This window comes from Odontesthes bonariensis, chromosome 14, assembly GCF_027942865.1.
Source record: "Odontesthes bonariensis isolate fOdoBon6 chromosome 14, fOdoBon6.hap1, whole genome shotgun sequence".
In the NCBI taxonomy this organism is placed as follows: Eukaryota; Metazoa; Chordata; class Actinopteri; order Atheriniformes; family Atherinopsidae; genus Odontesthes; species Odontesthes bonariensis.
The window spans coordinates 6,630,157-6,700,223 of NC_134519.1; the positions used below are offsets into that span (position 1 = coordinate 6,630,157).

Consider the following 70,067-nt stretch of genomic DNA (forward strand, 5'->3'; position numbering starts at 1 on the left):
CTTCAGCTGCTCCACTAAATCAGCTAACATGGTGTTTTTCTCCAGGACAGGCCTCGGTGTGAAAGTTTTCCTGCACTGAGGGCAGCTGTGGATTCCCTTTGGATCCTCTCCATCCCAGTGGACTTTAATACAGTTGATGCAGTAGCTGTGTCCACAGGGAATAGTCACCGGATCCTTCAGTACATCCAGACAGATCGAACAAGAGACGATATCTTGGTTCAGCTGATCCCCTGTCTGAGCCATTTCTCCTCTCAGCTACAGTGACTGAGTGAGTTTTAGTTCCTCAAAGCTGAAACTACTCTTAGCTCTGATCTACGAATCACGTGTTTTTACAGAGAATGTAGTCTGTCAGCCTTTACATAATGTTGGTTTAACCAATCATCAACCTGCAGATCAGAAGGGGAGGGAACAAGGAAAGGTGAGAACAGAGTGAAGTTATTTTTGAGAGCAAGGAAGAAGGAGTGTTACCAAGTTTTTCCACATTCCAAACTAACACGTAGCTCTGTGAATTAAAGTTTATTTCCTCTTCTTTTCATGAAGTGTAAGTAAAATCCTGTGCCTAATTTCTATCCAGGGTTTGGTGGTGTTGGGATATTTACATGTAATAGTTTTAAAACGGATGAGCAACAAAAGTGAACGAAAACTTTTCGGAAGAAATTTTGATGGGTGCCAATGGAGCTACTGCCTGCTGAGAGACAGAGGCTGTCATGTTATAGTCATATTGTATTAGGAGCAGACATGACACAGTGGCTGGCATAAACCTTTTATAACAGGTCAGCCATCTTGGCTGTGCCCTCAGAAGGAGAATCAGCTGTGTGACCTTGGTCTTAAATACTGATATGTGTGTCTCTGTTCGCAAACTATGAGTCATATTTAAAATTTTCTTGAACCATGAGCGCCAGAAGGGATGGCAGAAGCCACTGGTGTCATTTTTATGCTAATCCTATGTACGGTATTGTTTTTATTGCAGTTTTAAAAACAGCCTTCACATTGATTTGATAAGTGGATGAGGTGACCTGGCTATAATGGCCGTCAATGGCAGCCCGAATGGTCGCTCTCTCCGTTCAGAGGTCATTTCAGAAAAAAGTGTCAGGTCAAGTACAATGACGGTGACATTGGGTGAAAGAGGACAAAAATACCTACATTTTGAAGTATAATTTGTCTTGGTGCAGCGGACATTTTGGATGTGAGAGAAGTTTGTTTGAGTTATTTTTGTATTAATTTCGAGCTTGTCAAAATAGAGTGTGAGATCCCAGGACAGCTGAGTGAGAGGAGTCCTGATTTTTCCTAAAACTTAAACTGCCATTATGTCAAAGCTATAAAATATATCAACAAACCCTTTAGTTCGGTTAAAGCCAGACCTTTCCTGTCCTGTGTAAACTTTGAAAAATGTCTCTATGATGAAGTATGTCTGAGTCATGAGGCCTTCAAATAAGGCTATTTTTGTCCCATTAGATATGGATTTTAGTGCATATCCAAAAGGCCAAAATTCCCAGTTTTTCCTGATTTTCTGGGAATCTGTTTGAGTGATGACAGAGAAACGTCATAGCACACTATTCCCTATTGGTGGACACGTGGGGATATGCTTTTCATGCATTTAAGTTTTAAGAAAAAATTTGGACTTCTCTCACTCTGCTGTCCTGGGGTCTCAGACTCTATCTTGACAAGCTCAAAATTAATACCAAAATGACTCAAACAAACTTCTCTCACATCCAAAATGTCTGCTGCACCTAGACAAATTATATTTAAAAATATAGGTATTTTTGTCCTCTTTTACCCAATGTCACCGTTATTGTGCTTGGCCTCACGGTTTTCTCTCAAATGACCCCTCAGCGCAGAGAGCGACCACTCGGGATGTCATTCACTGCCATTATAGCCAGGTTGCCTCATCTCCTTATCAAATCAATGTGAAAGCTGGTTTTAAAACTAACATAAAAAATATACCGTACATATGAGCAGAATAAAACACCAGTGGCTTCTGCCTTCCCTTCTGGCACTCACGGTTCAAGAATACTTTGAATATGACTCATATTTTTCAAACGGCGACTGTTTGTTCGAGTTACACATATCAGTATTGAACCCCAAGGTCTCCCTGTCAGATGGAGCCATATTGTGTGCGCTCCTCTCCTCTTACCCACTCAGCTGTCTGCACAGCAACTGATCACACAGCTGATTATCCTTCTGAGGGCACAGCCAAGATGGCTGACCTGTCATAACAGGTTTATGCCAGCCACTGTGTCATGTCTGCTCCCAATACAGATCCTTTAAAAAAATTAGCATATTGTGATAAAGTTCATTATTTTCCATAATGTAATGATAAAAATTGAACTTTCATATATTTTAGATTCATTGCACACCAACTGAAATATTTCAGGTCTTTTATTGTTTTAATACCTATGATTTTGGCATACAGCTCATGAAAACTCAAAATTCCTATCTCAAAAAATTAGCATATTTCATCCGACCAATAAAAGAAAAGTGTTTTTAATACAAAAAAAGTCAACCTTCAAATAATTGTGTTCAGTTATGCACTCAATACTTGGTCGGGAATCCTTTTGCAGAAATGACTGCTTCAATGCGGCGTGGCATGGAGGCAATCAGCCTGTGGCACTGCTGAGGTGGTATGGAGGCCCAGGATGCTTCGATAGCGGCCTTAAGCTCATCCACAGTGTTGGGTCTGGTGTCTCTCAACTTCCTCTTCACAATATCCCACAGATTCTCTATGGGGTTCAGGTCAGGAGAGTTGGCAGGCCAATTGAGCACAGTAATACCATGGTCAGTAAACCCTTTACCAGTGGTTTTGGCACTGTGAGCAGGTGCCAGGTCGTGCTGAAAAATGAAATCTTCATCTCCATAAAGCTTTTCAGCAGATGGAAGCATGAAGTGCTCCAAAATCTCCTGATAGCTAGCTGCATTGACCCTGCCCTTGATAAAACACAGTGGACCAACACCAGCAGCTGACATGGCACCCCAGACCATCACTGACTGTGGGTACTTGACACTGGACTTCAGGCATTTTGGCATTTCCTTCTCCCCAGTCTTCCTCCAGACTCTGGCACCTTGATTTCCGAATGACATGCAAAATTTGCTTTCATCCGAAAAAAGTACTTTGGACCACTGAGCAACAGTCCAGTGCTGCTTCTCTGTAGCCGAGGTCAGGCGCTTCTGCCGCTGTTTCTGATTCAAAAGTGGCTTGACCTGGGGAATGCGGCACCTGTAGCCCATTTCCTGCACACGCCTGTGCACGGTGGCTCTGGGTGTTTCTACTCCAGACTCAGTCCACTGCTTCCGCAGGTCCCCCAAGGTCTGGAATCGGCCCTTCTCCACAATCCTCCTCAGGGTCCGGTCCCCTCTTCTGGTTGTGCAGCGTTTTCTGCCACACTTTTTCCTTCCCACAGACTTCCCACTGAGGTGCCTTGATACAGCACTCTGGGAACAGCCTATTCACTCAGAAATTTCTTTCTGTGTCTTACCCTCTTGCTTAAGGGTGTCAATGATGGCCTTCTGGACAGCAGTCAGGTCAACAGTCTTACCCATGATTGCGGTTTTGACTAATGAACCAGGCTGGGAGTTTTTAAAAGCCTCAAGAATCTTTTGCAGGTGTTTAGAGTTAATTCGTTGATTCAGATGATTCGGTTAATAGCTCGTTTAGAGTACCTTTTCATGATATGCTAATTTTTTGAGATATGAATTTTGAGTTTTCATGAGCTGTATGCCAAAATCATCAGTATTAACCCATTGACGCCGGATGTTGCGTAGCGCAACATTGCCCCTAACGCCGGTTGTTGCGTAGCGCAACATTGCCCCTAACGCCGGTTGTTGCGTAGCGCAACATTGCCCCTAACGCCGGTTGTTGCGTAGCGCAACATTCTCCCTAACGCCGGTTGTTGCGTAGCGCAACATTGTTCATTTATCATTATTTTCAAGACGCATGCAGCATGTAATACACAATAATTGGTTCAAATACACATGAGGTGGGTGTTTTCGATTAGCCTGTTCTGCAATTGTGCGTTTGTAGCTAATTTGACAGCTCGGCTACAATGGCTGCGGTTAACGAGACATACTGTGACAGCAATGGAAGTGATGTGGAGTTGGAAGGGAATGATCAACAGAATTTATTAGAGGAAGAGAGGCAGTCCGCTGGATTTCGCACCCGACGTCAACAAAAGTTTATTCGTACACCGGGGCTGAAGGTGCCAATATCTGAAGATGCAAGTCCTTTAGTGTTCTCGCATATTTTCACTGATGAAGTTTGGGATATGTTGGTGACACAGACAAACTTATATGCGGATCAGGAGCGCGGCCACACACCATCCAACTCGAAGTGGAGCCCCGTGTCAAAGCAGGAGATGAAATCTTTCATCGGTCTCTGCCTAACTTTTGGAATAATCAAACTACCAACTCGCCGGGATTACTGGAGGCAGAGCAAGTGGCTGTATCAGACAAATGTAGCCCGAGTGATGGCACAAGATCGTTTCGACATGATCTGGAGGTAATTATTTATTCTTGCGCTGCATTCTGACGACTTCTCATTCTTATTTGAGTGGCGTTGGCCTTATGTCAAAAAAAAGAGAGCCCGGTGCGAATTACTGCAGTATGACAACTATGATGTTTTAGAAGTCGTGTCACTGAAGTATACAGTATAACTGCACAATGCAAGATATATTGCAGGGTTTTTTAATCATTCATTATTATTGCTGATATTATGATCATGATTTAGTTATAGTATAGTAACAGTATAGTAATAGTAGTATAATAAATAGCAGCATTGGGTATTATCCTGAATCATAAAGCAAAACTACATGAACCAAATGTCCAACATTGATAATAAAAATAAAAAAAGTAATACAATCCAGCCAGCGAAAAAAAATTGAATTTTTCTTAGGTGTTTTCAATAAATTGTTTTTAGTTCAAAAAACCCTCAGGCATTGGGGACCTTTTCTAAAAACTGGCTTAGGCATTGAGCAGCCTTTTTTGCAGGTGCTTAAGGCGCCAATGGGTTAAAACAATAAAAGAACTGAAATATTTCAGTTGGTGTGCAATGAATCTGAAATATATGAAAGTTCAATTTTTATCATTACATTGTGGAAAATAATGAACTTTATCACAATATGCTAATTTTTTTAGAAGGACCTGTATAATATGACTAAAACATGACAGCCTCTGTCTCTCAGCGGGCAGTGGCTCCATTTCGCCCATCAAAATTTCTTCAGAAATTTTCTAGTTTACAATGTCCCTGCTGTTTTTTCTTATGAGTCATCTACAAATAATTTGTCACTTTTAAAGAATAAATGGCAGAACAATAAAGTCGTATTTCTTAAAAAAAACTTTAATTTGCTCTCACATTAAACATGATAATTGATCCTAGAAGTTAATTTCTGAACACCTCATAACAGACTTTCTCATTTCTTGGTTGATTTAGAAAACAGAAAAAACATTTGATCCCTGAAACAAATCAAAGTATCACTCCAGAATTATTTTCACATTTACAAAGTGATGAGATCTGAAAAGAATCTGTAATAAAGGAAGGTCTGCTGGTTTCTCTGTTCTGCTCCATGAAGTGGAAGAGAAACAACAACATACAGATACATCAACACAAGGATCCAACTGATATTTAGAGCTCAGAGAAGTTTAGATTTTCATGTGGAGAAATATTTCTGTGAATCAAACTCATCATTAGCAGTGATATCCTCCATGGCTGCACAGACACAGGAAACAGCAGCAAATAAACAGCAGAACAGCAGAGGCATCACAGCAACCAGCTGTCAGCAACAAGCTGACTAAACACATTTATTTCACTTTACACAACTCAGCTGTGGATCCATAATAATTTATCCAAACTCCAGCATAAAGCGGCTGAGTGAATGTGGTCTGGACTCTGTGGAGGAGAGTCATGGTTTCAGAGACGTTGTAGAAGGACAGAATACCTGCTCTGTGATCCAGGTACACTCCCACTCTGGAGGACCGAGGACCTGAGATGTAGGTTTCCATATCGTTGTACCAAAATGTATAACCGTTTTGGTAACATTTTAATGCCCAAGATTTGTCATTACGACCAAATCCACATTCATCCCCACTTCCTGCTCTGCTGGTGTTCTTGTATGCGACTGCTACAATAACTTTTCCTCTCCCTCTCATCTCCACCTCCCAGTAACAACGTCCAGTCAGACTCTCTCTGCTCAGGACCTGAGAATATTCAGTAAATCTGTCTGGATGACTAGAATAAGACTGAGGTTTTTTCATTAATGTCACTTTTCTGTTCCCCTCTGACAGTAACAGATATGTGTTTGCTGTGTTTGGATCCAGTGTGATTTCAGATGAATATTTCAAGAAGTCAGCTCTGCTCTTTGGTTCTGGTTCAGGTTCTGGTTCTGACAGTAAAACATCCACTTCAGCGACTCTCAGTGAGATGTTGGTCCATTCCTCTCTCAGGATGTCCTGTAGTTTATCTCTGAGCTCTGACACAGCTGCTGTCACATCCTCAAAGTGCCTCAGAGGACGGATCTTGATGCTGGGTGAGTGTGTAGCCCCCCTGAGTGCTGACACTGAGGGGTAGTTGAGCAGAAACTGGCTGTGATCCTCTGTGTGTGAGAGCTGCTTCAGCTCAGCATCTTTCCTCTTCAGCTCAGTGATCTCCTGCTCCAGCTTCTCCTGAAGCTCTTTGACTCGACTCCCTTCGGCTTCCTGCTGGGATCTGATCTGCTGCTTCACATCAGAGCTTCTTTTCTGGAGGAGACGGATCAGCTCAGTGAAGATCTTCTGGGTGTCCTCCACTGTTTCATCAGCAGACTGATCGATGGCCTCCACCTCCTGCTGAAGCAGCTTCACATCTTTCTCTGCGTCCTGGATTCTCTGCTGGATCTGCTGCCGACTCCCCTCCAGCTCTCTCTGCCTCTCAGTCCTTTCTGCTGCAGCTGACACTGTGTCGTGGCCTTTATGTTCATCCACAGAGCAGAGATAACAGATGGACTTCTGATCGGTACGGCAAAACATCTTCATCACCTCATCGTGAACAGAGCAGATGTTCTCCTGGAGGTTCTTGGAGGGCTCCACCAGCTTGTGTTTCCTTAATGGAGCCACATCATAATGAGGCTGAAGGTGTTTCTCACAGTAAGAGGCCAGACAGGATAAACAGGACTTGATGGCTTTCAGTTTTCTCCCAGAGCAGAAATCACAGGCCACATCTTCAGCTCCAGCATAGCAGTGATCAGCAGGAGCAGCTTGGAGTCCAGTCTTCTTCAGCTGCTCCACTAAATCAGCTAACATGGTGCTTTTTACCAGGACAGGCCTCGGTATGAAGGTTTCCCTGCACTGAGGGCAGCTGTGGGTTCCCTTCTGATCCTCTCCATCCCAGTGGGTTTTAATACAGTTGATGCAGTAGCTGTGTCCACAGGGAATAGTCACCGGCTCCTTCAGTACATCCAGACAGATCGAACAAGAAATTTTTTCCCGGTTCAGCTGAACTCCTTTCTGCGCCATTTCGCCTCTCAGCAACAATTATGAAAGTGAGTTTCACTTCCTCAAAGCTGAACCTCCTCTGAGCTCTGATCTACAAATCATGTGTCGGTGCAGAGGACGGAGCCTGTCAGTTCATCACATGTTGGTTACTTCCTTCATCAAACTGCAGATCTGAAGGGGAGGGAACAAGGAAATATGTGGGCAGAGTGGAGCTGCTGTGTTTGAGAGCAGGAAGTGTGTTGAACCTGTAGTGTCTGATACTTATCAGCTGTGCGAAGAGTTCAGGAAACAGTGTGTCTCAAGATAAGAGACACAGATAGTCAAACATAAAACATTTTGAGAAGAACACACTCTTCGGTTAATGCGTCCAAGGAAGGCTCACCAGTATACCTTATCTTATGGCGAGGTGCCCGTAGACGGGAACATGCAGCATCAACAGGGTTACCAAATATGGGACATTTTTTACCTTACTTAACTGGAGAAGCACCCACAGTGCGAGAGAGATTGCATTGGACTTTTGGGCTTTGAAGATCTCTCTAGATTTGATGCATCAACCTGTAATTCTGATACGGACCTGGTTGGCAATGAAAGGTTTCTGTTTTCGACCAAGTCTGCGTCAGCAAAGTTCTTCCTGTATCATCTACACATCGGCAGTTTGAAGGCGACCATCCCTCACACACCACAAACCTTTATTTACACCAGTATTAAAATAAAAAAAGAGGAGGAAATCAAAGGTAAAACTATAATATAATATAGTATATAATATTTAATATTTATAATAAAACGAGGACACAAAAGATACAATGTACGTATCTCCAGTTCATAGGAACATAAAATTCTCTCTAATTACTCAAACAGATTCATATATAATGGGACAAAAGTAGCCTTATTTGGAGGCCTCATAACTCAGGCATAGTTCATCATAGAGACATCATTCAAAATTTAAACAGGCCAGGAAAGACTCAACTTTAATTGAATTAAGTGGTTTGTTGATATATTTTATAGCTTTGACACAATAGCAGTTTAAGTTTTAAGAAAAATCAGGACTTCTCTCACTCTGCTGTCCTGGGGCTTCACACTCTATTTTGACAAGCTTGAAATTAATACCAAAATAACTCAAACAAACCTCTCTCACGTCCAACATGTCTGCTGCCCCTAGACAAATTATTCTTCAAAATGTAGGTATTTTTGTCCTCTTTCACCCAATGTCCCTGTCATTGTGCTTGGCCTCACGGTTTTCTCTCGAATGACCTCTGAGAGCAGAGTACGTGTATGACATGAAACATGAACTCTCGTACAGCTTTTGGACTTCAGAAGAGGTAAAAAACCTGCAGAGTTGAGCTGCCTGAAAACTGAAGCAGATCCCTAACCTGCAAACCTTCTGTCAAGAAGAGTCAAATATTAGCTCTTAACTCACATGTAGATATTACTGATTAAAGGTTGCATAAGACTGCATCAGACATGTTTGATCATAATCTATCCATCAAGATCTGTATAGTGACTGGCGTCTTCAGGTTGAGCCTGATAGAAACCCTCTTTGTCACTTTGTCACTGTGTATAAAAGAAGCTGCATCTTAAGATGGAGTTCCTGTGGTGTTTTGTCCACTCTTGTTCACATGGAAAATACAAACGAATTAAATTAGCAGAATGACTTCTATTCCAGCCTTTTTCAGTTGGCAGGAAACAACAAAAACCTTCACAGCGAACATCCGTTAAGAAGAGAGAAAACCCAGCTGAGCAGATCAGTGTGATCAGTGATTTCTGTGTTGCTCATATAACATTTCATGTTGGGCGGCAGTCTGAGGTGCTGATAAAGTCTTTATTTTAGGATCATGCTGATATGCAGCTCAGTCTATATACATCCTGGTTGGTTGGTGAGGGCATTCAAACGGAGGAGGCAGGATAAGATTTACCTCTGATGACTACCTCTGATGAGCTTAGTTATTAGGTGGAGAAAAGAATAATTTTTATCTGGACAGAGGGATGAATGTGAGTGAAAAAAGTGGCTTAAATATATTCACCTCTAATAATGGGACTTTACTCTGACAACATCACGGTCCATCTGATGCCAAAAAAAACCTGAACTCTAACCGACCGCAGGGATTTCAGTATATTTATAATAGAGGAGTGGGAGATCCTTTCAGAACTTCTATCTTTGATCAGTATCTGAAGCAGAAGATGTTTCACAGCTCAGATGGTTGAGGTTTGAAATGTAACCTGTGTGGGGACAGAAAAAGGTGTAGAAGACAAAAAGTGGAGGTTCCAGGTGGTGATAGAAGATAAACAGTTGTACTCTGAGAAACATCTCTGCTAACGACTGTTTCTTTCAACTGAGGCTTCAGACAGATTACAGACTGACCTAAAGACTCCTGCATGGTAATCACATCCATGCAGCCAAAGACCTGAATAAGTTGCACTGATTTGAAAGACAAAAGGACGGGAATGTTACCATCCATCCCCCATGTTTTCAGACATTAAGTCAAGCCCAAACTTGGACAAACTCCGTCACCACAGCAATGACTCTACATCCTCACGAGGAACATTCAAAACAACCATTTCTAACAATCTAACAATTTTTATCTAAACTATAAATAATTTAAGGGATTTTAATCTCATTCTCAACAGTGACAGTTAAAGAGTGTCATCAGATGAATGAGATCAGCTCAGTCATGAAAACACAGTTTAAACTATATACAGTCTGTGGTTTAAACAAGCCTCAGTGAAAATAAATACAATTATTATGGGTACCAATTCCAAAGATATCAAGGCACACATATTACTATTGGGCATACTTATTATTCTCCCGTTTCCGTCACGAATTTCGGCATGGAACTAGTCCCGCACGGTTGGTCCAACCGGGATAAAAAGCATATCCCCACGTGTCCACCGATAGGGACTAGTGTGCTATGACATTTCTCTCTCATTACTCAAACAGATTCTTGGAAAATTGGGAAATTATTTAATTTCCCTCTGGGATAAATAAAGTATTTTTGAATTGAATTGAATTGAAATGAATTTTGGCCCATTGGAAATGCATTAAAATTCATATGTAATGGGATAAAAGTAGCCTTATTTGGAGGCCTCATAACTCAGCCATAATTCATCATAGAGATATCATTCAAAGTTTAAACAGGCAAGGAAAGACTCAACTTTAATTGAATTAAGTGTTTTGTTGATATATTTTATAGCTTTGACATAATGGCAGTTTAAGTTTAGGAAAAATCAGGACTCCTCTCATTCTGCTGTCCTGGGGGCTCACACTCTATTTTGACAAGCTCGAAATTAATACAAAAATAACTCAAACAAACTTCTCCCACATCCAAAATGTCTGTTGCACCAAGAGAAATTATACTTCAAAATGTAGGCATTTCTGTCCTCTTTCACCCAATGTCACCGTCATTGTGCTTGGCCTCACAGTTTTCTCTCTAATGACCTCTGAGAGGAGAGAAAGACCACTCGGGCTGCAATTGACGACCATTACAGCCAGGTCACCTCATCTCCTTATCAAATCAATGTGAAGGCTGTTTTTAAAACTGGCAATAAAAAAATACCGTACATAGGAGCAGAATAAAACTTACACCAGTGGTTACTGCCGTCCCTTCTGGGCTCATAATTCAAGAACTTTTTTTAATATGACTCATAGTTTTCGAACAGCGACTGTTCATATCAGTATTGAACCCATGTCAGTTGGAGCCATATTGTGTGCGCTCCTCTCCTCTTACCCACTCAGCTGTCTGCACAGCAACTGATCACACAGCTGATACTCCTTCTGAGGGCACAGCCAAGATGGCTGACCTGTTATAACAGGTCTATGCCAGCCACTGTGTTAAGTCTGCTCCCAATATAATATGACTATAACATGACAGCCTCTGTCTCTCAGCGGGCAGTAGCTCCATTGGCACCCATCAAAATTTCTTCAGAAATGTTCTAGTTCTTTCTGTCACTACCCAGTTTGTGACCATCTGCAGGTATGTTTGTTTATGTTTATGTATTTGGCAGACACTTTTATCCAAAGCAACTTACAGGTAGGGTAAGGGGGTCTTTCCTAAGGACCCCAACTGGAGGTATTACCTTTCATGCAGGGGATTTGAGCCCAGGTCACCTACAATAAAGGTGGCAATCTTACCACTGCACAATCCAGTCCCTGTAGGTATACAAGTGGTTCTGGTTGGGGAGGGACTGAATGGCTCATAACATTGTGTGAGTTACACCATCTTCTTGAACTGTCTCCCACAGGACAACACTACATAATGACATGTTTTTTCCATGTCTGCTGATACTGTGTTCCTCTTGCACCCACAAGCTATCTTTAATGAGTTTGTTATCCTCTCTTTATATTGACTGATGCGTTTCAGCCAGAAGAGAAAATCAATACCTCGTTGATATTTCTATCAACACTGGGGAACCAGATTCTTTAGGAAGAGTCAAGCAAGTTATCATAGATCAAAGGAAATTAATCTAACAATGGTGGTAATCAAGGAGTCAGAAATTGGAAAAAAGCATCAAGTTGAAAATAAATTTGATGAACTATGATCTCCGGGATAAGTGAACTATAGCCCACTTGTCAACTAAAGCTTAATACTGCCAACCATCTTGGGACACCAGTCAATGCCATGAGCAAATATTAGAGGAAAAGTTTTATCCTCAGATTTGTGCCGTACCTTTGTTTGGTCAACACAGAACTGACAAGCAATCTTTGTAATTCCCCAACTTTCATTAAATAACATAAGAAATTCATAAAGATCATATTTAACTATATATATATAGAAATTATTCTTTCTATATAAATATGTGTTTTATTGTAATCATGTTGAACCATGTTAGTTTATAGTGTCCCTTCTGTTTGTTCTCATGAGTCATCTACAAATAGTTCCTCAATGTTAAAGAATAAATGTCAGAACAATAAAGTGGTATTTCTTATAAAAATTTTAATTTATAGTCACATTAAACATGATAACTGATCACATGATTTATTCTGATCTTGGAAATGACAGTTTCTGAACACCTCAGATCAGAATTCCTCATTTGTTGGTTTATTTTGAAAACAGCAACAACATTTGATCTCTGAAACAAATCAAAGTAAATAAAACTACAGAATTATTTTCACATTTACAAATTGATGAGATCTGAAAATAATCTGTGATAAAGGAAGGTCTGCTGGTTTCTCTGTTTGGCTCCATGAAGTGGAAGAGAAACAACAACATACAGACACATCAACACAAGGATCCAACTGATATTTAGAGCTCAGAGAAGTTTAGATTTTCATGTGGAGAAATATTTATGTGAATCAAACTCATCATTAGCAGTGATATCCTCCATGGCTGCACAAACACAGGTAAAAACCGCAAATAAACAGCAGAACAGCAGAGACATCACAGCAACCAGCTGTCAGCAACAAGCTGACTAAATACATTTATTTCACTTTACACAACTCAGCTGTGGCTCCAGAGCCCCAAATCCAAAGTCCAACACAGAGCGGCTGAGTGAATGTGGTCTGGACTCTGTGGAGGAGAGTCATGGTTCCAGAGACGCTGTAGAAGGACAGAATACCTGCTCTGTGATCCAGGTACACTCCCACTCTGGAGGACTGGGGACCTGAGATGTAGGTTTTCATATTGTTGTACCAAAATAAATAACCTTTTGGGAAACATTTTAAAGCCCAAGATTTGTCATTACGACCAAATCCACATTCATCCCCTGCTCTGCTGATGTTCTTGTATGCGACTGCTACATATACTGCTCCTCCCACTCTCATCTCCACCTCCCAGTAACAACGTCCAGTCAGACTCTCTCTGCTCAGGACCTGAAACCGATCTCTGAATCTCTCTGGATGACTAGAACAAGACTGAGGTTCATTCATAAATGTCACTTTTCTGTTCCCCTCTGACAGTAACAGCCGTGTGTTTGCTGTGTTTGGATCCAGTGTGATTTCAGATGAATATTTTAAGAATCCAGCTCTGCTCTTTGGTTCTGGTTCTGACAGTAAAACATCCACAACAGTGACTCTCAGTGAGGTGTTTTTCCATTCCTCTCTCAGGATGTCCTGTAGTTTATCTCTGAGCTCTGACACAGCTGCTGTCACATCCTCAAAGTGCCTCAGAGGACGGATCTTGATGCTGGGTGAGTGTGTAGACCCCCTGAGTGCTGACACTGAGGGGTAGTTGAGCAGAAACTGGCTGTGATCCTCTGTGTGTGAGAGCTGCTTCAGCTCAGCATCTTTCCTCTTCAGCTCAGTGATCTCCTGCTCCAGCTTCTTCTGAAGCTCTTTGACTCGACTCCCTTCAGCTTCCTGCTGGGATCTGATCTGCTGCTTCACATCAGAGCTTCTTTTCTGGAGGAGACGGATCAGCTGGCTGAAGATCTTCTCACTGTTCTCCACTGTTTTATCAGCAGACTGATGGATGGCCTCCACCTCCTGCTGAAGCAGCTTCACATCTTTCTCTCTGTCCTGGATTCTCTGCTGGATCTGCTGCCGACTCCCCTCCAGCTCTCTCTGCCTCTCAGTCCTTTCTGCTGCAGCTGACACTGTGTCGTGGCCTTTATGTTCATCCACAGGGCAGAGATAACAGATGGACTTCTGATCAGTACGGCAAAACATCTTCATCACCTCATCGTGAACAGAGCAGATGTTCTCCTGGAGCTTCTTGGAGGGCTCGACTAGCTTGTGTTTCTTGAATGGAGCCACATCATAATGAGGCTGAAGGTGATTCTTACAGTAAGAGGCCAGACAGGATAAACAGGACTTGATGGCTTTCAGTTTTCTTCCAGAGCAGAAATCACAGGCCACATCTTCAGCTCCAGCATAGCAGTGATCAGCAGGAGCAGCTTGGAGTCCAGTCTTCTTCAGCTGCTCCACAAAGTCCACTAACATGGTGCTTTTCTCCAGAATAGGTCTTGGTGTGAAAGTTTTCATGCATTGAGGGCAACTGTGGATTCCCTTCTGATCCTCTCCACTCCAGTGAGTTTTAATACAGTTGATGCAGTAGCTGTGTCCACAGGGAATAGTCACCGGCTCCTTCAGTACATCCAGACAGATCGAACAAGAGAAGCTTTCCAGGTCCAGTTTAACCCTTTTCTTTGCCATTTCCTCCATTTGGCAGAGCAGTGTGTGACTCTCAGAGCAGAAACACCATCTGTGCTGTGATACAAAACAAATTCCACCTCCTTTTATTGCAGCTGATCTGCTGATCTTCACTTAAGAGCTCCTCCTCTGTCACACAATGGTTTCACACATCCTCCCACCTTCAGATCAGTTTGGGGAGGGAACATGGAAGTTTCCTTCACTGAAAGGGACAGTTCTGGTTTCACCTCAATCCTGCAGTTAAATCAGGATTGTTCAAGGGTTTGTTGAATTGATCTTATTTGTTTTCTGTTGAGGGGAAAGATTAATTCATTAACCTTCCACTGAAAGTTGAACATGAAGAAAATCTGTTTTTTTAATATATTAACCTCAACTAAAGTGACTCTAATTTGACAACATCACGGTCCATCTGATGCCAAAAAAAAACCTGAACTCTAAACCACCTCAGGGATTTCCGTATATTTATAATGGAGGAGTGGGAGATCCTTTCAGAACTTCTATCTTTGATCAGTATCCGAAGCAGAAGATGTTTCACAGCTCAGATGGTTGAGGTTTGAAATGTAACCTGTGTGGGGACAGACAAAAGTGTAGAAGACAAAAAGTGGAGGTTCCAGGTGGTGATAGAAGACAAACAGCTGTAGTCTGAGTAACATCTTTGCTAACGACTGTTTCTTTCAACTGAGGCTTCAGACAGATTACAGACTGACCTAAAGACTCCTGCATGATAATCACATCCATGCAGCCAAAGACCTGAATAAGTTAAGCTGATTTGAAAGACAAAAGGACGGGAATGTTACCATCCATCCTCCATGATTTCAGACATTAACTCAACCCCAAACTTGGATAAACTCCGTCACCACAGCAATGACTCTACATCCTCATGAGGAACATTGAAAACAAAAATTTATAACAATTTCTATCAAAACTATAAATAATTTGAGGGATTTTAATCTCATTCTCAACAGTGACAGTTAAGGAGTGTCATCAGATGAATGAGATCAGCTCAGTCATGAAAACACAGTTTAAATTATTTACAGTCTGTGGTTTTCACAAGCCTCAGTGAAAATAAACACAATTATCATGGGTGCCAATGCCAAAGGCATCAAGGCACACATATTACTATTGTGCATACTTATTATTCTCCGGTTTCCGTCATGAATTTTTCCAAGGAACTAGTCCCTCACAGTTGTTCCGACAGGGATACGTTTTGCTTTGATAATTCATAACCGTTTTGGTAACAATATAATGCCCAAGATTTGTCATTTCCTCCAAATCTACATTTACTTCCTGCTCTGCTGATGTTCTTGTATGCGACTGCTACATCAGCTCCTCCCCCTCTCATCTCCACCTCACAGTAACAACGTCCAGTCAGACTCTCTGTTAGCCTGACTACGTCATACTCACGATTCTAGTCAGAATGTGACTCTGATACCGCTCAATAGAGATTCGGGTATGGGGCGTGTTTCAACCGAACCAGGAGAAAAAATGCCTCTTCGCTCAAGTGGATAGACCTACAACCAATCAGAGCAACGTAGTATGTGACGTAGATTAAGCGACACACACTTGTTGTAGGAAGGACGGCAAAAACATCTTTTGTATCGATAAAAGCCTTTATCGCGTTCCTCTGTTCGTCTTTCAAAATTAATGCAATGTGGAGATCCTGTAGAACAGACTCGATGGCAGAATCTACACACCCTAGCTCTCCAGCGGCAGCCGTGTTCAGCTCTTTAGTGACGTAGTCGATAATGTCCCTGTTGATCATCTGTCCATCATCGTATAAAGCCCGCCCTGGCAATCTGATTGGTCCGACCAATTCTTGGTCGGGCATAATGATTTCCCAACTGAGCAGAGCCAGACCGAACCTCCCGACCAAAACTTTTATGGGCGGGGCTAAGTTCGGCTGGCACCCAGGCTAACTCTCTGTACTCAGGGCCTGAAACCATTTAGTGAATCTGTCTGGATGACTAGAGTAAGACTGAGGTTTAGTCATTAATGTCACTTTTCTGTTCCCCTCTGACAGTAACAGACATGTGTTTGCTGTGTTTGGATCCAGTGTGAGTTTACATGAATATTTAAAGAATCCAGCTATGCTCTTCGGTTCTGACGGTAAAACAGAGTTCACTCAGCAGAGTGAGAGGAGTCCGGATTTTTCCAAAAACTTAAACTGCCGTTGTATCAAAGCAGTAATATATCAACAAACCCTTTAGTCCAGTTAATGTTGAGTCTTTCCTGGCCTGTTTAAACTTTGAATGATATCTCTATGATAAAGTATGTCTGAGTTATGAGGCCTTCAAATAAGGCTACTTTTGTCCCATTACATATGGATTGTAGTGCATTTCCAATGGGCAAAAATTCCAAGTTTTTCCTGATTTTCTGGGAATATCTTCAAGTAATGAGAGACAAAAGTCATAGCACACTATTCCCTATCAGTGGACACGTGGGGATATGCTTTTCATGCATTTAAGTTTTAAGAAAAACTCAGGACTCCTCTCACTCTGCTGTCCTGGGGTCTCAGACTCTATCTTGACAAGCTCGGAATGACTACCAATATAACTCAAACAAACTTCTCTCACGTCCAAAATGTCTGCTGCAACTAGACAAATTATACTTCAAAATGTAGGTATTTTTATCCCCTTTCACCCAATGTCACCGTCATTGTGCTTGGCCTTACGGTTTTCTCTCAAATGACCCCTGAGCACAGAGAGCGACCACTCGGGCTGCCATTGACTGCCATTATAGCGAGGTCGCCTCATCTCCTTATCAAATCAATGTGAAAGCTGGTTTTAAAACTAACATAAAAAATATACCATACATAGGAGCACAATAAAAATTACACCAGTGGCTTCTGCCATCCCTTCTGGCGCTCACAGTTCAAGAAGTTTTTAAATATGACTCATAGTTTTCGAACAGCGACTGTTTATTCGAGGCACACATATCAGTATTGAACCCCATGTTCTCCCTGTCAGTTGGAGCCATATTGTGGCGCTCCTCTCCTCTTACCCACTCAGCTGTCTGCACAGCAACTGATCACACAGCTGATACTCCTTCTGAGGGCACAGCCAAGATGGCTGACCTGTTATAACAGGTTTATGCCAGCCGCTGTGTTATGTCTGCTCCCAATATAATATGACTATAACATGACAGCCTCTGTCTCTCAGCGTGCAGTAGCTCCATTGGTACCCATCAAAATTTCTTCCGAAAATTTCTAGTTTATTATGTCAATGCTGTTTTTTCTTATGAGTCATTTACAAACAGTTCCTCACTTTTAAAGAATAAATGTCAGAACAATAAAGTGGTATTTCTTATAAAAACTTTAATTTTCTCTCACATTAAACATGATAACTGATCTCCTGATCCTGGAAATGACAGTTTCTGAACACCTCATAACAGACTTTCTCATTTCTTGGTTGATTTAGAAAACAGCAAAAACATTTGATCACTGAAACAAATCAAAGTAAGTAAAACTACAGAATTATTTTCACATTTACAAAGTAATGAGATCTGAAAATAATATGTGATAAAGGAAGGTCTGCTGGTTTCTCTGTTTGGCTCCATGAAGTGGAAGAAAAACAACAACATAAAAATACATCAACACAAGGATCCAACTGATATTTAGAGCTCAGAGAAGTTTAGATTTTCATGTGGAGAAATATTTCTGTGAATCAAACTCATCATTAGCAGCGATATCCTCCATGGCTGCACAAACACAGGTAAAAAACGCAAATAAACAGCAGAACATCAGAGACATCATAGCAACCAGCTGTCAGCAACAAGCTGACTAAACACATTTATTTCACTTTACACAAACTCAGCTGTGGCTCCAGAGCCCCAAATCCAAACTCCAGCATAGAGCGGCTGAGTGAATGTGGTCTGGACTCTGTGGAGGAGAGTCATGGTTTCAGACACGCTGTAGAAGGACAGAATACCTGCTCTGTGATCCAGGTACACTCCCACTCTGGAGGACTGGGGACCTGAGATGTAGGTTTCCATGTTGTTGTACCAAAATAAATAACCTTTTTGGAAACATTTTAAAGCCCAAGATTTGTCATTACGACCAAATACACATTCATCCCCTGCTCTGCTGATGTTCTTGTATGCGACTGCTACATAAACTGCTCCTCTCCCTCTCCTCTCCAACTCCCAGTAACAACGTCCAGTCAGACTCTCTCTACTCAGGACCTGAAACCGATCTCTGAATCTGTCTGCATGACTAGAATAAGACTGAGGTTGATTCATAAATGTCACTTTTCTGTTCCCCTCTGACAGAAACAGACGTGTGTTTGTTGTGTTTGGATCCAGTGTGATTTCACAAGAATATTTTAAGAAGTCAGCTCTGCTCTCTGGTTCTGGTTCTGGTTCTGGTTCTGGTTCTAGTTCTAGTTCTGGTTTTGGTTCTAACAGTAAAACATCCACATCAGTGACTCTCAGTGAGGTGTTTTTCCATTCCTCTCTCAGGATGTCCTGTAGTTTATCTCTGAGCTCTGACACAGCTGCTGTCACATCCTCAAAGTGCCTCAGAGGACGGATCTTGATGCTGGATGAGTGTGTAGCCCCCCTGAGTGCTGCCACTGAGGGGCAGCTGTGCAGAAACTGGCTGTGATCCTCTGTGTGTGAGAGCTGCTTCAGCTCAGCATCTTTCCTCTTCAGCTCAGTGATCTCCTGCTCCAGCTTCTTCTGAAGCTCTTTGACTCGACTCCCTTCAGCTTCCTGCTGGGATCTGATCTGCTGCTTCACATCAGAGCTTCTTTTCTGGAGGAGACGGATCAGCTCAGTGAAGATCATCTGGCTGTCCTCCACTGTTTTATCAGCAGACTGATGGATGGCCTCCAGCTGCTGCTGAAGCAGCTTCACATCTTTCTCTGCGTCCTGGATTCTCTGCTGGATCTGCTGCCGACTCCCCTCCAGCTCTCTCTGCCTCTCAGTCCTTTCTGCTGCAGCTGACACTGTGTCGTGGCCTTTATGTTCATCCACAGGGCAGAGATAACAGATGGACTTCTGATCAGTACGGCAGAACATCTTCATCACCTCATCGTGAACAGAGCAGATGTTCTCCTGGAGCTTCTTGGAGGGCTCCACCAGCTTGTGTTTCCTTAATGGAGCCACATCATAATGAGGCTGAAGGTGTTTCTCACAGTAAGAGGCCAGACAGGATAAACAGGACTTGATGGCTTTCAGTTTTCTCCCAGAGCAGAAATCACAGGCCACATCTTCAGCTCCAGCATAGCAGTGATCAGCAGGAGCAGCTTGGAGTCCAGTCTTCTTCAGCTGCTCCACTATATCAGCTAACATGGTGCTTTTCTCCAGAATAGGTCTTGGTGTGAAAGTTTTCATGCATTGAGGGCAGCTGTGAATTCCCTTTGGATCCTCTCCATCCCAGTGGGTTTTAATACAGTTGATGCAGTAGCTGTGTCCACAGGGAATAGTCACCGGCTCCTTCAGTACATCCAGACAGATCGAACAAGAGAAGCTTTCCAGGTCCAGTTTAACCCTTTTCTTTGCCATTTCCTCCATTTGGCAGAGCAGTGTGTGACTCTCAGACCAGAAACACCGTCTGTGCTGTGATACAAAACAAATTCCACCTCCTTTTATTGCAGCTGATCTGCTGATCTTCACTTAAGAGCTCCTCCTCTGTCACACAATGGTTTCACACATCCTCCCACCTTCAGATCAGTTGGGGGAGGGAACATGGAAGTTTCCTTCACTGAAAGGGACAGTGCTGGTTTCACCTCAATCCTCCAGTTAAATCAGGATTGTTCAACGGTTTGTTGAATTGTTCTTATTTGTTTTCTGTTGAAGGGAAAGATTAATTCATTAACATTCCACTGAAAGTTGAACGTGAAGAAAATCTGTTTTCTCTGCATCTATCAGACCAACATTGTTAGATACGTTTATCAGGCAGCTGTACAGGAAATGTAAATGTTTTTGAATATTTTAATGCTTTTCATTTATATTTATATAATCAAAGACAGATCACAAACTGACCTATAGACTCCTGCATGGTAATCACATCCATGCAGCCAAAGACCTGAATAAATTAAGCTGATTTGAAAGACAAAAGGACGGGAATGTTACCATCCATCCCCCATGATTTCAGACATTAACTCAACCCCAAACTTGGACAAACTCCGTCACCACAACAATGACTCTACATCTTCACGAGAAACATTAAAAATAACAATTTCTAACTATTTAACTATTTCTATCAAAACTATAAATAATTTGAGGGATTTTAATCTCATTCTCAACAGTGACAGTTAAGGAGTGTCATCAGATGAATTAAATCAGCTCAGTAATGAAAACAAAGTTTAAACTATATACAGTCTCTGGTTTACACAAGCCTCAGTGAAAATAAATACAATTATTATGGGTGCCAATGCTAAAAGCATCAAGGCACACATATTACTATTGTGCATACATATTATTCTCCCATTTCCGTCACGAATTTCGGCAAGGAACTAGTCCCGCACGGTTGGTCCAACCGGGATAAAAAGGATATCCCCACGTGTCCACCGATAGGGACTAGTGTGCTATGACTTATCTCTCTCATTACTCAAACAGATTCTTGGAAAATTGGGAAATGAATTTTGGCCCATTGGAAATGCATTAAAATTCATATGTAATGGGATAAAAGTAGCCTTATTTGGAGGCCTCATAACTCAGCCATAATTCATCATAGAGATATCATTCAAAGTTTAAACAGGCAAGGAAAGACTCAACTTTAATTGAATTAAGTGGTTTGTTGATATATTTTATAGCTTTGACATAATGGCAGTTTAAGTTTTAGGAAAAATCAGGACTCCTCTCACTCTGCTGTCCTGGGGTCTCACACTCTATTTTGACAAGCTCGAAATTAATACAAAAATAACTCAAACAAACTTCTCTCACATCCAAAATGTCTGTTGCACCAAGACAAATTATACTTCAAAATGTAGGTATTTTTGTCCTCTTTCACCCAATGTCACCGTCATTGTGCTTGGCCTCACGGTTTTCTCTCTAATGACCTCTGAGCGGAGAGAAAGACCTCTCGGGCTGCCATTGACGACCATTATAGCCAGGTCACCTCATCTCCTTATCAAATCAATGTGAAAGGTGGTTTTAAAATTGCCATAAAATTATACCGTACATAGCAGAATAAAACTTACACCAGTGGTTTCTGCGGTCCCTTCTGCTCTCACGGTTCAAGAATACTTTGAATATGACTCATAGTTTTTGAACAGCGACGGTTTGTTCGATGGCACGCATATCAGTATTGAACACCATGGTCTCCCTGTCAGTTGGAGCCATATTGTGTGCGCTCCTCTCCTCTTACCCACTCAGCTGTCTGCACAGCAACTGATCACACAGCTGATTCTCCTTCTGAGAGCACAGCCAAGATGGCTGACCTGTTATAACAGGTTTATGCCAGCCACTGTGTTATGTCTGCTCCCAATACAATATGACCATAACATGACAGCCTCTGTCTCTCAGCAGGAAATAGCTCAATTGGCACCCATCAACATTTCTTCAGAAATTTTCTAGTTCTTTCTGTCACTGCCCAGTTTGTGACCATCTGCAGGTATGTTTGTTTTTGTTTATGTATTTGGCAGACACTTTTATCCAACGCAACTTACAGGTAGGGTAAGGGGGTCTTTCCTAAGGACCCCAACTGGAGGTATTACCTTTCATGCAGGGGATTTGAGCCCAGGTCACCTACAATGAAGGTGCCAATCTTACCACTGCACAATCCAGTCCCTGTAGGTATACAAGTGGCTCTGGTTGGGGAGGGACTGAATGGCTCATAACATTGTGTGAGTTACACCATCTTCTTGAAGTATCTCCCACAGGAGAACACTACATAATGACATGATTTTTCCATTTCTGCTGATACTGTGTTCCTCTTGCACCCACAAGCTATCTTCAATGAGTTTGTAATCCTCTCTTTATATTAACTGATGCGTTTCAGCAAGAAGTAAAAATCAATACCTCGTTGATATTTCAATCAACACTGGGGCACCAGATTCTTTAGGAAGAGTCAAGCAAGTTATCATAGATCAAAGGAAATTAATCTAACAATGGTGGTAATCAAGAAGTCAGACTTTGGAAAAAAGCATCAAGTTGAAAATAAATTTGATGAACTATGATCTCTGGGATAAGTGAACTATAGCCCACTTGTCAACTAACGCTTAATACTGCCAACCATCTTGGGACACCAGTCAATGCCATGAGCAAATATGAGAGGAAAAGTTTTATCCTCCGATTTGTGCCGTACCTTTGTTTGGTCAACACAGAACTGACAAGCAATCTTTGTAATTCCCCAACTTTCATTAAATAACATAAGAAATTCATGAAAATCATGTTTAACTATATATTTATAGAGCTGATTCTTTCTATATAAATATGTGTTTTATTGTAATCATGTTGAACCATGTTAGTTTATAGTGTTCCTTCTGTTTGTTCTTTTGAGTCATCTAAAAATAGTTCCTCAATGTTAAAGAATAAATGTCAGAACAATAAAGTGGTATTTCTCAAAAAACTTTAATTTGTTGTCACATTAAACATGATAACTGATCTCATGATTTATTCTGATCTTGGAAATGACAGTTTCTGAACACCTCAGATCAGAATTCCTCATTTGTTGGTTGATTTAGAAAACAGCAACAACATTTGATCTCTGAAACAAATCAAAGTAAATAAAACTACAGAATTATTTTCACATTTACAAAGTGATGAGACCTGAAAAGAATCTGTGATAAAGGAAGGTCTGTTGATTTCTCTGTTTGGCTCCATGAAGTGGAAGAGAAACAACAACATACAGACACATCAACACAAGGATCCAACTAATATGGAAAAAGCAGCAAATAAACAGCAGAACAGCAGCGCAGACACATCACAGCAACCAGCTGTCAGCAACAAGCTTTCTAAATACATTTATTTCACTTTACACAAACTCAGCTGTGGCTCCAGATTCCCAAATCCAAACTCCCGGATAGAGCGGCTGAGTGAATGTGGTCTGGACTCTGTGGAGGAGAGTCATGGTTTCAGAGACGCTGTAGAAGGACAGAATACCTGCTCTGTGATCCAGGTACACTCCCACTCTGGAGGACCGAGGACCTGAGATGGAGGTTTTCATCTTGTTGTACCAAAATGTGTAATTCTTTCGGTCACAATCTAATGCCCAAGATTTGTCATTTCGACCAAATCCACATTTAGTCCCACCTCCTCTGCTGATGTTCTTGTATGCGACTGCTACAATAACTTTTCCTCTCCCTCTCTTCTCCACCTCCCAGTAACAACGTCCAGTCAGACTCTCTTTACTCAGGACCTGAAAATATACAGTGAATCTGTCTGCATGACTAGAATAAGACTGATGATGTTTCATTCCCGTCACTTTTCTGTTCCCGTCTGACAGTAACAGATATGTGTTTACTGTGTTTGGATCCAGTGTGATTACAGATGAATATTTTAAGAAGTCAGCTCTGCTCGTTGGTTCTGATTCTGACAGTAAAACATCCACTTCAGTGACTCTCAGTGAGATGTTTGTCCCTTCCTCTCTCAGGATGTCCTGTAGTTTATCTCTGAGCTCTGACACAGCTGCTGTCACATCCTCAAAGTGCCTCAGAGGACGGATCTTGATGCTGGATGAGTGTGTAGACTCACTGAGTGCTGACACTGAGGGGCAGCTGTGCAGAAACTGGCTGTGATCCTCTGTGTGTGAGAGCTGCTTCAGCTCAGCATCTTTCCTCTTCAGCTCAGTGATCTCCTGCTCCAGCTTCTTCTGAAGCTCTTTGACTCGACTCCCTTCAGCTTCCTGCTGGGATCTGATCTGCTGCTTCACATCAGAGCTTCTTTTCTGGAGGAGACGGATCAGCTCAGCGAAGATCTTCTGGCTGTGCTCCTCTGTTTTATCAGCAGACTGATGGATGGCCTCCAGCTGCTGCTGAAGCAGCTTCACATCTTTCTCTCTGTCCTGGATTCTCTGCTGGATCTGCTGCCGACTCCCCTCCAGCTCTCTCTGCCTCTCAGTCCTTTCTGCTGCAGCTGACACTGTGTCGTGGCCTTTATGTTCATCCACAGAGCAGAGATAACAGATGGACTTCTGATCGGTACGGCAGAACATCTTCATCACCTCATCGTGAACAGAGCAGATGTTCTCCTGGAGCTTCTGGGAGGGCTCCACCAGCTTGTGTTTCCTTAATGGAGCCACATCATAATGAGGCTGAAGGTGTTTCTCACAGTAAGAGGCCAGACAGGATAAACAGGACTTGATGGCTTTCAGTTTTCTCCCAGAGCAGAAATCACAGGCCACATCTTCAGCTCCAGCATAGCAGTGATCAGCAGGAGCAGCTTGGACTCCAGTCTTCTTCAGCTGCTCCACTAAATCAGCTAACATGGTGTTTTTTACCAGGCCAGGCCTCGCTGTGAACGTTTTTCTGCATTGAGGGCATCTGTGGATTCCCTTCTGATCCTCTCCATTCCAGTAGCCTTTAATACAGTTGATGCAGTAGCTGTGTCCACAGGGAATAGTCACCGGCTCCTTCAGTACATCCAGACAGATCGAACAAGAGAAGCTTTCCAGGTCCAGTTTAACCCTTTTCTTTGCCATTTCCTCCATTTGGCAGAGCAGTGTGTGACTCTCAGAGCAGAAACACCGTCTGTGCTGTGATACAAAACAAATTCCACCTCCTTTTATTGCAGCTGATCTGCTGATCTTCACTTAAGAGCTCCTCCTCTGTCACACAATGGTTTCACACATCCTCCCACCTTCAGATCAGTTGGGGGAGGGAACATGGAAGTTTCCTTCACTGAAAGGGACAGTGCTGGTTTCACCTCAATCCTGCAGTTAAATCAGGATTGTTCAAGGGTTTGTTGAATTGTTCTTATTTGGGAAAGATTAATTCATTAACCTTTCACTGAAAGTTGAACATGAAGAAAATCTGTTTTTTTTAATATATTAACCTCAACTAAAGTGACTCTACTTTGACAACATCACGGTCCATCTGATGCCAAAAAAAACCTGAACTCTAACCGACCTCAGGGATTTCCGTATATTTATAATAGAGGAGTGGGAGATCCTTTCAGAACTTCTATATTTGATCAGTATCTGAAGCAGAAGATGTTTCACAGCTCAGATGGTTGAGGTTTGAAATGTAACCTGTGTGGGGACAGACAAAAGTGTAGAAGACAAAAAGTGGAGGTTCCAGGTGGTGATAGAAGATAAACAGCTGTACTCTGAGAAACATCTCTGCTAATGACTGTTTCTTTCAACTGAGGCTTCAGACAGATTACAGACTGACCTAAAGACTCCTGCATGGTAATCACATCCATGCAGCCAAAGACCTGAATCAGTTGCACTGATTTGAAAGACAAAAGGACGGGAATGTTACCATCCATCCCCCATGTTTTCAGACATTAACTCAACCCCAAACTTGGACAAACTCCATCACCACAGCAATGACTCTACATCCTCACGAGGAACATTAAAAACAAAAATTTATAACAATTTCTATCTAAACTATAAATAATTTGAGGGATTTTAATCTCATTCTCAACAGTGATAGTTAAGGAGTGTCATCAGATGAATGAGATCAGCTCAGTAATGAAAACACAGTTTAAATTATTTACAGTCTGTGGTTTAAACATGCCTCAGTGAAAATAAACACAATTATTATGGACGCAAATGCCAAAGGCATCAAGGCACATATATTACTGTTGTGCATACTTATTGTTCTCCCATTTCTGTCATGAATTTCTGCAAAGAACTAGTCCCGCACGGTTTTTACGACAGGGATGAAAAGCATATCTCGGCATGTCCACCGATAGGGACTAGTGTACTATGACTTTTCTCTCTCATTACTCAAACAGATTCTTGGAAAATTGGGAAATTATTTAATTTCCCTCTGGGATAAATAAAGTATTTTTGAATTGAATTGAATTGAATTGAAATGAATTTTGGCCCATTGGAAATGCATTAAAATTCATATGTAATGGGATAAAAGTAGCCTTATTTGGAGGCCTCATAACTCAGTCATAATTCATCATAGAGTCAAGTTTAAACAGTCAAAGTAAGACTCAACTTTAATTGAATTAAGTGGTTTGTTGATATATTTTATAGCTTTGACATAATGGCAGTTTAAGTTTTAGGAAAAATCAGGACTCCTCTCACTCTGCTGTCCTGGGGTCTCACACTCTATTTTGACAAGCTCGAAATTAATACAAAAATAACTCAAACAAACTTCTCTCACATCCAAAATGTCTGTTGCACCAAGACAAATTATACTTCAAAATGTAGGTATTTTTGTCCTCTTTCACCCAATGTCACCGTCATTGTGCTTGGCCTCACAGTTTTCTCTCAAATGACCTCTGAGCGGAGAGAACGACCACTCGGGCTGCCATTGACGACCATTATAGCCAGGTCACCTCATCTCCTTATCAAATCAATGTGAAAGGTGGTTTTAAAATTGCCATAAAAATATACCGTACATAGGAGCAGAATAAAACTTACACCAGTGGTTTCTGCCGTCCCTTCTGCTCTCACGGATCAAGAATACTTTGAATATGACTCATAGTTTTCGAACAGCGACGGTTTGTTCGAGGCAGGCATTTCAGTATTGAACCCCAAGTTCTCCCTGTCAGTTGGAGCCATATTGTGTGCGCTCCTCTCCTCTTACCCACTCAGCTGTCTGCACAGCAACTGATCACACAGCTGATTCTCCTTCTGAGAGCACAGCCAAGATGGCTGACCTGTTATAACAGGTTTATGCCAGCCGCTGTGTTATGTCTACTCCCAATACAATATGACTATAACATGACAGCCTCTGTCTCTCAGCGGGCAGTAGCTCAACTGGCACCCATCAAAATTTCTTCAGAAATTTTCTAGTTCTTTCTGTCACTGCCCAGTTTGTGACCATCTGCAGGTATGTTTGTTTATGTTTATGTATTTGGCAGACACTTTTATCCAAAGCAACTTACAGGTAGGGTAAGGGGGTCTTTCCTAAGGACCCAAACTGGAGGTATTACCTTTCATGCAGGGGATTTGAGCCCAGGTCACCTACAATAAAGGTGGCAATCTTACCACTGCACAATCCAGTCCCTGTAGGTATACAAGTGGCTCTGGTTGGGGAGGGACTGAATGGCTCATAACATTGTGTGAGTTACACCATCTTCTTGAAGTATCTCCCACAGGACAACACTACATAATGACATGTTTTTTCCATGTCTGCTGATACTGTGTTCCTCTTGCACCCACAAGCTATCTTCAATGAGTTTGTAATCCTCTTTATATTGACTGATGCGTTTCAGCCAGAAGTGAAAATCAATACCTCGTTGATATTTCTATCAACACTGAGCAACCAGATTCTTTAGGAAGAGTCAAGCAAGTTATCATAGATCAAAGGAAATTAATCTAACAATGGTGGAAATCAAGGAGTCAGACATTGGAAAAAAGCATCAAGTTGAAAATAAATTTGATGAACTATGATCTCCGGGATAAGTGAACTATAGCCCACTTGTCAACTAACGCTTAATACTGCCAACCATCTTGGGACACCAGTCAATGCCATGAGCAAATATGAGAGGAAAAGTTTTATCCTCAGATTTGTGCCAAACCTTTGTTTGGTCAACACAGAACTGACAAGCAATCTTTGTTATTCCCAAACTCTCATTAAATAACATCAAACATTCATGAAGATCATATATAACTATATATTTATAGAGCTGATTCTTTCTATATAAATATGTGTTTTATTGTAATAATGTTGAACCATGTTTGTTTTTAGTGTTTGTTCAGTTTGTTCTTATGAGTCATCTACAAATAGTTCCTGACTGTTAAAGAATAAATGTCGGAACAATAAAGTGGTATTTCTCAAAAAACTTTAATTTGTTATCAGAGCAGCAAATAAACAACAGAACAGCAGCGCAGAGACATCACAGCAATTAACTCTCAGCAACAAACTGACTAAATACATTTATTTCCCTTAACACAACTCAGCTGTGGCTCCAGAGCCCAAAATCCAAAGTCCAGCACAGAGCGGCTGAGTGAATGTGGTCTGGACTCTGTGGAGGAGAGTCATGGTTCCAGAGACGCTGTAGAAGGACAGAATACCTGCTCTGTGATCCAGGTACACTCCGACTCTGGAGGACCGAGGACCTGAGATGGAGGTTTTTATTCTGTTGTACCAAAATTCATAACCGTTTTGGTAACAATATAATGCCCAAGATTTGTCATTAAGTCCAAATCTACATCTACTTCCTGCTCTGCTGATGTTCTTGTATGAGACTGCTACATAAACTGCTCCTCCCCCTCTCATCTCCACCTCCCAGTAACAACGTCCAGTCAGACTCTCTCTACTCAGGACCTGAAACCATTTAGTGAATCTGTCTGGATGATCAGAATAAGACTGAGGTTGTGTCATTAATGTCACTTTTCTGTTCCCCTTTGACAGTAACAGACATGTGTTTGCTGTGTTTGGATCCAGTGTGATTACAGATGAATATTTTAACAAGTCAGCTCTGCTCTTTGGTTCTAGTTCTGGTTCAGATTCAGATTCAGATTCAGATTCAGATTCAAATTCAGGTTCTTGTTCTGGTTCTGGTTCTGGTTCTGGTTCTGATTCTGATTCTGATTCTGATTCTGATTCTGATTCTGATTCTGATTCTGAATCTGATTCTGATTCTGATTCTGGTTCAGGTTCAGGTTCAGGTTCAGGTTCAGGTTCTGGTTTTGGTTCTAACAGTAAAACATCCACTTCAGTGACTCTCAGTGTGATGTTTTTCCATTCCTCTCTCAGGATGTCCTGTAGTTTATCTCTGAGCTCTGACACAGCTGCTGTCACATCCTCAAAGTGCCTCAGAGGACGGATCTTGATGCTGGGTGAGTGTGTAGCCCCCCTGAGTGCTGCCACTGAGGGGTAGTTGAGCAGAAACTGGCTGTGATCCTCTGTGTGTGAGAGCTGCTTCAGCTCAGCATCTTTCCTCTTCAGCTCAGTGATCTCCTGCTCCAGCTTCTTCTGAAGCTCTTTGACTCGACTCCCTTCAGCTTCCTGCTGGGATCTGATCTGCTGCTTCACATCAGAGCTTCTTTTCTGGAGGAGACGGATCAGCTCAGTGAAGATCTTCTCACTGTCCTCCACTGTTTTATCAGCAGACTGATGGATGGCCTCCACCTCCTGCTGAAGCAGCTTCACATCTTTCTCTCTGTCCTGGATTCTCTGCTGGATCTGCTGCCGACTCCCCTCCAGCTCTCTCTGCCTCTCAGTCCTTTCTACTGCAGCTGACACTGTGTCGTGGCCTTTATGTTCATCCACAGGGCAGAGATAACAGATGGACTTCTGATCAGTACGGCAGAACATCTTCATCACCTCATCGTGAACAGAGCAGATGTTCTCCTGGAGCTTCTTGGAGGGCTCCACCAGCTTGTGTTTCCTTAATGGAGCCACATCATAATGAGGCTGAAGGTGTTCCTCACAGTAAGAGGCCAGACAGGATAAACAGGACTTGATGGCTTTCAGTTTTCTCCCAGAGCAGAAATCACAGGCCACATCTTCAGCTCCAGCATAGCAGTGATCAGCAGGAGCAGCTTGGACTCCAGTCTTCTTCAGCTGCTCCACTAAATCAGCTAACATGGTGTTTTTTACCAGGCCAGGCCTCGCTGTGAACGTTTTTCTGCATTGAGGGCATCTGTGGATTCCCTTCTGATCCTCTCCATTCCAGTAGCCTTTAATACAGTTGATGCAGTAGCTGTGTCCACAGGGAATAGTCACCGGCTCCTTCAGTACATCCAGACAGATCGAACAAGAGAAGCTTTCCAGGTCCAGTTTAACCCTTTTCTTTGCCATTTCCTCCATTTGGCAGAGCAGTGTGTGACTCTCAGAGCAGAAACACCGTCTGTGCTGTGATACAAAACAAATTCCACCTCCTTTTATTGCAGCTGATCTGCTGATCTTCACTTAAGAGCTCCTCCTCTGTCACACAATGGTTTCACACATCCTCCCACCTTCAGATCAGTTGGGGGAGGGAACATGGAAGTTTCCTTCACTGAAAGGGACAGTGCTGGTTTCACCTCAATCCTGCAGTTAAATCAGGATTGTTCAAGGGTTTGTTGAATTGTTCTTATTTGGGAAAGATTAATTCATTAACCTTTCACTGAAAGTTGAACATGAAGAAAATCTGTTTTTTTTAATATATTAACCTCAACTAAAGTGACTCTACTTTGACAACATCACGGTCCATCTGATGCCAAAAAAAACCTGAACTCTAACCGACCTCAGGGATTTCCGTATATTTATAATAGAGGAGTGGGAGATCCTTTCAGAACTTCTATATTTGATCAGTATCTGAAGCAGAAGATGTTTCACAGCTCAGATGGTTGAGGTTTGAAATGTAACCTGTGTGGGGACAGACAAAAGTGTAGAAGACAAAAAGTGGAGGTTCCAGGTGGTGATAGAAGATAAACAGCTGTACTCTGAGAAACATCTCTGCTAATGACTGTTTCTTTCAACTGAGGCTTCAGACAGATTACAGACTGACCTAAAGACTCCTGCATGGTAATCACATCCATGCAGCCAAAGACCTGAATAAGTTGACCTGATTTGAAAGACAAAAGAGCGGGAATGTTACCATCCATCCCCCATGTTTTCAGACATTAACTCAACCCCAAACTTGGACAAACTCCATCACCACAGCAATGACTCTACATCCTCACGAGGAACATTAAAAACAAAAATTTATAACAATTTCTATCTAAACTATAAATAATTTGAGGGATTTTAATCTCATTCTCAACAGTGATAGTTAAGGAGTGTCATCAGATGAATGAGATCAGCTCAGTAATGAAAACACAGTTTAAATTATTTACAGTCTGTGGTTTAAACATGCCTCAGTGAAAATAAACACAATTATTATGGACGCAAATGCCAAAGGCATCAAGGCACATATATTACTGTTGTGCATACTTATTGTTCTCCCATTTCTGTCATGAATTTCTGCAAAGAACTAGTCCCGCACGGTTTTTACGACAGGGATGAAAAGCATATCTCGGCATGTCCACCGATAGGGACTAGTGTACTATGACTTTTCTCTCTCATTACTCAAACAGATTCTTGGAAAATTGGGAAATTATTTAATTTCCCTCTGGGATAAATAAAGTATTTTTGAATTGAATTGAATTGAATTGAAATGAATTTTGGCCCATTGGAAATGCATTAAAATTCATATGTAATGGGATAAAAGTAGCCTTATTTGGAGGCCTCATAACTCAGTCATAATTCATCATAGAGTCAAGTTTAAACAGTCAAAGTAAGACTCAACTTTAATTGAATTAAGTGGTTTGTTGATATATTTTATAGCTTTGACATAATGGCAGTTTAAGTTTTAGGAAAAATCAGGACTCCTCTCACTCTGCTGTCCTGGGGTCTCACACTCTATTTTGACAAGCTCGAAATTAATACAAAAATAACTCAAACAAACTTCTCTCACATCCAAAATGTCTGTTGCACCAAGACAAATTATACTTCAAAATGTAGGTATTTTTGTCCTCTTTCACCCAATGTCACCGTCATTGTGCTTGGCCTCACAGTTTTCTCTCAAATGACCTCTGAGCGGAGAGAACGACCACTCGGGCTGCCATTGACGACCATTATAGCCAGGTCACCTCATCTCCTTATCAAATCAATGTGAAAGGTGGTTTTAAAATTGCCATAAAAATATACCGTACATAGGAGCAGAATAAAACTTACACCAGTGGTTTCTGCCGTCCCTTCTGCTCTCACGGATCAAGAATACTTTGAATATGACTCATAGTTTTCGAACAGCGACGGTTTGTTCGAGGCAGGCATTTCAGTATTGAACCCCAAGTTCTCCCTGTCAGTTGGAGCCATATTGTGTGCGCTCCTCTCCTCTTACCCACTCAGCTGTCTGCACAGCAACTGATCACACAGCTGATTCTCCTTCTGAGAGCACAGCCAAGATGGCTGACCTGTTATAACAGGTTTATGCCAGCCGCTGTGTTATGTCTACTCCCAATACAATATGACTATAACATGACAGCCTCTGTCTCTCAGCGGGCAGTAGCTCAACTGGCACCCATCAAAATTTCTTCAGAAATTTTCTAGTTCTTTCTGTCACTGCCCAGTTTGTGACCATCTGCAGGTATGTTTGTTTATGTTTATGTATTTGGCAGACACTTTTATCCAAAGCAACTTACAGGTAGGGTAAGGGGGTCTTTCCTAAGGACCCAAACTGGAGGTATTACCTTTCATGCAGGGGATTTGAGCCCAGGTCACCTACAATAAAGGTGGCAATCTTACCACTGCACAATCCAGTCCCTGTAGGTATACAAGTGGCTCTGGTTGGGGAGGGACTGAATGGCTCATAACATTGTGTGAGTTACACCATCTTCTTGAAGTATCTCCCACAGGACAACACTACATAATGACATGTTTTTTCCATGTCTGCTGATACTGTGTTCCTCTTGCACCCACAAGCTATCTTCAATGAGTTTGTAATCCTCTTTATATTGACTGATGCGTTTCAGCCAGAAGTGAAAATCAATACCTCGTTGATATTTCTATCAACACTGAGCAACCAGATTCTTTAGGAAGAGTCAAGCAAGTTATCATAGATCAAAGGAAATTAATCTAACAATGGTGGAAATCAAGGAGTCAGACATTGGAAAAAAGCATCAAGTTGAAAATAAATTTGATGAACTATGATCTCCGGGATAAGTGAACTATAGCCCACTTGTCAACTAACGCTTAATACTGCCAACCATCTTGGGACACCAGTCAATGCCATGAGCAAATATGAGAGGAAAAGTTTTATCCTCAGATTTGTGCCAAACCTTTGTTTGGTCAACACAGAACTGACAAGCAATCTTTGTTATTCCCAAACTCTCATTAAATAACATCAAACATTCATGAAGATCATATATAACTATATATTTATAGAGCTGATTCTTTCTATATAAATATGTGTTTTATTGTAATAATGTTGAACCATGTTTGTTTTTAGTGTTTGTTCAGTTTGTTCTTATGAGTCATCTACAAATAGTTCCTGACTGTTAAAGAATAAATGTCGGAACAATAAAGTGGTATTTCTCAAAAAACTTTAATTTGTTATCAGAGCAGCAAATAAACAACAGAACAGCAGCGCAGAGACATCACAGCAATTAACTCTCAGCAACAAACTGACTAAATACATTTATTTCCCTTAACACAACTCAGCTGTGGCTCCAGAGCCCAAAATCCAAAGTCCAGCACAGAGCGGCTGAGTGAATGTGGTCTGGACTCTGTGGAGGAGAGTCATGGTTCCAGAGACGCTGTAGAAGGACAGAATACCTGCTCTGTGATCCAGGTACACTCCGACTCTGGAGGACCGAGGACCTGAGATGGAGGTTTTTATTCTGTTGTACCAAAATTCATAACCGTTTTGGTAACAATATAATGCCCAAGATTTGTCATTAAGTCCAAATCTACATCTACTTCCTGCTCTGCTGATGTTCTTGTATGAGACTGCTACATAAACTGCTCCTCCCCCTCTCATCTCCACCTCCCAGTAACAACGTCCAGTCAGACTCTCTCTACTCAGGACCTGAAACCATTTAGTGAATCTGTCTGGATGATCAGAATAAGACTGAGGTTGTGTCATTAATGTCACTTTTCTGTTCCCCTTTGACAGTAACAGACATGTGTTTGCTGTGTTTGGATCCAGTGTGATTACAGATGAATATTTTAACAAGTCAGCTCTGCTCTTTGGTTCTAGTTCTGGTTCAGATTCAGATTCAGATTCAGATTCAGATTCAAATTCAGGTTCTTGTTCTGGTTCTGGTTCTGGTTCTGGTTCTGATTCTGATTCTGATTCTGATTCTGATTCTGATTCTGATTCTGATTCTGAATCTGATTCTGATTCTGATTCTGGTTCAGGTTCAGGTTCAGGTTCAGGTTCAGGTTCTGGTTTTGGTTCTAACAGTAAAACATCCACTTCAGTGACTCTCAGTGTGATGTTTTTCCATTCCTCTCTCAGGATGTCCTGTAGTTTATCTCTGAGCTCTGACACAGCTGCTGTCACATCCTCAAAGTGCCTCAGAGGACGGATCTTGATGCTGGGTGAGTGTGTAGCCCCCCTGAGTGCTGCCACTGAGGGGTAGTTGAGCAGAAACTGGCTGTGATCCTCTGTGTGTGAGAGCTGCTTCAGCTCAGCATCTTTCCTCTTCAGCTCAGTGATCTCCTGCTCCAGCTTCTTCTGAAGCTCTTTGACTCGACTCCCTTCAGCTTCCTGCTGGGATCTGATCTGCTGCTTCACATCAGAGCTTCTTTTCTGGAGGAGACGGATCAGCTCAGTGAAGATCTTCTCACTGTCCTCCACTGTTTTATCAGCAGACTGATGGATGGCCTCCACCTCCTGCTGAAGCAGCTTCACATCTTTCTCTCTGTCCTGGATTCTCTGCTGGATCTGCTGCCGACTCCCCTCCAGCTCTCTCTGCCTCTCAGTCCTTTCTACTGCAGCTGACACTGTGTCGTGGCCTTTATGTTCATCCACAGGGCAGAGATAACAGATGGACTTCTGATCAGTACGGCAGAACATCTTCATCACCTCATCGTGAACAGAGCAGATGTTCTCCTGGAGCTTCTTGGAGGGCTCCACCAGCTTGTGTTTCCTTAATGGAGCCACATCATAATGAGGCTGAAGGTGTTCCTCACAGTAAGAGGCCAGACAGGATAAACAGGACTTGATGGCTTTCAGTTTTCTCCCAGAGCAGAAATCACAGGCCACATCTTCAGCTCCAGCATAGCAGTGATCAGCAGGAGCAGCTTGGACTCCAGTCTTCTTCAGCTGCTCCACTAAATCAGCTAACATGGTGTTTTTTACCAGGCCAGGCCTCGCTGTGAACGTTTTTCTGCATTGAGGGCATCTGTGGATTCCCTTCTGATCCTCTCCATTCCAGTAGCCTTTAATACAGTTGATGCAGTAGCTGTGTCCACAGGGAATAGTCACCGGCTCCTTCAGTACATCCAGACAGATCGAACAAGAGAAGCTTTCCAGGTCCAGTTTAACCCTTTTCTTTGCCATTTCCTCCATTTGGCAGAGCAGTGTGTGACTCTCAGAGCAGAAACACCGTCTGTGCTGTGATACAAAACAAATTCCACCTCCTTTTATTGCAGCTGATCTGCTGATCTTCACTTAAGAGCTCCTCCTCTGTCACACAATGGTTTCACACATCCTCCCACCTTCAGATCAGTTGGGGGAGGGAACATGGAAGTTTCCTTCACTGAAAGGGACAGTGCTGGTTTCACCTCAATCCTGCAGTTAAATCAGGATTGTTCAAGGGTTTGTTGAATTGTTCTTATTTGGGAAAGATTAATTCATTAACCTTTCACTGAAAGTTGAACATGAAGAAAATCTGTTTTTTTTAATATATTAACCTCAACTAAAGTGACTCTACTTTGACAACATCACGGTCCATCTGATGCCAAAAAAAACCTGAACTCTAACCGACCTCAGGGATTTCCGTATATTTATAATAGAGGAGTGGGAGATCCTTTCAGAACTTCTATATTTGATCAGTATCTGAAGCAGAAGATGTTTCACAGCTCAGATGGTTGAGGTTTGAAATGTAACCTGTGTGGGGACAGACAAAAGTGTAGAAGACAAAAAGTGGAGGTTCCAGGTGGTGATAGAAGATAAACAGCTGTACTCTGAGAAACATCTCTGCTAATGACTGTTTCTTTCAACTGAGGCTTCAGACAGATTACAGACTGACCTAAAGACTCCTGCATGGTAATCACATCCATGCAGCCAAAGACCTGAATAAGTTGACCTGATTTGAAAGACAAAAGAGCGGGAATGTTACCATCCATCCCCCATGTTTTCAGACATTAACTCAACCCCAAACTTGGACAAACTCCATCACCACAGCAATGACTCTACATCCTCACGAGGAACATTAAAAACAAAAATTTATAACAATTTCTATCTAAACTATAAATAATTTGAGGGATTTTAATCTCATTCTCAACAGTGATAGTTAAGGAGTGTCATCAGATGAATGAGATCAGCTCAGTAATGAAAACACAGTTTAAATTATTTACAGTCTGTGGTTTAAACATGCCTCAGTGAAAATAAACACAATTATTATGGACGCAAATGCCAAAGGCATCAAGGCACATATATTACTGTTGTGCATACTTATTGTTCTCCCATTTCTGTCATGAATTTCTGCAAAGAACTAGTCCCGCACGGTTTTTACGACAGGGATGAAAAGCATATCTCGGCATGTCCACCGATAGGGACTAGTGTACTATGACTTTTCTCTCTCATTACTCAAACAGATTCTTGGAAAATTGGGAAATTATTTAATTTCCCTCTGGGATAAATAAAGTATTTTTGAATTGAATTGAATTGAATTGAAATGAATTTTGGCCCATTGGAAATGCATTAAAATTCATATGTAATGGGATAAAAGTAGCCTTATTTGGAGGCCTCATAACTCAGTCATAATTCATCATAGAGTCAAGTTTAAACAGTCAAAGTAAGACTCAACTTTAATTGAATTAAGTGGTTTGTTGATATATTTTATAGCTTTGACATAATGGCAGTTTAAGTTTTAGGAAAAATCAGGACTCCTCTCACTCTGCTGTCCTGGGGTCTCACACTCTATTTTGACAAGCTCGAAATTAATACAAAAATAACTCAAACAAACTTCTCTCACATCCAAAATGTCTGTTGCACCAAGACAAATTATACTTCAAAATGTAGGTATTTTTGTCCTCTTTCACCCAATGTCACCGTCATTGTGCTTGGCCTCACAGTTTTCTCTCAAATGACCTCTGAGCGGAGAGAACGACCACTCGGGCTGCCATTGACGACCATTATAGCCAGGTCACCTCATCTCCTTATCAAATCAATGTGAAAGGTGGTTTTAAAATTGCCATAAAATATACCGTACATAGGAGCAGAATAAAACTTACACCAGTGGTTTCTGCCGTCCCTTCTGCTCTCACGGATCAAGAATACTTTGAATATGACTCATAGTTTCGAACAGCGACGGTTTGTTCGAGGCAGGCATTTCAGTATTGAACCCCAAGTTCTCCCTGTCAGTTGGAGCCATATTGTGTGCGCTCCTCTCCTCTTACCCACTCAGCTGTCTGCACAGCAACTGATCACACAGCTGATTCTCCTTCTGAGAGCACAGCCAAGATGGCTGACCTGTTATAACAGGTTTATGCCAGCCGCTGTGTTATGTCTACTCCCAATACAATATGACTATAACATGAAACAGCCTCTGTCTCTCAGCGGGCAGTAGCTCAACTGGCACCCATCAAAATTTCTTCAGAAATTTTCTAGTTCTTTCTGTCACTGCCCAGTTTGTGACCATCTGCAGGTATGTTTGTTTATGTTTATGTATTTGGCAGACACTTTTATCCAAAGCAACTTACAGGTAGGGTAAGGGGGTCTTTCCTAAGGACCCAAACTGGAGGTATTACCTTTCATGCAGGGGATTTGAGCCCAGGTCACCTACAATAAAGGTGGCAATCTTACCACTGCACAATCCAGTCCCTGTAGGTATACAAGTGGCTCTGGTTGGGGAGGGACTGAATGGCTCATAACATTGTGTGAGTTACACCATCTTCTTGAAGTATCTCCCACAGGACAACACTACATAATGACATGTTTTTTCCATGTCTGCTGATACTGTGTTCCTCTTGCACCCACAAGCTATCTTCAATGAGTTTGTAATCCTCTTTATATTGACTGATGCGTTTCAGCCAGAAGTGAAAATCAATACCTCGTTGATATTTCTATCAACACTGAGCAACCAGATTCTTTAGGAAGAGTCAAGCAAGTTATCATAGATCAAAGGAAATTAATCTAACAATGGTGGAAATCAAGGAGTCAGACATTGGAAAAAAGCATCAAGTTGAAAATAAATTTGATGAACTATGATCTCCGGGATAAGTGAACTATAGCCCACTTGTCAACTAACGCTTAATACTGCCAACCATCTTGGGACACCAGTCAATGCCATGAGCAAATATGAGAGGAAAAGTTTTATCCTCAGATTTGTGCCAAACCTTTGTTTGGTCAACACAGAACTGACAAGCAATCTTTGTTATTCCCAAACTCTCATTAAATAACATCAAACATTCATGAAGATCATATATAACTATATATTTATAGAGCTGATTCTTTCTATATAAATATGTGTTTTATTGTAATAATGTTGAACCATGTTTGTTTTTAGTGTTTGTTCAGTTTGTTCTTATGAGTCATCTACAAATAGTTCCTGACTGTTAAAGAATAAATGTCGGAACAATAAAGTGGTATTTCTCAAAAAACTTTAATTTGTTATCAGAGCAGCAAATAAACAACAGAACAGCAGCGCAGAGACATCACAGCAATTAACTCTCAGCAACAAACTGACTAAATACATTTATTTCCCTTAACACAACTCAGCTGTGGCTCCAGAGCCCAAAATCCAAAGTCCAGCACAGAGCGGCTGAGTGAATGTGGTCTGGACTCTGTGGAGGAGAGTCATGGTTCCAGAGACGCTGTAGAAGGACAGAATACCTGCTCTGTGATCCAGGTACACTCCGACTCTGGAGGACCGAGGACCTGAGATGGAGGTTTTTATTCTGTTGTACCAAAATTCATAACCGTTTTGGTAACAATATAATGCCCAAGATTTGTCATTAAGTCCAAATCTACATCTACTTCCTGCTCTGCTGATGTTCTTGTATGAGACTGCTACATAAACTGCTCCTCCCCCTCTCATCTCCACCTCCCAGTAACAACGTCCAGTCAGACTCTCTCTACTCAGGACCTGAAACCATTTAGTGAATCTGTCTGGATGATCAGAATAAGACTGAGGTTGTGTCATTAATGTCACTTTTCTGTTCCCCTTTGACAGTAACAGACATGTGTTTGCTGTGTTTGGATCCAGTGTGATTACAGATGAATATTTTAACAAGTCAGCTCTGCTCTTTGGTTCTAGTTCTGGTTCAGATTCAGATTCAGATTCAGATTCAGATTCAAATTCAGGTTCTTGTTCTGGTTCTGGTTCTGGTTCTGGTTCTGATTCTGATTCTGATTCTGATTCTGATTCTGATTCTGATTCTGATTCTGAATCTGATTCTGATTCTGATTCTGGTTCAGGTTCAGGTTCAGGTTCAGGTTCAGGTTCTGGTTTTGGTTCTAACAGTAAAACATCCACTTCAGTGACTCTCAGTGTGATGTTTTTCCATTCCTCTCTCAGGATGTCCTGTAGTTTATCTCTGAGCTCTGACACAGCTGCTGTCACATCCTCAAAGTGCCTCAGAGGACGGATCTTGATGCTGGGTGAGTGTGTAGCCCCCCTGAGTGCTGCCACTGAGGGGTAGTTGAGCAGAAACTGGCTGTGATCCTCTGTGTGTGAGAGCTGCTTCAGCTCAGCATCTTTCCTCTTCAGCTCAGTGATCTCCTGCTCCAGCTTCTTCTGAAGCTCTTTGACTCGACTCCCTTCAGCTTCCTGCTGGGATCTGATCTGCTGCTTCACATCAGAGCTTCTTTTCTGGAGGAGACGGATCAGCTCAGTGAAGATCTTCTCACTGTCCTCCACTGTTTTATCAGCAGACTGATGGATGGCCTCCACCTCCTGCTGAAGCAGCTTCACATCTTTCTCTCTGTCCTGGATTCTCTGCTGGATCTGCTGCCGACTCCCCTCCAGCTCTCTCTGCCTCTCAGTCCTTTCTACTGCAGCTGACACTGTGTCGTGGCCTTTATGTTCATCCACAGGGCAGAGATAACAGATGGACTTCTGATCAGTACGGCAGAACATCTTCATCACCTCATCGTGAACAGAGCAGATGTTCTCCTGGAGCTTCTTGGAGGGCTCCACCAGCTTGTGTTTCCTTAATGGAGCCACATCATAATGAGGCTGAAGGTGTTCCTCACAGTAAGAGGCCAGACAGGATAAACAGGACTTGATGGCTTTCAGTTTTCTCCCAGAGCAGAAATCACAGGCCACATCTTCAGCTCCAGCATAGCAGTGATCAGCAGGAGCAGCTTGGAGTCCAGTCTTCTTCAGCTGCTCCACTAAATCAGCTAACATGGTGCTTTTCTCCAGAATAGGTCTTGGTGTGAAAGTTTTCATGCATTGAGGGCAGCTGTGGATTCCCTTCTGATCCTCTCCATTCCAGTGGGTTTCAATACAGTTGATGCAGTAGCTGTGTCCACAGGGAATAGTCACCGGCTCCTTCAGTACATCCAGACAGATCGAACAAGAGAAGCTTTCCAGGTCCAGTTTAACCCTTTTCTTTGCCATTTCCTCCATTTGGCAGAGCAGTGTGTGACTCTCAGAGCAGAAACACTGTCTGTGCTATGATACAAAACAAATTCCACCTCCTTTTATTGCAGCTGAACTGCTGATCTTCACTTAAGAGCTCCTCCTCTGTCACACAATGGTTTCACACATCCTCCCACCTTCAGATCAGTTTGGGGAGGGAACATGGAAGTTTCCTTCACTGAAAGGGACAGTGCTGGTTTCACCTCAATCCTGCAGTTAAATCAGGATTGTTCAAGGGTTTGTAGAAAAATTCTTATTTGTTTTCTGTTGAAGGGAAAGATTCATTCATTAACATTCCACTGAAAGTTGAACATGAAGAAAATCTGTTTTTTTAATATATTAACCTCAACTAAAGTGACTCTAATTTGACAACATCACGGGCCATCTGATGCCAAAAAAAACCTGAACTCTAAACCACCTCAGGGATTTCAGTATATTTATAATGGAGGAGCGGGAGATCCTTTCAGAACTTCTATCTTTGATCAGTATCTGAAGCAGAAGATGTTTCACAGCTCAGATGGTTAAGGTTTGAAATGTAACCTGTGTTGGGACAGAAAAAGGTGTAGAAGACAAAAAGTGGAGGTTCCAGGTGGTGATAGAAGATAAACAGCTGTACTCTGAGAAACATCTCTGCTAACGACTGTTTCTTTCAACTGAGGCTTCAGACAGATTACAGACTGACCTAAAGACTCCTGCATGATAATCACATCCATGCAGCCAAAGTCCTGAATCAGTTGCACTGATTTGAAAGACAAAAGGACGGGAATGTTACCATCCATCCCCCATGTTTTCAGACATTAAGTCAAGCCCAAACTTGGACAAACTCCGTCACCACAGCAATGACTCTACATCCTCACGAGGAACATTAAAAACAAAAATTTATAACAATTTCTATCAAAACTATAAATAATTTGAGGGATTTTAATCTCATTCTCAACAGTGACAGTTAAAGAGTGTCATCAGATGAATGAGATCAGCTCAGTCATGAAAACACAGTTGAAATTTTTTACAGTCTGTGGTTTAAACAAGCCTCAGTGAAAATAAATACAATTATTATGGGTACCAATTCCAAAGATATCAAGGCACACATATTATTATTGTGCATACTTATTGTTCTCCCGTTTCCGTCACGAATTTCGGCATGGAACTAGTCCCGCACGGTTGGTCCAACCGGGATAAAAAGCATATCCCCACGTGTCCACCGATAGGGACTAGTGTGCTATGACATTTCTCTCTCATTACTCAAACAGATTCTTGGAAAATCTGGAAATTATTTAATTTCCCTCTGGGATAAATAAAGTATTTTTGAATTGAATTGAATTGAATTGAATTGAAATTAATTTTGGCCCATTGGAAATGCATTAAAATTCATATGTAATGGGATAAAAGTAGCCTTATTTGGAGGCCTCATAACTCAGCCATAATTCATCATAGAGAAATCATTCAAAGTTTAAACAGGCAAAGTAAGACTCAACTTTAATTGAATTAAGTGTTTTGTTGATATATTTTATAGCTTTGACATAATGGCAGTTTAAGTTTAGGAAAAATCAGGACTCCTCTCATTCTGCTGTCCTGGGGGCTCACACTCTATTTTGACAAGCTCGAAATTAATACAAAAATAACTCAAACAAACTTCTCTCACGTCCCAAATGTCTGCTGCACCTAGACAAATTATACTTCGAAATGTAGGTATTTTTGTCCTCTTTCACCCAATGTCACGGTCATTGTGCTTGGCCTCACAGTTTTCTCTCAAATGACCTCTGAGCGGAGAGAAAGACCACTCGGGCTGCAATTGACGACCATTATAGCCAGGTCACCTCATCTCCTTATCAAATCAATGTGAAGGCTGTTTTTAAAACTGGCAATAAAAAAATACCGTACACAGGAGCAGAATAAAACTTACACCAGTGGTTTCTGCCGTCCCTTCTGGCGCTCAGGATTTAAGAACTTTTTTTAATATGACTCATAGTTTTCGAACAGCGACGGTTTGTTCGACGCACACATATCAGTATTGAACACCAAGGTCTCCCTGTCAGTTGGAGCCATATTGTGTGCGCTCCTCTCCTCTTACCCACTCAGCTGTCTGCACAGCAACTGATCACACAGCTGATTCTCCTTCTGAGGGCACAGCCAAGATGGCTGACCTGTTTTAACAGGTCTATGCCAGCCACTGTGTTACGTCTGCTCCCAATATAATATGACCATAACATGACAGCCTCTGTCTCTCAGCGGGCAGTAGCTCCATTGGCACCCATCAGAAATTTTTTAGTTTTTCATAATATTTTGGCATCATGTGGTATGAAAACCGGAAAGTCAGAAATAAACTGAAATGATAAAGACAGTTTTGTGCCAGTTCACAGCTTTTCTGAACTAGTTCAAGTTCAGTTCATACATGCTCAAAGTGAACAGTTCACGTTCAAAGTTCAGTTTATTTTACTTTTTTCATGAGATATTGAAATAAATACTTTTTTTCACACTATGAGCTAGAAATCACTATACGTTCTTTGAAACTGCTCATCGTAGACATTTGCTCATGACACTGCAATTGTGGGTTTCTTACCAGGTCATGAAACTTGCAGCAGTACAGACAAGGTAGACCAGTTGGCTGTGTCATTTGCGTTTGGGGATGGCAGGGGGTCTTTTTTCCCTTTCCTCCCTCGAGGGCGTGCATGTATGCGTTCACACTGGATGGATGTTTTAACACAATGTGCCGTTTCAAATTCGAGAAGGACGTTGTTGATGTCCTAACTTGTTTTTGCTGCGCAGGTGGACATATCTTACACAGAAAGGTAAGATTTTTGCCGTCGGGGTATTGGTTGGCAAGAGTGTAAAATTGTTTTAAATGTTCATAAGGAGAATCGGTGTCTGTATCCGTGCCATCACTTCCACCAGCCTTTTTTTTTTTAATTGCAGCGCTTTCTCTCACTCTCATCATTGGTCTCTCTCTCTCTCTTGCTCGCTCGCTCGCTCGCTCCTCCAGCCCTCCGCGCTCTCATCGTTGCCTGCTATGCGGCGTTGTTATGCCTACCCCGCTCTGCTGCAATTCATCACGGGTAAAGTTGTGCGGAAGCCAGTATGTTATTCAACTATTCTCAGCCGGACACTACGTTGCCCTCAATGCATTGCGCACACAATGTCAAAACCATTTCTGTCTGGTGATACGTGATTTAAGCGGCACCAGCGAGAATACAGGAGGGAGGAACTTTCTCTCGTTAAGTTTCAAAAGAGAAAACAGATGTCACTCAGTTTTCAATGGATAACACATTCCAACGTTCATTAACAGTGATGTCTGCCGTTCATGACACAAAATGTGAACTCATTCTCGTTCAAGTTCTTTATTAAAAAATGTGTTGCGTTCAGTTCAACGTTCAAGAAAAAATGAGCGTGTTCAATGAACGCATTCTTTTGAACTCGTTCACTCACAACACTGGATAAAGAATATTCACAAGAGCTTGAATAAGGTCAACTGGACTTCTTCTTGGATCTTGAAGTCGTTTCACCTCTCATCCAAAAGTCTTCTTTAGTCTGAACTAGATGGATCAGCTTATACACAGAGGGTCGTTACAGTCACATGTGTCACTGAACACCCACCAATGTGCATGTCCTTAGAGTCTTTATCACCTCCGAAATGTCTACCTGAGTGAGTTTTGGTCACAGAATCCAAGGTGAGAATGATTGTGAAACTGCTTGGGGAGGAGAGACAATGCTGCATTGTAGGTGCTGGGAAGGTGAAACCTGAGACCACCTCCTCTGTTCAACAATGTTTTTTCCAGTTTTACATAGATGGCTTCTTTGATTCCTCTCTCAAACTACCTGTCTTCTCTGTCCAGAATGTGGACATTACTGTCCTCAAAAGAGTGTCCCTTCTCCTTGAGATGAAGGTGCACTGCTGAGTCTTGACCTGAAGAGGGGGCTCTCCTGTGTTGGGCCATGCGCTGGTGGAGCTGTTGTTTGGTCTCTCCTATAAAGAGGTCTGCACAGTCTTTGCTGCACTGCATACACAACACCACCCAGTTTGTGTTTGGGTGTTTAATCCTTTGGGTGAAACAGTCTCTGTCTGAGGGTGTTCTTGGGTTTACTGAAATTAGTTGTATGAACTCAGGTCAATGAGGCCTACAAGCCATGAATAGTTAAAAAAGAGACTTTAGGTAATATTTATGTGTTACGGATTTAAAATAAACTAAGATGTTCGAGTCAAAGTGGCCAGAACACAGGCAGAGTTCAGTGTAAATGAACAGAGCAGGAGCTTTAACCTCCTCTGCATCCCTGTGAGCAGGATGAAGGCGCCCTCTTGTGTTAGTTTTCAGATTTCAGCTTTGAACCTGCAGGGAGACATGAGAAAGCTTCACTGAGGCTTTGGCAGCTTCAACAACATGAGGAAAGAGAAGTTTAAATATGTGTAACATAACACTGTGTCAGTGTGTTCACAGGACTCACAACCTGTAACACTGATGCTGCTTTCAGGGAACTTCTTCCTGTTCATGTTTTTTTTTTTGTAAACTTTGACTTTATCAATAAGTGGCAGACCAAAAAACACAGTTACTTCTCCATCTGCGACTGAAACTGAGGAGTCAGCTGGAAACTCCACCTTACTGTGACCTGCTCCACCCAAACTCGTACCTGTGACGATCCTTAAACAACACGTGGAACAGAACAATGAGGGTTCATCAGTTCTCAGCCCCACAACAATAACTTTACATTATTCTGGATTAAATCATCCTGTCTTCATCATATTCTCATTAATGATCAGAGCTGAGTCAGATTTCTTTGAAAAGTCCATCACTGACAGCAGCAGAAAGTGACCAAATATACTGAACGTAATTACAATGTTTCACTGACCTGACATTTACTTTAGTATTTTTATCTTCTGCTACTTTATACTTCTACTCCACCACATTCAGAATCAGATAAACAAATATGATGTAAGATCACACACATCACCTTTAATCATTCCATAACTCACAAGTATTTCAAAGTGTCATTCCAACTAATTTATTCTATTTTTTATATTCAAGTATGTTTCCATATGAATATTTTTGTAGTTTGAGTAAAATCAAAAGTAAATCTACAGTTTCTCCCTGAAACCAAATCTCTGTGGTTCTGATTCTGTGACTTATGTCCAAGAATTCTTCCTCCACTTCTAACTGTGAGTACAAATTACATCTCCTGTAATGACCGACATCACATCATATTGTTACATTTAGGTTTGATTTGAATCACTTTGAGGTTTCACATCGTTCTTTTTGTTTTCTAACTTTCTTCCAACATCTCAGAAAACATTCAGAAACAAGTTTGAAGCGTTTGTGAGCAAACAGGTGAAACCAGAATATGATCCTGAACCAAGGCAACTCTTCCAGCCACAGATGGGTTTAAACAAACATCTCTGAATCAAAGCAGTTACTTGTTGCAGCCGTGTGTTGCCACCATGAGGGATGCTGGTGGGGTGACAGCCTCACTCCCATTTTCACAGAAACACAATTCATGATCAGGATGAATCCACAATTTATTATTTACAGAAAAACATCCAGAATCAGAACATTTAGTTTCTGGGTTAACAAGTAGATCATTACTGAGAGTTTTCAAAAAAAGCAACAACATTTGATCTCTGAAACAAATCAAAGTAAGTTTAACTACAGAATTATTTTCACATTTACAAAGTGATGAGATCTGAAAATAATCTGTGATAAAGGAAGGTCTGCTGATTTCTCTGTTTGGCTCCATGAAGTGGAAGAGAAACAACAACATACAGATACATCAACACAAGGATCCAACTGATATTTAGAGCTCAGAGAAGTTTAGATTTTCATGTGGAGAAATATTTCTGTGAATCAAACTCATCATCAGCAGTGATATCCTCCATGGCTGCACAAACACAGGAAACAGCAGCAAATAAACAGCAGAACAGCAGAGACATCCCAGCAACCAGCTGTCAGCAACCAGCTGACTAAACACATTTATTTCACTTTACACAAACTCTGCTGAGGATCCAAAGCCCCAAATCCCAATCCCACCATAGAGCGGCTGAGTGAATGTGGTCTGGACTCTGTGGAGGAGAGTCATGGTTTCAGAGACGCTGTAGAAGGACAGAATACCTGCTCTGTGATCCAGGTACACTCCCACTCTGGAGGACTGGGGACCTGAGATGGAGGTTTTCATCTTGTTGTACCCAAATTCATAACTGTTTTGGTCACAATCTAATGACCAAGATTTGTCATTACGTCCAAATAAACATTCAGTCCCACCTCCTGCTCTGCTGATGTTCTTGTATGCGACTGCTAAATCAGCTCCTCTCCCTCTCATCTCCACCTCCCAGTAACAACGTCCAGTCAGACTCTCTCTGCTCAGGACCTGAAACCATCCAGTGAATCTGTCTGGATGACTAGAATAAGACAGAGATTTATTCATTACTGTCACTTTTCTGTTCCCCTCTGACAGTAACAGATATGTGTTTGCTGTGTTTGGATCCAGTGTGATTTCAGATGAATATTTCAAGAAGTCAGCTCTGCTCTTTGGTTCTGGTTCTGATTCTGGTTCTGACAGTAAAACATCCACTTCAGTGACTCTCAGTGAGATGTTTGTCCCTTCCTCTCTCAGGATGTCCTGTAGCTTATCTCTGAGCTCTGACACAGCTGCTGTCACATCCTCAAAGTGCCTCAGAGGACGGATCTTGATGCTGGGTGAGTCTGTAGACTCACTGAGTGCTGACACTGAGGGGTAGTTGTTCAGAAACTGGCTGTGATCCTCTGTGTGTGAGAGCTGCTGCAGCTCAGCATCTTTCCTTTTCAGCTCAGTGATCTCCTGCTCCAGCTTCTCCTGAAGCTCTTTGACTCGACTCCCTTCAGCTTCCTGCTGGGATCTGATCTGCTGCTTCACATCAGAGCTTCTTTTCTGGAGGAGACGGATCAGCTCAGTGAAGATCTTCTGGCTGTGCTCCTCTGTTTTATCAGCAGACTGATCGATGGCCTCCAGCTGCTGCTGAAGCAGCTTCACATCTTTCTCTCTGTCCTGGATTCTCTGCTGGATCTGCTGCCGACTCCCCTCCAGCTCTCTCTGCCTCTCAGTCCTTTCTGCTGCAGCTGACACTGTGTCGTGGCCTTTATGTTCATCCACAGGGCAGAGATAACAGATGGACTTCTGATCGGTACGGCAGAACATCTTCATCACCTCATCGTGAACAGAGCAGATGTTCTCCTGGAGCTTCTTGGAGGGCTCCACCAGCTTGTGTTTCCTTAATGGAGCCACATCATAATGAGGCTGAAGGTGTTTCTCACAGTAAGAGGCCAGACAGGATAAACAGGACTTGATGGCTTTCAGTTTTCTCCCAGAGCAGAAATCACAGGCCACATCTTCAGCTCCAGCATAGCAGTGATCAGCAGGAGCAGCTTGGAGTCCAGTCTTCTTCAGCTCTTCTAATAAATCAGCTAACATGGTGTTTTTCTCCAGGACAGGCCTCGGTGTGAAAGTTTTCCTGCATTGAGGGCAGTTGTGGATTCCCTTTGGATCCTCTCCATCCCAGTGGACTTTAATACAGTTCATGCAGTAGCTGTGTCCACAGGGAATAGTCACCGGATCCTTCAGTACATCCAGACAGATCGAACAAGAGACGATATCTTGGTTCAGCTGATCCCCTGTCTGAGCCATTTCTCCTCTCAGCTACAGTGACTGAGTGAGTTTTAGTTCCTCAAAGCTGAAACTACTCTTAGCTCTGATCTACGAATCACGTGTTTTTACAGAGAATGTAGTCTGTCAGGTTTTACATAATGTTGGTTTCACCAATCATCAACCTGCAGATCAGAAGGGGAGGGAACAAGGAAAGGTGAGAACAGAGTGAAGTTATTTTTGAGAGCACAAGGAAGAAGGAGTGTTACCAAGTTTTTCCACATTCCAAACTAACACGTTGCTCTGTCAATTAAAGTTTATTTCCTCTTCTTTTCATGAAGTGTAAGTAAAATCCTGTGCCTAATTTCTATCCAGGGTTTGGTGGTGTTGGGATATTTATATGTAAAAGTTTTAAAACGGATGAGCAACAAAAGTGAACGAAAACTTTTCGGAAGAAATTTTGATGGGTGCCAATGGAGCTACTGCCTGCTGAGAGACAGAGGCTGTCATGTTATAGTCATATTGTATTAGGAGCAGACATGACACAGAGGCTGGCATAAACCTGTTATGACAGGTCAGCCATCTTGGCTGTGCCCTCAGAAGGAGAATCAGCTGTGTGACCTTGGTCTTAAATACTGATATGTGTGTCTCTGTTCGCAAACTATGAGTCATATTTAAAATATTCTTGAACCATGAGCGCCAGAAGGGATGGCAGAAGCCACTGGTGTCATTTTTATGCTAATCCTATGTACGGTATTGTTTTTATTGCAGTTTTAAAAACAGCCTTCACATTGATTTGATAAGTGGATGAGGTGACCTGGCTATAATGGCAGTCAATGGCAGCCCGAATGGTCGCTCTCTCCGTTCAGAGGTTATTTCAGAAAAAAGCGTCAGGTCAAGTACAATGACGGTGACATTGGGTGAAAGAAGACAAAAATACCTACATTTTGAAGTATAATTTGTCTTGGTGCAGCGGACATTTTGGATGTGAGAGAAGTTTGTTTGAGTTATTTTTGTATTAATTTCGAGCTTGTCAAAATAGAGTGTGAGATCCCAGGACAGCAGAATGAGAGGAGTCCTGATTTTTCCTAAAACTTAAACTGCCATTATGTCAAAGCTATAAAATATATCAACAAACCCTTTAGTTCAGTTAAAGCCAGACCTTTCCTGTCCTGTGTAAACTTTGAAAAATGTCTCTATGATGAAGTATGTCTGAGTCATGAGGCCTTCAAATAAGGCTATTTGTGTCCCATTACATATGGATTTTAGTGCATATCCAAAAGGCCAAAATTCCCAGTTTTTACCAATTTTCTGGGAATCTGTTTGAGTGATGACAGAGAAACGTCATAGCACACTATTCCCTATTGGTGGACACGTGGGGATATGCTTTTCATGCATTTAAGTTTTAAGAAAAAATTTTGACTTCTCTCACTCTGCTGTCCTGGGGTCTCACACTCTATCTTGACAAGCTCAAAATTAATACCAAAATGACTCAAACAAACTTCTCTCACATCCAAAATGTCTGCTGCACCTAGACAAATTATATTTAAAAATGTAGGTGTTTTTGTCCTCTTTTACCCAATGTCCCCGTCATTGTGCTTGGCCTCACGGTTTTCTCTCAAATGACCCCTCAGCGCAGAGAGCGACCACTCGGGATGTCATTCACTGCCATTATAGCCAGGTTGCCTCATCTCCTTATCAAATCAATGTGAAAGCTGGCTTTAAAACTAACATAAAAAATATACCGTACATATGAGCAGAATAAAACACCAGTGGCTTCTGCCTTCCCTTCTGGCACTCACGGTTCAAGAATACTTTGAATATGACTCATAGTTTGCGAACAGCGACTGTTTGTTCTAGTTACACATATCAGTATTGAACCCCATGTTCTCCCTGTCAGTTGGAGCCATATTGTGTGCGCTCCTCTCCTCTTACCCACTCAGCTGTCTGCACAGCAACTGATCACACAGCTGATTATCCTTCTGAGGGCACAGCCAAGATGGCTGACCTGTCATAACAGGTTTATGCCAGCCACTGTGTCATGTCTGCTCCCAATACAGATCCTTTAAAAAAATTAGCATATTGTGATAAAGTTCATTATTTTCCATAATGTAATGATAGAAATTGAACTTTCATATATTTTAGATTCATTGCACACCAACTGAAATATTTCAGGTCTTTTATTGTTTTAATACCTATGATTTTGGCATACAGCTCATGAAAACTCAAAATTCCTATCTCAAAAAATTAGCATATTTCATCCGACCAATAAAAGAAAAGTGTTTTTAATACAAAAAAAGTCAACCTTCAAATAATTGTGTTCAGTTATGCACTCAATACTTGGTCGGGAATCCTTTTGCAGAAATGACTGCTTCAATGCGGCGTGGCATGGAGGCAATCAGCCTGTGGCACTGCTGAGGTGGTATGGAGGCCCAGGATGCTTCGATAGCGGCCTTAAGCTCATCCACAGTGTTGGGTCTGGTGTCTCTCAACTTCCTCTTCACAATATCCCACAGATTCTCTATGGGGTTCAGGTCAGGAGAGTTGGCAGGCCAATTGAGCACAGTAATACCATGGTCAGTAAACCCTTTACCAGTGGTTTTGGCACTGAGAGCAGGTGCCAGGTCGTGCTGAAAAATGAAATCTTCATCTCCATAAAGCTTTTCAGCAGATGGAAGCATGAAGTGCTCCAAAATCTCCTGATAGCTAGCTGCATTGACCCTGCCCTTGATAAAACACAGTGGACCAACACCAGCAGCTGACATGGCACCCCAGACCATCACTGACTGTGGGTACTTGACACTGGACTTCAGGCATTTTGGCATTTCCTTCTCCCCAGTCTTCCTCCAGACTCTGGCACCTTGATTTCCGAATGACATGCAAAATTTGCTTTCATCCGAAAAAAGTACTTTGGACCACTGAGCAACAGTCCAGTGCTGCTTCTCTGTAGCCGAGGTCAGGCGCTTCTGCCGCTGTTTCTGATTCAAAAGTGGCTTGACCTGGGGAATGCGGCACCTGTAGCCCATTTCCTGCACACGCCTGTGCACGGTGGCTCTGGGTGTTTCTACTCCAGACTCAGTCCACTGCTTCCGCAGGTCCCCCAGGGTCTGGAATCGGCCCTTCTCCACAATCCTCCTCAGGGTCCGGTCCCCTCTTCTGGTTGTGCAGCGTTTTCTGCCACACTTTTTCCTTCCCACAGACTTCCCACTGAGGTGCCTTGATACAGCACTCTGGGAACAGCCTATTCACTCAGAAATTTCTTTCTGTGTCTTACCCTCTTGCTTAAGGGTGTCAATGATGGCCTTCTGGACAGCAGTCAGGTCAACAGTCTTACCCATGATTGCGGTTTTGACTAATGAACCAGGCTGGGAGTTTTTAAAAGCCTCAAGAATCTTTTGCAGGTGTTTAGAGTTAATTCGTTGATTCAGATGATTCGGTTAATAGCTCGTTTAGAGTACCTTTTCATGATATGCTAATTTTTTGAGATATGAATTTTGAGTTTTCATGAGCTGTATGCCAAAATCATCAGTATTAACCCATTGACGCCGGATGTTGCGTTGCGCAACATTGTCCCTAACGCCGGTTGTTGCGTAGCGCAACATTGTTCATTTATCATTATTTTCAAGACGCATGCAGCATGTAATGCACAATAATTGGTTCAAATACACATGAGGTGGGTGTTTTCGATTAGCCTGTTCTGCAATTGTGCGTTTGTAGCTAATTTGACAGCTCGGCTACAATGGCTGCGGTTAACGAGACATACTGTGACAGCAATGGAAGTGATGTGGAGTTGGAAGGGAATGATCAACAGAATTTATTAGAGGAAGAGAGGCAGTCCGCTGGATTTCGCACCCGACGTCAACAAAAGTTTATTCGTACACCGGGGCTGAAGGTGCCAATATCTGAAGATGCAAGTCCTTTAGTGTTCTCGCATATTTTCACTGATGAAGTTTGGGATATGTTGGTGACACAGACAAACTTATATGCGGATCAGGAGCGCGGCCACACACCATCCAACTCGAAGTGGAGCCCCGTGTCAAAGCAGGAGATGAAATCTTTCATCGGTCTCTGCCTAACTTTTGGAATAATCAAACTACCAACTCGCCGGGATTACTGGAGGCAGAGCAAGTGGCTGTATCAGACAAATGTAGCCCGAGTGATGGCACAAGATCGTTTCGACATGATCTGGAGGTAATTATTTATTCTTGCGCTGCATTCTGACGACTTCTCATTCTTATTTGAGTGGCGTTGACCTTATGTCAAAAAAAAGAGAGCCCGGTGCGAATTACTGCAGTATGACAACTATGATGTTTTAGAAGTCGTGTCACTGAAGTATACAGTATAACTGCACAATGCAAGATATGTTGCAGGGTTTTTTATCATTCATTATTATTGCTGATATTATGATCATGATTTAGTTATAGTATAGTAACAGTATAGTAATAGTAGTATAATAAATAGCAGCATTGGGTATTATCCTGAATCATAAAGCAAAACTACATGAACCAAATGTCCAACATTGATAAAAAAAAAAAGCAATACAATCCAGCCAGCGAAAAAAAATTGAATTTTTCTTAGGTGTTTTCAATAAATTGTTTTTAGTTCAAAAAACCCTCAGGCATTGGGGACCTTTTCTAAAAACTGGCTTAGGCATTGCGCAGCCTTTTTTGCAGGTGCTTTAGGCGCCAATGGGTTAAAACAATAAAAGACCTGAAATATTTCAGTTGGTGTAAAATGAATCTGAAATATATGAAAGTTCAATTATTATCATTACATTGTGGAAAATAATGAACTTTATCACAATATGCTAATTTTTTTAGAAGGACCTGTATAATATGACTAAAACATGACAGCCTCTGTCTCTCAGCGGGCAGTGGCTCCATTTCGCCCATCAAAATTTCTTCAGAAATTTTCTAGTTTACAATGTCCCTGCTGTTTTTTCTTATGAGTCATCTACAAATAATTTGTCACTTTTAAAGAATAAATGGCAGAACAATAAAGTCGTATTTCTTAAAAAAAACTTTAATTTGCTCTCACATTAAACATGATAATTGATCTCCTGATCCTAGAAATTAATTTCTGAACACCTCTTAACAGACTTTCTCATTTCTTGGTTGATTTAGAAAACAGAAAAAACATTTGATCCCTGAAACAAATCAAAGTATCACTCCAGAATTATTTTCACATTTACAAAGTGATGAATTTTGAAAATAATCTGTGATAAACGAAGGTCTGCTGGTTTCTGTTCTGCTCCATGAAGTGGAAGAGAAACACAAACATACAGATACATCAACACAAGGATCCAACTGATATTTAGAGCTCAGAGAAGTTTAGATTTTCATGTGGATAAATATTTCTGTGAATCAAACTCATCATTAGCAGTGATATCCTCCATGGCTGCACAAACACAGGAAAAAGTAGCAAATAAACAGCAGAACAGCAGAGACATCCCAGCAACAAGCTGACTAAATACATTTATTTCACTTTACACAACTGTGCTGTGGATCCATAATAATTTATCCAAACTCCAGCATAAAGCGGCTGAGTGAATGAGGTCTGGACTCTGTGGAGGAGAGTCATGGTTTCAGAGACGTTGTAGAAGGACAGAATACCTGCTCTGTGATCCAGGTACACTCCCACTCTGGAGGACTGAGGACCTGAGATGGTGGTTTTCATATCGTTGTACCAAAATGTATAACCGTTTTGGTAACATTTTAATGCCCAAGATTTGTCATTACGACCAAATCCACATTCACCTCCTGCTCTGCTGATGTTCTTGTATGCGACTGCTACAATAACTTTTCCTCTCCCTCTCTTCTCCACCTCCCAGTAACAACGTCCAGTCAGACTCTCTCTGCTCAGGACCTGAAAATATTCAGTAAATCTGTCTGCATGACTAGAATAAGACTGAGGTTTTTTCATTAATGTCACTTTTCTGTTCCCCTCTGACAGTAACAGATATGTGTTTGCTGTGTTTGGATCCAGTGTGATTTCAGATGAATATTTTAAGAATCCAGCTCTGCTCTTTGGTTCTGGTTCTGACAGTAAAACATCCACTTCAGGGACTCTAAGTGAGATGTTGGTCCATTCCTCTCTCAGGATGTCCTGTAGTTTATCTCTGAGCTCTGACACAGCTGCTGTCACATCCTCAAAGTGCCTCAGAGGACGGATCTTGATGCTGGATGAGTGTGTAGACTCACTGAGTGCTGACACTGAGGGGTAGTTGAGCAGAAACTGGCTGTGATCCTCTGTGTGTGAGAGCTGCTTCAGCTCAGCATCTTTCCTCTTCAGCTCAGTGATCTCCTGCTCCAGCTTCTTCTGAAGCTCTTTGACTCGACTCCCTTCAGCTTCCTGCTGGGATCTGATCTGCTGCTTCACATCAGAGCTTCTTTTCTGGAGGAGACGGATCAGCTCAGTGAAGATCTTCTCACTGTCCTCCACTGTTTTATCAGCAAACTGATCGATGGCCTCCACCTCCTGCTGAAGCAGCTTCACATCTTTCTCTGCGTCCTGGATTCTCTGCTGGATCTGCTGCCGACTCCCCTCCAGCTCTCTCTGCCTCTCAGTCCTTTCTGCTGCAGCTGACACTGTGTTGTGGCCTTTATGTTCATCCATAGAGCAGAGATAACAGATGGACTTCTGATCTGTACGGCAGAACATCTTCATCACCTCATCGTGAACAGAGCAGATGTTCTCCTGGAGCTTCTTGGAGGGCTCCACCAGTTTGTGTTTCTTGAATGTAGATGAATCATAATGAGGCTGAAGGTGTTTCTTACAGTAAGAGGCCAGACAGAATAAACAGGACTTGATGGCTTTCAGTTTTCTTCCAGAGCAGAAATCACAGGCCACATCTTCAGCTCCAGCATAGCAGTGATCAGCAGGAGCAGCTTGGAGTCCAGTCTTCTTCAGCTGCTCCACTAAATCAGCTAACATGGTGCTTTTCTCCAGGACAGGCCTCGGTGCGAACGTTTTCCTGCACTGAGGACAGCTGTGGATTCCTTTCTGATCCTCTCCATCCCAGTGGACTTTAATACAGTTGATGCAGTAGCTGTGTCCACAGGGAATAGTCACCGGATCCTTCAGCAGATCCAGACAGATCGAACAAGAGACGATATCTTGGTTCAGCTGATCCCCTGTCTGAGCCATTTCTCCTCTCAGCAACAGTGACTGAGTGAGTTTTATTTCCTCAAAGCTGAAACTACTCTTAGCTCTGATCTACGAATCACGTGTTTTTACAGAGAATGTAGTCTGTCAGCTTTTACATAATGTTGGTTTAACCAATCATCAACCTGCAGATCAGAAGGGGAGGGAACAAGGAAAGGTGAGAACAGAGTGAAGTTATTTTTGAGAGCACAAGGAAGGAGTGTTACCAAGTTTTTCCACATTCCAAAAGAACACGTAGCTCGGTGAATTAAAGTTTGTTTCCTCTTCTTTTCATGTAGTGTAAGTAAAATCCTGTGCCTAATTTCTATCCAGGGTTTGGTGGTGTTGGAATATTTACATGTAAAGGTTTTAAAACAAATGCGCAACAAAAGTGAACTAGAAAATTTCTGAAGAAATTTTGATGGGTGCCAATGGAGCTACTGCCTGCTGAGAGACAGAGGCTGTCATGTTATAGTCATATTTTATTTGTCAAGGTGGGGTGGTGAGGTAGGACACGGATGCGGACTCAAAAAGATGTTAAGTAAAACTGAGATTTATTATTAAAAAACAAAACATGGTTAACAAAAACATGACGATGGAAAAACAAAAGAAACAACTAGGCATGGCATGGAATAAATACTTAACTTGAGCAAGAAGGCATAGCAAGGCATGAGGGGTGTAGATGGAGTAGGATCTGACAAAAGGACAGGGGAGACTGGAAACTAAATAGGGAACTGGTTGATTGTGAATGAGTGCAGCTCATGGGGAAAACACAGGTGAAGTGAGTGAATTCAATGAACTGATTGAGTGAAAAACAATGTTAAAACCTAACTAAATATAAACTCAAAAACCAAGACCTAAAACATGATAAAACACAAAACTAAAACATGGCAGAGTCCCATGGGCGTGACAGTATTCGGATCAGAAATGACACAGTGGTTGGCATAAACCTGTTATAACAGGTCAGCCATCTTGGCTGTGCCCTCAGAAGGAGTATCAGCTGTGTGATCAGTGTCTGTGAAGACAGCTGAGTGGGTAAGAGGAGAGGAACTGAAGGGTAGAATTTGGTGTTCAATACTGATATGTGTGCCTCAAACAAACAGTCCCTGCTCGAAAACTATGAGTCATATTTTAAAAATTCTTCAATCGTGTTTTAAAAAAAGCTTTCACTTGGATTTGATAAGGAGATGAGGTGACCTGGCTATAATGGCCGTCAATAGCCCCTTTCACACTGAGACCCGTTACCTTAGCGGGTCCAAATTGCACCTTCGACCCGCATCGAGCAATGTGAACGCTTGGCGTGTAGGTGACCCGTGTCGCCTAAAGCCGAGTTTAGGGGGCGTTGCCTAGTGGCAGAGCGTCACACGAAACACATAAAATGCTGGGCGTGTACAATGACGTAGGCACAAGCCATGCGTCGGAGGTAGGGTTAAATACACCTGTCTGCATCAAATTTTTCAAACAAACGATGGCGGGACACCTTGAGTACTCGTTTTTGCAATTGTATATGCAGTTCATGGAGATGTTATTTTACGGGGTGTGGATGGTTACAACGTGGGATGCCGCCGAAGAACATATGCGGAGAATACAAGAGCACTATGGTCCCCGAAATGTGGCGGTAAATAACGTCCTCTGCTCGGAGGCTGAGTAGCTCGCGGACCTCCTTGTCTCCCCAATTGGCCATATTAAAAAATGTCTCGAACTTGATCTGGGCTAAAACAGAGTGAAACTTGTCCTCACCTGTCGCTGTTGTTCTGAATCAGCTGTCCATTCTGTCTTTTAAACTCCTCAAGTCACGCCACGCCCACGTCCGACCCGCGTCAATTGCTTTCACACCAAACTCGGCTCGGCAAAAAGACTAGGGTCCGACGCAGGTCGAAAGGCGAGTCGAGTTGACACGCCAGCCCGGGTCGGCAGTGTGAAAGCAACAGCGGACACGGTAAATTCGCAAATTAAACGCGGGTTATTCCTCAGTGTGAAAGGGGCTAATGGCACCCCGAGTGGTCAATCTCTGCGCTCGGAGGTCATTTGAGAGAAAACCATGAGGCCAAGCAAAATGACAGGTACATTGGGTGAAAGAAGACAAAAATACCTACATTGTGAAGTATAATTTGTCTAGGTGCAGCAGACATTTTGGATGTGAGAGAAGTTTATTTGAGTTAGTTTGATATTCATTTCGAGCTTGTCAAGATAGAGTGTGAGACCCCAGGACAGCAGAGTGAGAGGAGTCCTGATTTTTCCAAAAACTTAAACTGCCATTATGTCAAAGCTATAAAATATATCAACAAACCATTTAGTTCAGTTAATGTTGAGTCTTTCCTGGCCTGTTTAAACTTTGAATGATATCTCTATGATGAAGTATGTCTCTGAGTTATGAGGCTTTCAAATAAGGCTACTTTTGTCCCATTACATATGAATTTTAGTGCATTTCCAATGGGCCAAAATTCCAAGTTTTTCCTAATTTTATGGGAATATCTTGGAGTAATGAGAGAGGAAAATCGTAGCACACTATTCCCTATTGGTGGAAACGTGGGGATATGCTTTTAAAGCATTTAAGTTTTAAGGAAAAAATCAGGACTCCTCTCACTCTGCTGTCCTGGGGTCGCAGACTCTATCTTGACAAGCTCGAAATTAATACGAAAATAACTCAAACAAACTTCTCTCACATCCAAAATGTCTGCTGCACCTACACAAATTATACTTCAAAATGTAGGTATTTTTGTCCTCTTTCACCCAATGTCACTGTCATTGTGCTTGGCCTCACAGTTTTCTCTCTAATGACCTCTGAGAGGAGAGAAAGACCACTCGGCTGCCAGTGACGGCCATTATAACCAGGTCACCTCATCTCCTTATCAAATCAATGTGAAGGCTGTTTTTAAAACTGGCAATAAAAAAATACCGTACATAGGAGCAGAATAAAACTTACACCAGTGGTTACTGCCATCCCTTCTGGGCTCATAGTTCAAGCATTTTTTTAATATGACTCGTAGTTTTCGAACAGCGACTGTTTGTTCGAGACACACATATCAGTATTGAACACCATGTTCTCCCTGTCAGTTGGAGCCATATTGTGTGCGCTCCTCTCCTCTTACCCACTCAGCTGTCTGCACAGCAACTGATCACACAGCTGATTATCCTTCTGAGAGCACAGCCAAGATGGCTGACCTGTTATAACAGGTTTATGCCAGCCACTGTGTTACGTCTGCTTCCATTACAATATGACCATAACATGACAGCCTCTGTCTCTCAGCGGGCAGTAGCTCCATTGGCACCCATCAGAAATTTCTTCAGAAATATTTTAGTTTTTCATAATATCTTGGTGATTTACACTGTTGCACTTATTTTCAACTCAGTCGTCATGTGGTATGAAAACCCGAAAGTCAGAAAAAAACTGAAATGATAAAGAATATTCACAAGAGCTTGAATAAGGTCAACTGGACTTCTTCTTGGATCTTGAAGACGTTTCACCTCTCATCCAAAAGTCTTCTTTAGTCTGAACTAGATGGATCAGCTTATACACAGAGGGTCGTTACAGTCACATGTGTCACTGAACACCCACCAATATGCATGTCGTTAGAGTCTTTATCACCTCCAAATTGTCTGCCTGAGTGAGTTTTGTTCACAGAATCCAAGGTGAGAATGATTGTCAATCTGCTTGGGGAGGAGAGACAATGCTGCATTGTAGGTGCTGGGAAGGTGAAACCTGAGACCACCTCCTCTGTTCAACAATGTTTTTTCCAGTTTAACATCGATGGCTTCTTTGATTCCTCTCTCAAACTACCTGTCTTCTCTGTCCAGAATGTGGACATTACTGCCCTCAAAAGAGTGTCCCTTCTCCTTGAGATGAAGGTGCACTGCTGAGTCTTGACCTGAAGAGGGGGCTCTCCTGTGTTGTGCCATGCGCTGGTGGAGCTGTTGTTTGGTCTCTCCTATAAAGAGGTCTGCACAGTCTTTGCTGCACTGCATACACAACACCACCCAGTTTGTGGTTGGGTGTTTAATCCTTTGGGGGAAACAGTCTCTGTCTGAGGGTGTTCTTGGGTTTACTGAAATTAGTTGTATGAACTCAGGTCAATGAGGCCTACAAGCCATGAATAGTTAAAAAAAGAGACTTTAGGTAATATTTATGTATTAGGGATTTAAAATAAACTAAGATGTTCTGAGTCAAAGTGGCCAGAACACAGGCAGAGTTCAGTGTAAATGAACAGAGCAGGAGCTTTGACCTCCTCTGCATCCCTGTGAGCAGGATGAAGGCGCCCTCTTGTGTTAGTTTTCAGATTTCAGCTTTGAACCTGCAGGAAGACATGAGAAAGGTTCACTGAGGCTTTGGCAGCTTCAACAACATGAGGAAAGAGAAGTTTAAATATGTGTAACATAACACAGTGTCAGTGTGTTCACAGGACTCACAACCTGTAACACTGATGCTGCTTTCAGGGAACTTCTTCCTGTTCATGTTTTTTTTTGTTGTAAACTTTAACTTTATCAATAAGTGGCAGACCAAACAGCACAGTTACTTCTCCATCTGCGGCCTCCAAACATGACTGAAACTGAGGAGTCAGCTGGAAACTCCACCTTACTGTGACCTGCTCCACCCAAACTCGTACCTGTGACGATCCTTAAACAATACGTGGAACAGAACAACGAGGGTTCATCAGTTCTCAGCCCCACAACAATAACTTTACATTATTCTGGATGAAATCATCCTGTCTTCATCATATTCTCATTAATGATCAGAGCTAAGTCAGATTTCTTTGAAAAGTCCATCACTGACAGCAGCAGAAAGTGACCAAATATACTGAACGTAATTACAATGTTTCACTGACCTGACATTTACTTTAGTATTTTTATCTTCTGCTACTTTATACTTCTACTCCACCACATTCAGAATCAGATAAACAAATATGATGTAAGATCACACACATCACCTTTAATCATTCCATTACTCACAAGTGTTTCAAAGTGTCATTCCAACTAATTTATTCTATTTTTTATATTCAAGTATGTTTCCATATGAATATTTTTGTAGTTTGAGTAAAATCAAAAGTAAATCTACAGTTTCTCCCTGAAACCAAATCTCTGTGGTTCTGATTCTGTAACTTATGTCCAAGAATTCTTCTTCCACTTCTAACTGTGAGTACAAATTACATCTCCTGTAATGACCGACATCATATCATATTGTTACATTTAGGTTTGATTAGGTTTTGTTTTCTAACTTTCTTCCAACATCTCAGAAAACATTCAGAAACACGTTTGAAGCGTTTGTGAGCAAACAGGTGAAACCAGAATATGATCCTGAAGCAAAGCAACTCTTCCAGCCACAGATGGGTTTAAACAAACATCTCTGAATCAAAGCAGTTACTTGTTGCAGCCGTGTGTTGCCACCATGAGGGATGCTGGTGGGGTGACAGCCTCACTCCCATTTTCACAGAAACACAATTCATGATCAGGATAAATCCACAATTTATTATTTTCAGAAAAACATCCAGAATCAGAACATTTAGTTTCTGGGTTAACAAGTAGATCATTACTGAGAGTTTTCAAAATAGCAACAACATTTGATCTCTGAAACAAATCAAAGTAAGTTTAACTACAGAATTATTTTCACATTTCCAAACTGAAAAGAGTCTTTGATAAAGGAAGGTCTGCTGATTCCTCTGTTTGGCTCCATGAAGTGGAAGAGAAACAACAACATATAGATACATCAACACAAGGATCCAACTGATGTTTAGAGCTCAGAGAAGTTTAGATTTTCATGTGGAGAAATATTTCTGTGAATCAAACTCATCATCAGCAGTGATATCCTCCATGGCTGCACAGACACAGGAAAAAGCAGCAAATAAACAGCAGAACAGCAGAACAGCAGAGACATCACAGCAATGAACTGACTAAATACATTTATTTCACTTTACACAAACTCTGCTGAGGATCCAGAGTCCCAAAATCTAACTCCAGCATAGAGCGGCTGGGTGAATGTGGTCTGGACTCTGTGGAGGAGAGTCATGGTTTCAGAGACGCTGTAGAAGGACAGAATACCTGCTCTGTGATCCAGGTACACTCCCACTCTGGAGGACTGGGGACCTGAGATGGTGGTTTTCATCTTTTTGTACCAAAATGTATAACTGTTTTGGTAACAATATAATGCCCAAGATTTGTCATTAAATATAAATCTATATTCATCCCCTGCTCTGCTGATGTTCTTGTATGCGACTGCTACAAAAACTGCTCCTCCCCCTCTCATCTCCACCTCCCAGTAACAATGTCCAGTCAGACTCTCTCTGCTCAGGACCTGAAACCATCCAGTGAATATTTCTGGATGAGTAGAATAAGACTGAAGTCCATCCATTACCGTCACTTTTCTGTTCCCCTCTGACAGTAACAGCCGTGTGTTTGCTGTATTTGGATCCAGTGTGATTTGACATGAATATTTCAAGAAGTCAGCTCTGCTCTTTGGTTCTGGTTCTGACAGTAAAACATCCCCTTCAGTGACTCTCAGTGAGATGTTGGTCCCTTCCTCTCTCAGGATGTCCTGTAGTTTATCTCTGAGCTCTGACACAGCTGCTGTCACATCCTCAAAGTGCCTCAGAGGACGGATCTGGATGCTGGGTGAGTGTGTAGACTCACTGAGTGCTGACACTGAGGGGTAGTTGAGCAGAAACTGGCTGTGATCCTCTGTGTGTGAGAGCTGCTGCAGCTCAGCATCTTTCCTCTTCAGCTCAGTGATCTCCTGCTCCAGCTTCTCCTGAAGCTCTTTGACTCGACTCCCTTCAGCTTCCTGCTGGGATCTGATCTGCTGCTTCACATCAGAGCTTCTTTTCTGGAGGAGACGGATCAGCTCAGTGAAGATCTTCTGGCTGTCCTCCTCTGTTTTATCAGCAGACCGATCGATGGCCTCCACCTCCTGCTGAAGCAGCTTCACATCTTTCTCTGCGTCCTGGATTCTCTGCTGGATCTGCTGCCGACTCCCCTCCAGCTCTCTCTGCCTCTCAGTCCTTTCTGCTGCAGCTGACACTGTGTCGTGGCCTTTATGTTCATCCACAGAGCAGAGATAACAGATGGACTTCTGATCGGTACGGCAGAACATCTTCATCACCTCATCGTGAACAGAGCAGATGTTCTCCTGGAGGTTCTTGGAGGGCTCCACCAGCTTGTGTTTCTTGAATGTAGATGAATCATAATGAGGCTGAAGGTGTTTCTCACAGTAAGAGGCCAGACAGAATAAACAGGACTTGATGGCTTTCAGTTTTCTTCCAGAGCAGAAATCACAGGCCACATCTTCAGCTCCAGCATAGCAGTGATCAGCAGGAGCAGCTTGGAGTCCAGTCTTCTTCAGCTGCTCCACTAAATCAGCTAACATGGTGTTTTTTACCAGGACAGGCCTCGGTGTGAAAATTTTCCTGCACTGAGGGCAGCTGTGGATTCCCTTTGGATCCTCTCCATCCCAGTGGACTTTAATACAGTTGATGCAGTAGCTGTGTCCACAGGGAATAGTCACCGGATCCTTCAGTACATCCAGACAGATCGAACAAGAGACAAGAGAGATATCTTGGTTCAGCTGATCCCCTGTCTGAGCCATTTCTCCTCTCAGCTACAGTGACTGAGTGAGTTTTAGTTCCTCAAAGCTGAAACTACTCTTAGCTCTGATCTACGAATCACGTGTTTTTACAGAGAATGTAGTCTGTCAGGTTTCATATTACATAATGTTGGTTTCACCAATCATCAACCTGCAGATCAGAAGGGGAGGGAACAAGGAAAGGTGAGAACAGAGTGAAGTTATTTTTGAGAGCACAATGAAGGAGTGTTACCAAGTTTTTCCACATTCCAAAAGAACACGTAGCTCTGTGAATAAAAGTTTGTTTCCTCTTCTTTTTATGAGGTGTAAGTAAAATCCCCATTTTTATCCAGGGTTTGGTGGTGTTGGAATATTTACATGTAATAGTTTTAAAACAGATGAGCAACCAAAGTGAAATTGAAAATTTCTGAAGAATTTTTGATGGGTGCCAATGGAGCTACTGCCTGCTGAGAGACAGAGGCTGTCATGTTATAGTCATATTGTATTAGGAGCAAACATGACACAGTGGCTGGCATAAACCTTTTATAACAGGTCAGCCATCTTGGCTGTGCCCTCAGAAGGAGAATCAGCTGTGTGACCTTGGTCTTAAATACTGATATGTGTGCCTCGAACAAACTGTCTCTGTTCGCAAACAATGAGTCATATTTAAAAATTCTTAAATCGTGAGCGCCAGAAGGGATAGCAAAAGCCACTGGTGTAATTTGTATTCTGCTCCTATGTACGGTATTTTTTTATTGCCAGTTTTAAAAACAGCCTTCACATTGATTTGATAAGTAGATGAGGCGACCTGGCTTTGATGGCCGTCAATGGCAGCCCGATTGGTCGCTCCCTATACTCAGAGGTCATTTCAGAAAAATCTGTGAGGCCAAGCACAATGACGGTGACATTGGGTGAAAGAGGACAAAAATACCTACATTTTGAAGTATAATTTGTCTAGGTGCAGCAGATATTTTTGATGTGAGAAAAGTTTGTTTGAGTTATTTTTGTATTGATTTCGAGCTTGTCAAAATAGAGTGTGAGATCCCAGGACAGCAGAGTGAGAGGAGTCCTGATTTTTCCTAAAACGTAAACTGCCATTATGTCAAAGCAATAAATTATATCAACAAACCCTTTAGTTCAGTTAACGTTGAGTCTTTCCTGGGTCGTTTAAACTTTGAATTATGTCTCTATGATGAAGTATGTCTGAGTCATGAGGCCTTCAAATAAGGCTATTTTTGTCCCATTACATATGGATTTTAGTGCATATCCAAAAGGCCAAAATTCCCAGTTTTTCCTGATTTTTTGGGAACCTGTTTGAGTAATGAGAGAGAAACGTCATAGCACACTATTCCCTATCGGTGGACACGTGGGGATATACTTTTCATGCATTTAAGTTTTAGGAGAAAACAGGACTCCTCTCACTCTGCTGTCCTGGGGTCTCACACTCTATCTTGACAAGCTCGAAATTAATACAAAAATAACTCAAACAAACTTCTCTCACATCCAAAATGTCTGCTGCACCTAGACAAATTATACTTCAAAATGTAGGTATTTTTGTCCTCTTTCACCCAATGTCACCGTCATTGTGCTTGGCCTCACAGTTTTCTCTCAAATGACCCCTGAGCGCAGAGAGCGACCACTCGGGCTGCCATTGACGGCCATTATAGCCAGGTCACCTCATCTCCTTATCAAATCAATGTGAAGGCTGTTTTTAAAACTGGCAATAAAAAACTACCGTACATAGGAGCAGAATAAAACTTACACCAGTGGTTTCTGCCGTCCCTTCTGGGCTCATAATTCAAGAATGTTTTTAATATGACTCATAGTTTTTGAGCAACTGTTTGTTCGAAGCACACACAGACGTCCCAAGTCTCCCTGAAGTTCCGGGAGACTCCCTGATATTAAAACTCACGGATGCCCGCGAGTCGGATAAAATATCACGGATTTTAGACTATGCGAGGGAGTGTTTTTTTTTTCAATGCAAGTGAGAGCGTTTAGGCAACACAATAACTCGTGCACCATGCGCGTTTCGACTGCGCAGGCACGAGAGAGAGAGGGGTGTGGGGAGAGGTGTTCAACGAGCGCTCAGGGCGACTGCTGGTCAGAAGGCGCGCTTATTGGTTTAGTCAGCAAAATAAGCCAATAACGTTCGGTGTGGGAGGGCTTCGATTAACTCTCTGACAGTCACCTAAGTTACCACTCAAAACTGTGCATCCTGCCAAATGGCAGAGGGTGAATCCTCGAGTAAAAAACGAAAATATAAGACTCATTTTACAGCAGAATATACTAAAGTGTATCCATGTCTAGTGAAGGTGAAGAATGATGACACTGTGGCGAGTTGCATGCAATAGTGACTTCAGTATTGCCCACAGCGGACTTAATGACTGTAAAACATGTGGAAGTAGGCTAAGTTGAACGCGCCATCATCTGCATTTTATTTCTTTTGGTTAAATGCTGTTATAAAATAAAGCAAAACGTATCAAAGACTTATTTTAAGTATCAATACACATTTAGTTACTAAATTGTGTAGGCCTATATCTAACTATCCAGCTACAGTATCTAACTATCTATATCCAGCCTATCTAAGCCTTTTGAAAAATCCCCAATTTAATATGTTGATAAAAAGGCAAAATAAATTAAGCGTAAATTAATTAAAGAAAATATGTAGAAATGATAAGCCTAATTATTATATTACTGTATATTAATTACCGTTAGTGAATAAACAGTTGGTGAAAAGTTGCTGGCCCTAAATGTGTGTGGGGGGGGGGGGGGGGGGGGGTTTCGATAAGCATCTCCCTGAAATGAGTTTTTGGAACTTGGGATGTCTGCACACATATCAGTATTGAACACCAAGGTCTCCCTGTCAGTTGGAGCCATATTGTGTGCGCTCCTCTCCTCTTACCCTCTCAACTGTCTGCACAGCAACTGATCACACAGCTGATTCTCCTTCTGAGAGCACAGCCAAGATGGCTGACCTGTTTTAACAGGTTCATGCCAGCCACTGTGTTATGTCTGCTCTCAATATGACAATAAAAATGACAGCCTCTGTCTCTCAGCGGGCAGTAGCTCCATTGGCACCCATCAAAATTTAGTCAGAAATGTTCTAGTTCTTTCTGTCACTGCCCAGTTCTTGACCATCTGCAGGTTTGTTTGTTTATGTTTATGTATTTGGCAGACACTTTTATCCAAAGCAACTTACAGGTAGGGTAAGGGGGGTCTTTCCTAAGGACCCCAACTGGAGGTATTACCTTTCATGCAGGGGATTTGAGCCCAGGTCACCTACAATAAAGGTGGCAATCTTACCACTGCACAATCCAGTCCCTGTAGGTATACAAGTGGCTCTGGCTGGGGAGGGACTGAATGATAATAATAATCAAGAAGTCAGACATTGGAAAAAAGCATCAAGTTGAAAATAAATTTGATGAACTATGATCTCCGGGATAAGTTAACTATAGCCCACTTTTCAAGATTTGTGCCAAACCTTTGTTTGGTCAACACAGAACTGACAAGCAATCTTTGTTATTCCCAAACTCAAATTAAATAACATCCCACATTCATAAAGATCATAACTATATATTTTTAGAGCTGATTCTGTTGGGGTCTAGGAGTGTGGTGGTTCTTTTTCCTTCCACCAGGTGGTAGTCAGGAGCACGGTGGCTGAGGCTGGCATCTGACAAGGCACACCTGCAGTAACTTACCATCATCAAGGAGGAGCATTTAAGGAGATCGCTGTCAGTCCTTCGGCGCCTGATTGTTGCCATAAGTGGTACTTCAAGCATGTGTATTATCTTTCCACGAACCTGTCGAGATTCCTTGTAAAACTAACTAGTTGTGTTTTTGGCTTCCAAGATTTTCCAGTTTCCTGAAACCAAGCTCGGACCATTGTATCCTGTACACATACCTGAAGACTCTCCCAAGACCTGGACCTTATTACTACTGGCAGCCGTGCTCTCCTTACTGCTCCCGATCGAACCCAGTCCGCTCTCCACCGTGCTCCGGAACACCCATCTGGATTCAAACCCTCCACCTTCAGAAACCCCTCAGTGTTTATCTGCCCCCCCAAGTGGAACCGCATCTAAGAAACTGTAAGTCTCCAATCATCTGCATCCTGCTCAGAAAACCGTATCCAGACTCACCTGTGCATCTGTTTCAGTCCCAGTTATTCCTGCAACCACTGTGGTGCCAACCCCTGACTGACTTCACTTTCTGGAAAGGTCCACTCCATCAACGACATTTTCCTCACATTGAAAATAAAACACTTCAAACTATCTGGACTCTTGAGAGTTTTCTGCATTTGGGTCTGATAACCAGAGAAAACCATGACAGATTCTTTCTATATAAATATGTGTTTTATTGTAATAATGTTGAACCATGTTGGTTTATAGTGTTCCTTCAGTTTGTTCTTATGAGTCATCTACAAATAGTTCCTCACTGTTAAAGAATAAATGTCGGAACAATGAAGTGGTATTTCTCAAAAAACTTTAATTTGTTATCAGAGCAGCAAATAAACAACAGAACAGCAGCGCAGAGACATCACAGCAATGAACTCTCAGCAACAAACTGACTAAATACAGTTATTTCATTTTACACAACTCAGCTGTGGCTCCAGAGCCCAAAATCCAAAGTCCAGCACAGAGTGGCTGAGTGAATGTGGTCTGGACTCTGTGGAGGAGAGTCATGGTTTCAGAGACGCTGTAGAAGGACAGAACACCTGCTCTGTGATCCAGGTACACTCCAACTCTGGAGGCCCGAGGACCTGAGATGGAGGTTTTCATTTTGTTGTACCAAAATTCATAACCGTTTTGGTAACAATATAATGCCCAAGATTTGTCATTTCCCCCAAATCTACATTTACTTCCTGCTCTGCTGATGTTCTTGTATGCGACTGCTACATCAGCTCCTCCCCCTCTCATCTCCACCTCACAGTTACCTCGTCCAGTCAGACTCTCTCTGCTCAGGACCTGAAACCATTTAGTGAATCTGTCTGGATGACTAGAGTAAGACTGAGGTTGTGTCATTAATGTCACTTTTCTGTTCCCCTCTGACAGTAACAGATATGTGTTTGCTGTGTTTGGATCCAGTGTGAGTTCACATGAATATTTAAAGAATCCAGCTCTGCTCTTTGGTTCTGACAGTAAAACAGAGTTCACTCAGCAGAGTGAGAGGAGTCCTGATTTTCCCAAAAACTTAAACTGCCATTGTGTAAAAGCAATAACATATATCAACAAACCCTTTAGTTCAGGTAATGTTGGGTCTTTCCTGGCCTGTTTAAACTTTGAATGATATCTCTATGATAAAGTATGTCTGAGTTATGAGGCCTTCAAATAAGGCTACTTTTGTCCCATTACATATGGATTTTAGTGCATTTCCAATGGGCCAAAAGTTTTTCCTGATTTTCTGGGAATATCTTCAAGTAATGAGAGAGAACAGTCATAGCACACTATTCCCTATCAGTGGACACGTGGGGATATGCTTTTCATGCATTTAAGTTTTAAGAAAAACTCAGGACTCCTCTCACTCTGCTGTCCTGGGGTCTCAGACTCTATCTTGACAAGCTCGGAATGACTACCAATATAACTCAAACATACTTCTCACACGTCCAAAATGTCTGCTGCAACTAGACAAATTATACTTCAAAATGTAGGTATTTTTGTCCTCTTTCACCCAATGTCACCGTCATTGTGCTTGGCCTCACGGTTTTCTCTCAAATGACCCCTGAGCGCAGAGAGCGACCACTCGGGCTGCCATTGACTGCCATTATGGCCAGGTCACCTCATCTCCTTATCAAATCAATGTGAAGGCTGTTTTTAAAACTAACATAAAAAAATACCCCACAGAGGAGCACAATAAAAATTACACCAGTGGCTTCTTCCGTCCCTTCTGGCGCTCACAGTTCAAGAATTTTTTTAATATGACTCATAGTTTTTTAACAGCGACTGTTTGTTCGAGGCACACATATCAGTATTGAACACCAAGGTCTCCCTGTCAGTTGGAGCCATATTGTGTGCGCTCCTCTCCTCTTACCCACTCAGCTGTCTGCACAGCAACTGATCACACAGCTGATTCTCCTTCTGAGGGCACAGCCAAGATGGCTGACCTGTTATAACAGGTCTATGCCAGCCACTGTGTTAAGTCTGCTCCCAATACAATATGACTATAACATGACAGCCTCTGTCTCTCAGCGTGCAGTAGCTCCATTGGTACCCATCAACATTTCTTCCGAAAATTTCTAGTTTATAATGTCAATGCTGTTTTTTCTTATGAGTCATCTACAAACAGTTCCTCACTTTTAAAGAATAAATGTCAGAACAATAAAGTGGTATTTCTTATAAAAACTTTAATTTGCTCTCACATTAAACATGATAACTGATCTCCTGATCCTGGAAATGACAGTTACTGAACACCTCATAACAGACTTCTTCATTTCTTTGTTGATTTAGAAAACAGCAAAAACATTTGATCACTGAAACAAATCAAAGTAAGTAAAACTACAGAACTATTTTCACATTTACAAAGTAATGAGATCTGAAAATAATCTGTGATATAGGAAGGTCTGCTGGTTTCTCTGTTTGGCTACATGAAGTGGAAGAGAAACAACAACATAGTTTTTTGCTTGCTGGGAGAGGCAAGATGGCGGTCGTGAGGCTTGCCACAGTACGAGCAGTGTTCCTGTCTGTCATGTTAGTGTCTGCGTTACTAGTCTGTGAAGTGTCGTGCTTAATCCAGTACACGCGATCGGAGCTCCTAAACCTCAGATCCAGCCCTCACAGCGATCTGGGTCCATCTACGTCCCTGCTGGAGCAGAAATTACGGGTATTAAACATCTCAAGCCACTCAACACCACGGCTGCCGACCAAAAATATGCCGCCGTTCAGGCACCCTCACCAGGTTCAGGAGACGCCCTTACCGACCACCGCTCCCTGCCCTTCTGCTGTCAAACGTAA

General features: G+C 42.0%; 11 protein-coding genes across 12 annotated transcripts in view; all 11 read right to left on the minus strand.

Moving 5' to 3' along the window:
- LOC142398623 (tripartite motif-containing protein 16-like) overlaps window positions 1-243 on the minus strand; it is a 1,848-nt gene extending 1,605 nt beyond the window's left edge. The window contains exon 1 of the mRNA XM_075482699.1: window positions 1-243. This exon is cut by the window's left edge and continues 1,605 nt beyond it. Coding sequence (XP_075338814.1) covers window positions 1-243 — 243 coding nt within the window.
- A 5,547-nt stretch (window positions 244-5,790) lies between these two features.
- Window positions 5,791-7,506, minus strand: LOC142398624 (tripartite motif-containing protein 16-like). Of its 2 annotated transcripts, XM_075482700.1 has the most exons (2): window positions 6,400-7,479; window positions 5,791-6,345 (listed from the first exon to the last, which is right to left on the minus strand). In XM_075482700.1, the coding sequence occupies exons 1-2, from the start codon at window positions 7,477-7,479 to the stop codon at window positions 5,791-5,793; spliced, it is 1,635 nt and encodes a 544-aa protein (XP_075338815.1). The 2 variants fall into 2 exon arrangements, with proteins under 2 accessions (XP_075338815.1, XP_075338816.1); XM_075482701.1 differs by having other exon boundaries at window positions 5,791-7,506.
- Window positions 7,507-12,636: 5,130 nt separating this feature from the next.
- LOC142398202 (tripartite motif-containing protein 16-like) lies at window positions 12,637-14,542 on the minus strand. Its single transcript, XM_075482162.1, has one exon. The coding sequence runs from the start codon at window positions 14,540-14,542 to the stop codon at window positions 12,872-12,874; it is 1,671 nt and encodes a 556-aa protein (XP_075338277.1). The 3' UTR covers window positions 12,637-12,871.
- Window positions 14,543-18,337: 3,795 nt separating this feature from the next.
- Window positions 18,338-20,041, minus strand: LOC142398852 (tripartite motif-containing protein 16-like). Its single transcript, XM_075483065.1, has one exon. It carries the CDS (start codon window positions 20,039-20,041, stop codon window positions 18,338-18,340), a length of 1,704 nt encoding a protein of 567 aa, XP_075339180.1.
- A 3,415-nt stretch (window positions 20,042-23,456) lies between these two features.
- LOC142398853 (tripartite motif-containing protein 16-like) lies at window positions 23,457-25,121 on the minus strand. Its single transcript, XM_075483066.1, has one exon. The coding sequence runs from the start codon at window positions 25,119-25,121 to the stop codon at window positions 23,457-23,459; it is 1,665 nt and encodes a 554-aa protein (XP_075339181.1).
- Window positions 25,122-28,491: 3,370 nt separating this feature from the next.
- LOC142398628 (tripartite motif-containing protein 16-like) lies at window positions 28,492-30,351 on the minus strand. Its single transcript, XM_075482704.1, has 2 exons — window positions 29,240-30,351; window positions 28,492-29,041 (listed from the first exon to the last, which is right to left on the minus strand). Exons 1-2 carry the CDS (start codon window positions 30,349-30,351, stop codon window positions 28,492-28,494), a joined length of 1,662 nt encoding a protein of 553 aa, XP_075338819.1.
- A 3,370-nt stretch (window positions 30,352-33,721) lies between these two features.
- Window positions 33,722-35,581, minus strand: LOC142398203 (tripartite motif-containing protein 16-like). Its single transcript, XM_075482163.1, has 2 exons — window positions 34,470-35,581; window positions 33,722-34,271 (listed from the first exon to the last, which is right to left on the minus strand). Exons 1-2 carry the CDS (start codon window positions 35,579-35,581, stop codon window positions 33,722-33,724), a joined length of 1,662 nt encoding a protein of 553 aa, XP_075338278.1.
- Window positions 35,582-38,951: 3,370 nt separating this feature from the next.
- LOC142398205 (tripartite motif-containing protein 16-like) lies at window positions 38,952-40,811 on the minus strand. The gene is made up of 2 exons (XM_075482164.1): window positions 39,757-40,811; window positions 38,952-39,501 (listed from the first exon to the last, which is right to left on the minus strand). The coding sequence occupies exons 1-2, from the start codon at window positions 40,809-40,811 to the stop codon at window positions 38,952-38,954; spliced, it is 1,605 nt and encodes a 534-aa protein (XP_075338279.1).
- A 5,446-nt stretch (window positions 40,812-46,257) lies between these two features.
- Window positions 46,258-48,479, minus strand: LOC142398629 (tripartite motif-containing protein 16-like). Its single transcript, XM_075482705.1, has one exon. The coding sequence runs from the start codon at window positions 48,471-48,473 to the stop codon at window positions 46,797-46,799; it is 1,677 nt and encodes a 558-aa protein (XP_075338820.1). The 5' UTR covers window positions 48,474-48,479; the 3' UTR covers window positions 46,258-46,796.
- A 5,427-nt stretch (window positions 48,480-53,906) lies between these two features.
- LOC142398625 (tripartite motif-containing protein 16-like) lies at window positions 53,907-55,577 on the minus strand. Its single transcript, XM_075482702.1, has one exon. It carries the CDS (start codon window positions 55,575-55,577, stop codon window positions 53,907-53,909), a length of 1,671 nt encoding a protein of 556 aa, XP_075338817.1.
- Window positions 55,578-61,035: 5,458 nt separating this feature from the next.
- Window positions 61,036-63,147, minus strand: LOC142398627 (tripartite motif-containing protein 16-like). The gene has a single exon (XM_075482703.1). The coding sequence runs from the start codon at window positions 63,145-63,147 to the stop codon at window positions 61,480-61,482; it is 1,668 nt and encodes a 555-aa protein (XP_075338818.1). The 3' UTR covers window positions 61,036-61,479.
- Between the last annotated feature and the right edge of the window lie 6,920 nt (window positions 63,148-70,067).

Excerpts from the sequence above, each read along its gene's own strand:
- LOC142398624 (XM_075482701.1), bottom strand. The coding sequence starts at position 7,479 with ATGGCGCAGAAAGGAGTTCAGCTGAACCGGGAAAAAATTTCTTGTTCG.
- LOC142398202 (XM_075482162.1), bottom strand. The coding sequence starts at position 14,542 with ATGGCAAAGAAAAGGGTTAAACTGGACCTGGAAAGCTTCTCTTGTTCG.
- LOC142398852 (XM_075483065.1), bottom strand. The coding sequence starts at position 20,041 with ATGGCAAAGAAAAGGGTTAAACTGGACCTGGAAAGCTTCTCTTGTTCG.
- LOC142398853 (XM_075483066.1), bottom strand. The coding sequence starts at position 25,121 with ATGGCAAAGAAAAGGGTTAAACTGGACCTGGAAAGCTTCTCTTGTTCG.
- LOC142398628 (XM_075482704.1), bottom strand. The coding sequence starts at position 30,351 with ATGGCAAAGAAAAGGGTTAAACTGGACCTGGAAAGCTTCTCTTGTTCG. Across the intron at positions 29,042-29,239 it reads GATGTTTTACTGTTAGAACC|AGAACCAAAGAGCAGAGCTG; the intron begins AAAACCAGAACC and ends TGAACCAGAACT.
- LOC142398203 (XM_075482163.1), bottom strand. The coding sequence starts at position 35,581 with ATGGCAAAGAAAAGGGTTAAACTGGACCTGGAAAGCTTCTCTTGTTCG. Across the intron at positions 34,272-34,469 it reads GATGTTTTACTGTTAGAACC|AGAACCAAAGAGCAGAGCTG; the intron begins AAAACCAGAACC and ends TGAACCAGAACT.
- LOC142398205 (XM_075482164.1), bottom strand. The coding sequence starts at position 40,811 with ATGGCAAAGAAAAGGGTTAAACTGGACCTGGAAAGCTTCTCTTGTTCG. Across the intron at positions 39,502-39,756 it reads CTACAGGACATCCTGAGAGA|AGAACCAAAGAGCAGAGCTG; the intron begins GGAATGGAAAAA and ends TGAACCAGAACT.
- LOC142398629 (XM_075482705.1), bottom strand. The coding sequence starts at position 48,473 with ATGGCTCAGACAGGGGATCAGCTGAACCAAGATATCGTCTCTTGTTCG.
- LOC142398625 (XM_075482702.1), bottom strand. The coding sequence starts at position 55,577 with ATGGCTCAGACAGGGGATCAGCTGAACCAAGATATCGTCTCTTGTTCG.
- LOC142398627 (XM_075482703.1), bottom strand. The coding sequence starts at position 63,147 with ATGGCTCAGACAGGGGATCAGCTGAACCAAGATATCTCTCTTGTCTCT.